At 37.4% G+C, this 69,238-nt stretch overlaps 1 protein-coding gene across 1 annotated transcript; it reads left to right on the top strand.

Moving 5' to 3' along the window:
- Positions 1 to 32,325: 32,325 nt before the first annotated feature.
- cpo.3.L (carboxypeptidase O gene 3 L homeolog) lies at positions 32,326 to 67,393 on the top strand. Its single transcript, XM_018236199.2, has 11 exons — positions 32,326 to 33,029; positions 42,236 to 42,311; positions 45,096 to 45,220; positions 55,598 to 55,712; positions 57,804 to 57,905; positions 58,498 to 58,602; positions 58,811 to 58,921; positions 60,774 to 60,864; positions 62,923 to 63,125; positions 64,979 to 65,063; positions 66,591 to 67,393. The coding sequence occupies exons 1-11, from the start codon at positions 32,953 to 32,955 to the stop codon at positions 66,863 to 66,865; spliced, it is 1,365 nt and encodes a 454-aa protein (XP_018091688.1). The 5' UTR covers positions 32,326 to 32,952; the 3' UTR covers positions 66,866 to 67,393.
- The last annotated feature ends 1,845 nt before the right edge of the window (positions 67,394 to 69,238 follow it).

Genomic DNA, 69,238 nt, shown 5'->3' with positions numbered 1-69,238 from the left:
TTTTTTGTGTGCAGTTACAGTATATTCATGTATTCACTGATGTACAACAAGAAAAATGGATCTCGGTTATGAATAATGTAGATATTGCAGAGAGAGAGAGAGATAAGACATAGCGATCCTGCTGAAATCCGTTGCTTTACTTTCTGGCAGTAAATAGGTTAATTCATTTTGAAGGAAATTAAAAAGTCTGCCTAACCTTGGGGCTTCCCAAAGGGAAGATGCATGTGATAAAGGACTGGATACATTCTGGTTTTTTATTATTTTTTCAAGCTCCATGGTTACAGGAGGAATACTGTGGATGTCAATACAGGGGGCCTTGCATGGTATAAAGTTAACCCTTTCTCTGCTTGTGCAGTTTCCTTACATTAATGTCAGCTGTAGCACAAAAAGTCTAGTGGAAACAGTTTCATTTATATAACAGTCCAAATCTCTGCTATTTATTAATATGTAAATATAATAAACTTGCAAAATGCTCTATTTAAAGTGACATTGTTACTTATGTTCAAGGGCTGGTTCATTTCTAAATGATCTTTAAATGAACTTTTAGTATGATCCAGACTGTGATATTCTAAAACAATTTGAAGTTGGTCTCCATTTTTTTTATTATGTGTGTTTTTTTAATTAGTTAGCTTTTTGTTCAGCAGCTCCAGATGTTTGGACTTTCAGCAGTAGCCCAATTTACCCTAGTAACCAGGCAGTGGTGTGAATAAGAGACTGGAAAATGAATAGGAGACGGCTTGCCAGTGCCGGATTTAGTGGGTGGGCGCCCCGAGGGTGCATGGTCCTGGCGCCCGGCCACACGGTCCTAGCACCTGCCCGCATACTCCCATCACCATGAGAGAGTATGCAGGCCTTTGTGGCCTGACCACTAATCCGGGCCTGTGGCCTGCATAGAAGGATATGAAATACAAACATACCTAAAACAATAAAACTGTTGTCTCACAGAGCAATAGTATTTTGGGTAATGGGTCAGTGACCTCCATTTGAAAGCTTTGGGATTTGTTTGGGAAGTTATAATAAAATCTTTTGATTGGGGGGTCCCCAACCTTTCTTACCAATTGTAAAAAAAATATATATATATTTTCCTTGCCAGTTTTAAGCGAGGCCCATTGGAGACATATATAACTTTGATATTCACGTTTTAAAACACAGAAAACTTGTCTGTGACAGCCTGTGCTTTGCTTTTGTCTTCAGGAAATGGTTAAAAACTGCATAGAATGCTGGGAAAAGGCTATGGTATATAAACCCTCCCCAGAAATCATTTTAGGTTGGTTTAAAGCTTTTCCTGCCCCTGGGGGTCAGGGCTTGTTGGAAAGAAACCTCTCTTCTTTCCATCCTCAGCTCCCCCCCCTCAAACAAGTCCTGACCCCCCACCCCAATCCTCCCCTTCTCCTCCACCTCACCCCTGTTGGCCATTTTGGCATGGTTTTGGGCAGAAACACTCCCTTCTCCTAATATGAGAACCAGTGCTGCAAAAAGCCTCTGAAGGACTTCCTGCTTTGAAAAAAACGCCCCATGCAGGGAAATATACATCCATTTAAGATCCTTTATATTCTCACATTATTTGCATTATTTTACGATAGAATCACATGAATTGTATTTTTTGGGTATAATTTTGTAGTTTTTGTGAAAACAATCAAGGATGGGTTCGACAATATCATGACTTAAGGAAGGGAATAATCGTGTGTTGTTTTTTATAAAGAAAAAGACTCTTGAGTTTAAGGATAAGGCCAGACGAGGAGATTCGGGGAAATTTTGTCGCCTGGCGACTTATCGCCACGTCTTTTGCGTGACTATCTCCCCGAACTGCCTCATCGTTTTTTCCCCATAGGCTACAGCGCAAAATCACTTACGCTAATGCACACGCGGCGATGCGTTTTCAATAGTCATAGTTTTACACTCCATGAAAATTCACACAACAATAAATATCTGTCTGTATAATAAATAAAAGAGTCTAACATGATTCTTCAATGAAATATTATATTTGTCAGTTAGCCGAAAAACCTACAAAGGTTACCTTGACCCTTAATAATTGTGTTGTTGTGTAGCTGATGGTGCTCTGTGGGTTATGCAAGAGAATGAGATTGATATTAACTATAAACCCATTGTTATGTACAGCCCCGGGCTGTTGCCTATATTGAAAGGCATAATTCTAAATAGCTGTCAGAAAAAACAGCCCTTTCTTATAATTAAAATTCTCTCTTAAGCTTCCTCCAACACCTCAGAACTGCTAATAACACTTGGCTGCTTTTATTTCAGTGTAAAATGAGGACAAGCTGATTTTCTTTTTACCATCTCTGAGACATGGTTTGTTTGTCAATCAAGTGTTTTTAACAGTGTGTCCTGCATGGGCAGACAGTATTATAAATTAAATATTCTTTTTTTTAGTTCATTTTTTGGATATGGCAGGAGAGTATCAACCACCATAGCCTTAGATTCATGACTTTGATTATAGGAGCAGAAAAATACTGGACTCTGAGCGTGACCCCCCCCCCCCATATTCATTGTTTCCCTCCTTTCTGGTGCAACAATGCACATAGTATTTTCAATAAGGAACACACATCCATGTTTACTCCTAATGATAACATTCTGAGGAAGCTCCAGAAAACGTCTTACCTAGAATTGTATTCAAAAGTATTTTTGGTGCCATTTTGTCATAAGGGATAAGGAAGTGAGATAAAGTGCATGCGACAAGGATTGTAAATGGTTAAAAGGAAGGAAGAAAAAAAAAAGTTGATACAGATAACGAGAAGAGCCAACAGAAAGAATCAGAGAAACAGAGAAAACGCAGGAGAGGAAGAGTCTGATTTATCTCTGGAACAATGTAGAAGGAATCGGGTTTTATTTTATAAAAAAAGAATACACAGCAAAATGGAAAAAAATTAACATCTAAGCTCTTTGAGTAGCGATGAGAGAAATTCGCAGTGCAACAACATATATATTGCCCTTCCTTGATAAGCTATAACTGTTCTGTTCTTCATAGAAAATAAATACTCCCATGTCGATGTAATGCAGTGCCTGGACAACTGCTTTGATAGACAGAAAAGGGCTCCAATCCTATTGGTTATTGTGAAAGGCAAGGGGCACCTAATAAGACATAGAATATACAGTATGTGATGCAACTATTGGTTAACTACCATTCTGGTTAAGTGTCCACTATACATTTGCATCACAAGTCAGACAAATAATGTTAGAGACACACTAGGAAACAAGTTATAGAATATAAACTAGTTGAGGGAATCTATTTTCACAATTGACTAGGTAGCCCCCTAAACAGCTATTTATCAGCTTTTGTTAGGGGTTGTCTGTGGTTATTTATATGTACAGGAAAGCTGCATTCAATTTTTATTTTCATAAAGGTTAATGCCACAATAGCAACTTTCCGTGTTTTTAGTGGCATATTTTCTTTTATTGTCATGGCACCATAGTAAATGCCGAGACATTTATGACCCCCGCCGACCCACAAGACAGAAAGACAAAAGGTTATTGTCTAATTGTGATTCCTAATGTAACAGACAACAATTAATATGCTTGTTAAGGAGATTGCACTTGTATCCTTCCAGATAAACCTCCCAGAGCACGTCTTTCTTTTTCTTGCAAAGCATTGTGCTGCCCCCTGAAGCAGTAATTTTAATGGTGGAATGAACATGGTGATAAATGATACCTAAGTGACATGAACCCCAAGAAAATGGATAAGAAAAGCAAGGAGAAAAATCAGAGAGAACCAGTTGACAAAAAAGCAACAGGAAAAATAAGGTTGCCCACAAAAAATGAAAACAAATATAAGTGATACTATGGTTACCTAATCAAATAGCTGCAAACTACACATTTTCAAGGCTACTTAAATCTCTTCTTTAGGGCTGAATGAAAGAAGAGAAGCAGGTGGTAGAGAACAAAACAGATAAGAACGATAATGCATAAAGGGGTTGTGAAAGATTGGAAAAGATACAATGCAAAAAATAAAAAAAGGTGGGTAAAATAAAGGAAATATAAGAACAATAAAGGAAATAATTAGAGAAAAGGGAATAACCAAGAACAATATTAAAAGAAACACACCAAGGCTGAGGCAGCCAAGGTCAAAGTGAAAAGGGGGTATACAACAATGAAGGTGACAGACATAAAAATGCAGCATGGGGTAAATATCAATTAAAAAGAATATGAGAAAATCAATAAAATAAAAAGTGAAACACAGGTAGAGACATAGAATACAGTGCCACTAAACAAGGAATGATAAACAAATAGTTGGGACAGAGCCATAAAAGAGAGGAGAAAATAAACACAATAAACAGGCACACACTGGCACACAAAGGATGAGAGGCAGACAGTGGAAAACAAGACAAAAAAAAGAGGTATAAATAGAATAATTCTCAGCATCAGAGCCTGACACTGCTTATATTAACCCCACACAGCACATGGCTTGTGGCAAAATATCCAATGGCAGTTTCAGCTTCTTCCAGGCAGATGTGTATTTAATTTGTGCTTTTATGAGTCATTTAGTCATTCCCTAACGAGTGAGAATGCATTTCCATCCCCCGCTCCCTGCTGTTTTGTGTTCTATAAATACCACACTAGTTAAAATAAATGGAGCAGGTAGGAGCACAGAATGGCTTGTTTGGCTTTTTGGCACACACTCTATTTATTTTTATTGGAATAATCCTCCTGTGACTTTATTTTATGAACTATTCTGTTATCCCAATGCCACAGAATCACAAAAAGGGGGGAAAGCTCTTGAAAACAAGCGCAAACCCCCCTTAGAACTGCAGATAACAGATACATATCATCCAATTAGTTCTATTCTTTCCTACCAACTAAAGGAACAAGGACACAGTGGTGTTTGCCTATGTTTCTTTGATTAACGGGTGCAGATAATGAACACAGAATCCATACATTTTTAGAGATGTCATACTTGTAACAAAGTACAGCTGTGCTATACTCCCTGAGCAATACCTTCCAGTTATACCCCAACACCTCCAGTTATACTGTAAAGACAATGACATATACCTTGATACTGTTTAAGGCTTAAATCACTACCATTTTAATGGTTATGCAGCTGTAATGCAGTTTAGCTTGCACTTGTCACATTCCTATCAAATTCTTTTGTGTGTGTGGCTCTACTTCTTTAAGAGAAAAGCTCATTATCCAGCAAATTAGAATTAAATTAACCAGTTACAGTGAGCCAGAGGACACCATTAATAATGCAGAATTTCTGAATAGCAATACACCAAAACTGAGTGTTTTAAAATTTGCCCTAAAGAAAATATACTTTTATTTGACTGTAACCATGGATTAACACAAATAAATACCATTGTTCTATTTAGATGTTATGAACCTTAGGGTAGAGATCTGAGCGGGTCTGTTTTATTAGACCCGCACCCAACCTGTACCAGCTTACCCTAAACCTGACCTGGAATAGCTTACTGGTCTTCTTGACCCCATGGATTTCCACCTGACCCATACTCCACAGTGATCACTGCGCCAACCGGAAGTGACGTCACATCAACGGACATGTCATCACATTCCTATCAAATTCTTTTGTGTGTGTGTGTGGTTCTACTTCTTTAAGAGAAAAGCTCATTATCCAGATTAGAATTGAATTAACCAATTGCAGTGAGCCAACTCCATTAATAATGCAGAGTTCCTGATGAATAGCGACACCAAAATTGAGTATTTTAAAAGTTGCCCTAAAGATCATTTCCCCACAAATAGCTTTAATTTGACAGTCTGTAAAAATGGTAAAATCATTGTTTCAGTCTAATAATCAAGTAGACAGAGCTGTTTATTGCTATTTGTCAGGAGCGTGATGCAGCGTTCCCGTCTGCGGCGACGGCTTCTCCAAGATGGCAGCTCCTATGGTCGCCACGTGGCTTCTGGCGCCGGGGTGTGGATTTCAGTGCGCAAATGCGTGATGTCATGATGCCACGTTTTGGCGCCAAATTTGAAATAATGTTTTCTGCATTCCTGGGTGTTCCTAAATTCTTGCTAACTTGATTCCTGGACCTTGCCTGAACCTTGATTTTTGCTCCTATGCTGCCTGCCTATTAAACTATTGCCTGGATTCTGACTACTATTAATCCTGATCCTGATTTGTTACCACAAACTTGCACATTGCCTTAAAGCTTCCTCCTTGGTCCAGATACTATTATATGGAATGGTAGCTGAAAAATACACTTAACACAAATGAATACCATTGTTCTATTTAGATGTCATGAACCTTAGGGTAGATGCAGGCCCAGATTGGCAATCTGTGGGTTCTGGCAAATGCCAGAGGGGCTGCTGTAAATTGCCATAGACACTCACTATTTATTGGGTTGGTGGGGGGCTGCTTGGGCCTCTGTGTACTTGGAATGCCAGGGCCTATTGTGAATCCCAGTCCAGACCTGAGTAGATGACATTGGGTCTATTGCGTTTTATATTAGGAAGCTTCGCATTTTCTCTGTTACCCCTGGAATGGCCACCTGTAGCCCACCACACCACAGTTGATCGGGTACCAGTGGCCACCAAATGGTGGCACATGAAGTATAATCCAGCCAAGTTCCGATCACATTGCAAGTATTCTCCAGGCACTGACCTGCTATAGGACTCTACCCTTGTTTGTATTTATCAAGGAGAGAATTTTCTCCAGGCAAATATTGCAACAGCTGTCGCATATACCTGTTGCTTCGTGGGGTATTTTAGTTTCTCCCTTTAAAAACTGTGCATCACCCAAACCAAATTCTTACTTTTTGCAGGACTGTGATCTTAAAGGGGTTTGGATTGTTCTTTCTAAAACTGCATTTAAAACCAATCATGCTGTTTGTTCTACCATTTAGTCCTTCTCTCAAAATGTCTTACTTATCTGTGATGGCAAATGTGATCAAAAGGCTGTTTAAATGAGAAATGCATCAGACCTAAGCCTGACCTCTCCTCCTTTTTATTCAACCTTGTTTTTGAACTCAGGCACAACTTGTTGCCCTCCATTTTAGGAACACAATGGGTTCCAAAGAGTGATTTGCACCAGTATTTTTGGACTTTGCACCAGTATTTTCAGACTTTGCACCATTTTTTCAGTTACTTCCCACTTATTTCCAATGCATCTTCATGAACAGATGGGGTCTATTTATAATTCTGTGTAAAACAGTGGATAAAAACCGAGGATGGTGCCCATAGCAACCAATTAGATATTTGCTAACTTGAAGGGGACTGTTGAATTCCAATTGCTGATTGGTTTCTACAGCATGATAAATAGACCCCTTATTGATGCGAGCAGTCTCTTTTTCGTCTTAAAAAAGGTATTTTAGTGCAAATAATTGTTTAAAAGTTGGACATATATATTGAGTAGTGTTTGGATATTTGTTCCTCAGGGAGCAATCCGGAGACAAACAAAAGTATCTAAAGTTTTTCTATCCACGTTTCAGTCTATTTAAGTATTTTGTAAGGCAATCAGGCCCTGCATGTACTGGTTAATTATACAGAATCCTCCTCCTTGAGAATATGTTTCAATTTTCAGAGAATAATTGAAATATTGCAAAGCCCAGGGATATCAAAAACATAATGAAAGGCAAGGCTGGAAATTTGCATAATTCTCTTAAATTAGTTATTAGGGTTTTTTTTCAAAACAGGCAAACACTAGTTAATCAATTACTAATTGAGTCTTACAGAACCATATGAAACAGGAATGGTAGTGAACTGTTTTTTTGTCTGTCTACAAATCTGAGGAACCAGTTAATGAAGACTTTGTAGACACAATTCTAATAATGTAACTATTGATGCATGGGGGATTCAGGAGGAAATTCGAAAGAGACTGGAACATGTGAAGGTAAACAAAGGTCAATGACTCAATGGTATTCATCCCAGGGTACTAAACAAATATAGATCTATGTTTGCCAAACCTCTTTATTTAATTCTTGGCACGGTGCAGAGAGATTGCAAATTGCTATTACTTTGCCACTTTTCAAAAAGGGATGTAGTTTCAGCCTAAAAACGATAAACCTGTTAGTTTAACATCAGTGGCAGGAAAGGGATCAGATACAAATACTATGAGTTTATGGCAGTATGGTTTTATGCATATTAAATCTTGCCAGTCTAATCCAGTTGCCTACTATGAAGAGGCAAGCAGAAACTCTGAAATCCACTGCAGTGGCAGTAGATGGGATCTATTTAGATTTTCTGAAAGCATTAGAAACTATACAAAAAAGAAGGTTTATGATTGAAGTAAGGAAATTGGCCTAGAACATATTTGTACTTGAATAGAGAGCTGGATGAAGGATAGCTTACAAAGAGTGGTTGTAAATGGAACATTTTCTAAATGGACCATTAGTGGAGTATCACAGGCATCTGTCATTTGCTTTTTAAACTTTTATTAATGACCTGGAGGAGGGTATGGAATGTTTTGCTTCTATTTTTGCTGATGATACTAAATTGTGCAGAACCAGTGTCGGACTGGGACACCAGGGGCCCACCCAAAAACCGTAGACTAGGGGCCCACTCTCAGTACTATTATTCTTCCTCTCCTCACTTAAACACCATTCTCCTAGTCTCCATTCCATCTATTTAGCCTCTTTGTTCATAGAAATAGGGAATGGATGTGAAATAAATTAAAAGTTTAGCAGCACGAGGGCCCACTGACACCTGGGCCTACTGGGAGTTTCCCTGGTATCCAGGGGGCCAGTCCAACACTGTGCAGAACTACAAGTTCCATACAGGATGCTGCCACCTTCTAGAGAGATTGGACTACATTGGTGAACTGTATAAATAGAAATAAGGACTGCACACTTGAATTTTAAAAAGGCAAAAATGTATTACATCACAAAAATTTACATTTACGTTTCACTTATGGCCCATTTTTGGCCCTATGCGTTTCGACCACACAAGTGGTCTTCATCAGGGGCAAAATCCATAAGTTATTGCAAAAAGGATAAAAGGCAGGTTTTATCCTTTTTGCAATAACTTATGGATCCTGCCTTTTTTCCTTTTTTGCAATAATTTATGGATTTTGCGCCTGATGAAGACCACTTGTAGGGTAGGGCCACTAATGGGCCATAGCTGAAATGTAAGTGTGAATTTTTGTGATGTAATAAATTTTTGCCTTTTTAAAATTCGAGTGTGCAGTCCTTATATCTATTTATACATTTATCTTTAGGAGACATCATTTGGGTGGTCTCCATGGGACTAGCACCTCACAATAGAATCTAAATTGGTTGTGCACAAAAATTTAATTTGCTATATTGGGGAACTGGGCAGCAAACTGGCAATGAGGTTCAATGTTAATAAGTGCAAGGTTGTGTTTTTTTGGTAGAAATAACTAACACTAACATTTATAATAAATATGAGTTATACGCTAAATGGCAGTATGTTGGGGGCATCCTTAATTAAGATGGATTTGGGTATTTTTGTGGAAAACAAACTATATAATTCTAGGAAGTGTCGAATAAAGTTCTGCCTTGCATAAAAAGAGCAAGAGGTATGAAAACATAATTTTGCCTCTTTATGCGTGGTAAAACCTCACCTTGAGTGTGCAGTACAGCTAGACTAGTTAAGGGATGGAAAATGAGGGTAGACTGTCAAAGTTGGGGTCATTTTCTCTGGAAAAAAAGAGGAGATATGATTACTCTTTACAAGTACATTAGAGGGCATATTACACAGACCGCAGGGGATGTTTTCTCTCTAAGACAAGTGGTCTCCCCTTTAGACAAGAGGAACAAAACTCTCATTTGAAGCAGTGTAGATGGTTCTTCTCAGTGAGAGCTGTGTGACTTTGGAATGACTTGCGGGGTGATGTTGTGATGGCTGATTCTGTTAATGTTTTTAAGAGTGGCTGATTTCTTGGACAGACATAATATCCAAGGCTACAGTGATCTTAAGACCTTCATTTAGTTTAGTATAAGTATATGCGGTTTATATATGTGAGCGTATAGGTCTCTTTATGTATGTGATACATTTGCAGCGGTTGAACATGATGGACTTTTGTCTTTTTTCAAACTAAATTAACTATGTCATTATAAGTAGCCAACATTACAAAGCGATAGGACATATTTTGATAGAATATTGTAGCTTTTTTTTTCAATTTATACATGAATGTATATCTACCTATAGAAATAGGGAGACAATCCTTTGTTAAACTATACTGATACTATACTAATACTTGAAGGTCATTGGTGCTGCAGAATTACCCAATTTCTTGCCAGTTTTCAAATACGGCAATAGGCAACTGGCCTGACCAGGAAGAAGGAGGTTAATGGTGAGTGTTTAGATTAGCTGGACATGTTTCTGTTGCTATGCACTGGAATGTTCCTGCCCAGCCAATCAGTAATGAATAATCAGAGGCACGATGGTCTTAAATTTACATTATCATGGCTGCCTTTATATTGGCTTGGCTGCATGCCCAGTGTCCTTGTCCATGAAGGGTCACAGAAAATAAGTAATAATCTTCCTGCTCTATTTCTGGAGCAATGTGCATTGAAACCAAGTAAAAGTGATTCTAGAACAAATATTAAAAGGTTTTTGTAAAAAAAATGATATAATTGCAGGTTATTTTTTTAAATGTTATTTTTTAGTGACTGCCACATAAAATATTTTTTTGTGGACAATCTGTTTAGGGTATTACATTACATAGGAGCAGGCAATAATTAGTGGGCTCCCTTTGCTCTTAGCAGCCATTGCACACCTTCTATGAAATTGACTGACCAGGTAAATTTAAGTGAAAGCTGTGATGAGATAATTCTTAAGTGTCAGACACTTTACTCTTTTCTTTTACTCTTGATCCACTTCTGTAAATGAGCCCTGAGGGTCAATGATTAGCAAACCAACTGTATGGAGAGTTAGTTAGTGGACATTAATGGGTTATGGTAGCCAAGGAGCTTACAGAGTTAAACTTCTTTTTCATGTGTTGTATCATTGCAAGGTGGTGGTTGTGGTTGGGTGATGGGGCAGGGGTTTTATGTGATATATTAGACATTTGATTAATGCCACAGGATATCTAAATATTATCTCCAATCAGGTGCAAACATTTATAGAAGCAGTGTAGCCATTGTGATGTTTTTTGCAACAAAGTTAAGACTGTCCAGATTAATGCAGCTGGCAAAGTTGCTCTGTAAATCATTAAATATTTTTAGATATAAAGCAGCAGTGAAAAAGTGGTGGGGCCAAATATTTCAAGTGTCCTGTATCTATCCATTTATCGGTCTTTTCTCTTTCTCTATGATGCAAGGTGTAAGCTAGCAAAGAATGTACTAAGTTGCTGCAGAAAAATGGGATTTATAAAAATTGAGAGGCTGTACAGACCAGCGGCAGTAGACAGCTTGTACTTGTATACCATATATTTCCATTCATTTATATGTTAAACATTTATGACATAGCATTCCAAAATGAGATGTAAATCACAACAAGCAGATCATTTCTGAGAGCACCAGTACTTCCCCAATGTTCAGTGGCAAGCAAGCATTGTGTGCAAAAGCCATTATTTCATATGACACTCATTGATTTGGCTTCTGCTGTTATAAGCCAGTCTCCCATCTGGCCTCAAGGATGCTGTGCTATATGTGTAAACAGTAAACCTAAAGCAGGATTCATGTTGCCATGAGCCTCAGGAAGCTCTTGCTGTGAATCCTTGCCATAATAATTTGTTGATCTCGTTTTTTGCTTGTCTATATAGCATACCGTGTAAATAAAACCTTTATATTTGATAATAACAGGGGTCATGTTTTAAAAGGGTGCAGTGTGCAAAGCTGGTTCACCACAGTATACCCCATTCCTTCTCCATAGTTACTAATCCTGCATCTAGCAGGGTGATTTTGTAATTAGAGGCTTCTCTGCTCTGCTTCTCCTGCTCAAATAATTCTGGCATGTTGGGAAACAGAATAGCAATTGTGCCTGAAGTCCTGATGCTCTATTTATAAATGATGTCCCAATATCTCTTTCAGTATAGCCTACAGTGGTTTTGGATCACAAAAAGGAAAATATGAATAGGAAACCGACTGGTAGACGTTAACTGATACAGTTACCTATAAAACCGTATTGAACTTTAATGACTTGTCATCTGCCTGCAGCACATTTAATTCAGCATAGGCTGCACTTGTGGCACCAATCGGGAACTAACAGCCCGGAGGTGTTTAACTTAAAAGCCGTAGCTGTACTGAGGGTAATGCACTTTTAAAGCAGCAATGTATAGAATTCCCATTCAAGTCATCATAGAATTGTTGCTGCTAAAAGCCCTATTTTCTGCCTTCTGCTTTTTTTTATCAGAGGTTTAAAACACCCAGATCAGTGGGTCGCAAAGAGAATAGCTTACTTATTTCCTACATTGAGCATTTCTGTATAGTTATTAATGCTTTCAAACTGACAGGTACAAAATGGGAATGACTTGCACTTAATCTATCAGAAGAGCAGTAAGGTGTAATATTGCTTGAATGTTGAATACCATGCTGTAGAGGCACGGCAACCAACCTCATGTAGTGCTTAAATACTGTCCATCCTAACAAGGATATCGTTCACAATCCATAATCTTTTTTTCACTCCTTAATCCTATATTGTACATGTCTATAATGCTCTTATCTATTTAATCCCTACCCCTACCTACCTAATCTTGTTATCTATATTGAATCTAACCTCTATCTGCTACTTATTGATTTCTACATAAAGCATCTAGGAACAACAGCTACATTGCAAAAAGAAAATTATTTATTGTACTGCAATGAAGCTTTCTCTTACCAGGCTGTAGCCACCAATGTACTTCATCCTAATTATGTCACTGTGGACCATGGCTTGGAAAACAGAGGGGGTTGTTAGTAATCAGGCAAGAAAGCAGTTATGTATTATACAAAACAACTATTGGCTTGTAATGGAGTAGATAATGAATGAACTGATAAGACCCATTTTACCATTATTTTTTAACCAGTCAACAGTCCCACTGTGTGTGGGTTCCAAATCAAAATAAAATTCAAGATTATTTGGTCAAACAAAATGCCTATGCCACATTAATAAAGTTCCCTATTTAATACACCTTACGAAGATTAAAAGCCTATGTGTGTCCAGATAAGCTGTAAAGTCCAAGGTGGCCCAGCTGCACAAAAAACAAATGGCAGTAGGAGCTCGGCTTCTTTTTTTCAACTTTTATGAGTTGAAATACAAGGAACCACCTTACCCACATGGAATTTCCATGATAAATCAGTTCCTATATGGCTCATTTGGTCTTTGTAACTAACTGTGCTGTAAATAAGAGGTGTTTGTAGGGTATGCCAGTGGGAGCTAATCCCCTCTTCCTTTATAGGGAGACATATAACCTGCCATTTAGAGCAATCCCAATTCTTCTTGTAATACTCAACTCTTCCCAATTTGTGAGTATTACATGCAAACAGCTGCTGTACCAACTATTATGTACATCAGCCCTATTCAAACAGTCTCCTACCTCTTAGCTCTTGGCCTACCTCCACCTATTCCAGATTGTGTACATTAATAAACAGAGCTGTTTCCTATTTATAGCAGTTTAGGTTATGGCTCACAATACCCTATTAGTTTTGTAGTGTTTGGATTCATCTGAGCATGCTCACATACTAAGATAGAAAACCAAACTTGGAAAACCATGCAACAATATTTATCTCATCACACTAAACAACACCCTCAAGCAACACATCTGGAAACATAACAACAAACATCTTATGAATCCAGATGTGTCCAATAAAATTTTCTCTGAAACACAGCAGCAATAACGTGAGCAGTGTAGGCCATGAAAAAGAGGTGTATTTAAAGGGATCCTGTCATGGGAAAACATATTTTTTTTCAAAACACATCAGTTAATAGTGCTACTCCAGCAGAATTCTGCACTGAAATCCAATTCTCAAAAGAGCAAACAGTTTTTTTAATATTAAATTTTGAAATCTGACATGGGGCTAGACATTTTGTCAATTTCCCAGCTGCCCCCAGTCATGTGACTTGTGCTCTGGCTAGACATATTGTTAGTTTCCCAGCTGCACCCAGTCATGTGACTTGTGCTCTGATAAACTTCAGTTACTGCTGTACTGCAAGTTGGAGTGATATCACCCCCTCCCTTCCCCCCAGCAGCCTATCAACAGAACAATGGGAAGGTAACCAGATAACAGCTCCCTAACACAAGATAACAGCTGCCTGGTAGATCTAAGAACAGCACTCAGTAGTAAAATCAAGGTCCCACTGTGAAACATTCAGTTACATTGAGTAGGAGAAACAACATCCTGCCAGAAAGCAGTTCCATCCTAAAGTGCTGGCTCTTTCTGAAAGTACATGACCTGACCTGATGACAAAATGAGCTGAGATGGCTGCCTACACACCAATATTACAACTAAAAAAATACACTTGCTGGTTCAGGAATTACATTTTATAATGTAGAGTGAATTATTTGCAATGTAACCAGTGTAATTTAGAAATAAATACTACATTATAAAAACCATGACAGAATCCCTTTAAGGATTATCCTTGACTCTTCCGCCCGAACAGATTCCTTTTACAAAACAATATTTTATAAAAGAGATTTGTAAAAAAAAAATTCTGAGATTTCAATATAAAGTGTAGATAGATGTTTCAAACTTGATATTAGACTTGGTTAACAGGTGCAGAGTGTTGTACCCTGTCATTAACAAGTGGAAACTGTGCTTCTTTTTCTTTGTTCTTAATGTTATCAAAATAAAAATAAATCTAAAGATTAAAAAAAAACAACACACACAGTTCCATTAAGTCTGACCTTTTGCCAAAGTAAATCCTTCCTGCTTTGCATCTGATCAATACGAAAGTAAAGGAAACCCATGTGAAGCTGTCCAGTTTGCCTCAAGGATTTATCTCTCTCTTTGTGCCATTAAGGGTATAAGTAGCTTACATATTTTAAAATCCCAGGTGAATAACCTTACATTACTGACAATGAATCTCATCAGCCACATAATCGCTCGGACTGTCACTTTGTCCAGATTCCCCTGTAATGATGACATGTTCCTGGGTAGATCAATTTATTATTTTTTGTGAAAAATATTGGACTGTTGTTTTAATGCACTCCTTCAAGTCATTATTAAATAGATTAAATACAAGTGAACCCAGTATAGAACCTTTTTAACATGCCAGTTACATCCCTAGACCAATTAGAGAATGTATCACAGACAACTATTCTCTCATGTCTAATGTTTTTTTCTATCTATGTAAAAATAGCTTCACCAAGTCAAACATCTGCGGAGCTGTACCAAAGCTTTAGAAAACCCGAAATAGACCACATTGACTGCATCTTGAATGTTTTGTATCAACAAACCTTCCCTTTACTGAAGTCAAACTTGCAGGCCAGTAATGACCAGGATGAGACCATAAACCTTTTAGCAATATTGGCCCTACATCAACTTTCCTCCAATCCACTGATACCATACCAGTGAGAAGATGGAAGGGTAGAAATAATGGCCTGCCTGAAGTACTTGAAGATGCATTCCACCATGCCCAATTGCTAACATTAAATACATTTAGATTTTCTTCCTCATTAGATTGCTTTTAAGAACCAAGGAACTTGGAACTTGGATATTGGAGATTGTTCCACCTACAAAATATTTTAAAAGAATGAAATGATTTCAAATACTAAACATAAACTACATTAAATACCAAAAACCTGAAGCACATATTACAGCATCATAATAAAAACCTTTTCCACAATTAAATAGGGTTCTATCATTTTTAAGAAACCTGTAGGCTTATGATCATTTCCTTAGTTACAAACAGGGATGAGAATGGACAAGCTTTGTGTTTGTTTAAGGCGCTTATCTTGGCTTACAATTTGTGTATCCCCTTGGCTGATGTGCTTTTCTGTTGCAATAGCTTATAAAGTGTTTATTGATATTAAATATAACATTTATGGATTAAGCATTAGAAAAATCATACTTCCATAGAAAGAGATGTCTATACAAGATATGCTGCAGTTCAAGGGCAGTACATTTACAGAAAAAATCTAACTTAAATAAATGCATATAATAGGACACAGCGTTTAAGTACTATTACTATGATGGTGATACCTATATATTTATATATAGTGGGAAGATTTGCTTATATTATGGTAGGGGAGCACGTTTCTTATGCAGAGAAGAGACAGGGACACACAAAAAATTAGAAAAATAAGAGTTTGCCTGTAATTGTTCAACAACAAAAACACATAAAGACGGCGTTTGTCTTCATTTGGCATTATTACATGTCTCTCACACATGAAATTGTAGTCTTCCTGACTAACCCAGGGCCTCTCCCAGATTCAAAACAACCATGCATTTAACACCTTGTTACTCACAGTTCAGAAATAATGTCAGACCAAACAGCCTACTTCCAAGTCAGCTTCTCTGTTGCACTTTCTCCAAAAGACTCAGCCACTCTCCAGGCACAATCACAGGCCACTTGGCACTCGCTTTCTCTCTAAAGCACAGGTTTAGGCACTCTGGGGTATATTTACCAAAGAGTGACGTTAGAGAGCACCACAGTCCATTAGTGTGAAATTCCACCACTCTACATAGATTTCTATGGGATTTTTACAGGCAAATTTATCAAAGGGTGAACTTTCACTTTCACACATTGATAAATACTCTTTTAAAAATCCCATAGAAATAAATGGAGAGTGGTGGAATTTCACTCTAGATCAGGGATCCCCAACCTTTAGAACCCGTGAGCAACATTCAGAAGTAAAAGGAGTTGGGAAGCAACACTAGCATGAAAAATGTTCCTGTGGTGCCAAATAAGGGCTGTGATTGGCCATTTGGTAGCCCCTATGTGGATTGCCAACCTACATTGAGGCTCTGTTTGACATTCATGTTGATATTCATGTTTTTGTGCAAACTAATATCTGGCTGGTTATTCAAGGAGAAAAGGGTTGTACTTTAAGATGCCTTTAATTGGACTAAAATATCTGTATTTGGGCAGTAAAGTATTATGACTGCACTGCAATTCACAAAGTTGAAAGTACATTATGTACATATAATACAAATCTGACAAGAGGAAATGAGGTTCTTTCCTGGCAGAGATTATAATCAAATTGTGTTCTTGGAAAATACATAGATAATCAGATAGCTATCAGGGATTCTAAATATGTCAGGTATTTGGAAGCAAAATCTAATAACATATATATGAAATCTAATCATGAAAACAAGCGATTTCTATGTCAGAGCAAATTGTGCTGGTGACTACAGCTATGGGCCATTTCAGTAAATTTGACTATAAGTGAGTTTCAGTTTGGAATTCAAGGGATGGAATATAGTGAATAGTCATTTAAATGGATACTGTAATAAAATAATATAAAATAAAATATAAATAAATGGTTTTATTTTTGCCTAAAAACAATTTGTAATGTTGTATTCAGTAGTGCAGTAAAAAATGGCCTTACTTCTTTAAAAGTTATTGTCTTTACTTATGATGGCATGGAGAAAGGGGCGTTTATTTGCCACCTGTTTAAAACCAAGCATGTTACTGGTTGCCATAGATCAGTGATCCCCAACAAGTAGCTCGCGAGCAACATGTTGCTCACCAACCCCTTTGATGTTGCTCCCAGTGGCCTCAAAACAGGTGCTTATTTTTGAATTCCAGGCTTGGAGGCAAGTTTTGGTTGCTTAAAACCCAGCTGTTCTGCCAAATAGAGCCTCCTGTCGGCTACCAATCCATATAAGGGCTACCAAACGGCCAATAACAGCCCTGACTTGACATCCCCATGGAGTTTTTAATGCTTGTGTTGCTCCCCAACTCTTTTTTACATTCAAATGTTGCTCACAAGTAAAAAAGGTTGGGGACCCCTGCCATAGATTAACACACTGGCAAACATACTGCAGTATGGTTTATTTGCAAACTAACTGCAAAACTCAAACACAAATTGCCATTTTAACCCACAATTCAGTGTCCTTCCCAGAATTTCAGAACACTTGTAGGTAATTACAAAGTTGCATCCACTCTGCTGCACAGACAACTCAGCCTTATTTTTCAGGAGTCACCCTGATTCAAGCCCCCCTCACTTGGTCACCGCAGTAACACATTGAAAAATATAGAATTGTAACCCAGAGTCCTCTAATATCATGCAAAGCAGGTGGAACAAGGAGTATTTCTGTTCTGCTTTTTTCCTTTATACCTGCCAGTTTTCAGTGCTTCAAAAAATAATTTGGAATCCTACATCTTTAATTTAAAACCACTCGCTAAAACTTGGCAATTGAATTTTTTCTCTCATTAGTTACTGTACTGTATTTCAATCTGTACGCCTCTCTATAAAACTGCCTAGAAACAGATGTACTTACATATTTACAAATCTGAAAAGCTGTTTATTTGCCTTTTATGACTATTAACTTTTTTTCTAGTCCATTTGCTTGTCTTTGTGTTTTTGTAGCAAATATATCACTGTGCTTATTTTGCATATGTAAATATTTATATCTATGCATTTGCCTACTTTATCTTTGTCAGAATGTACTATATTGAAAGGCTACAGCATATGGTGCTCCGATGTGACTAAGTTGCAACGTTTATACGTGTTTTAAAGTTCTCAATCCTTTGTAGAAGAAAAAGATATTTGAAATCTCTTTCATGTCGCATAGGAGATCAGACTGCAGCTCTGTTAAGGGGTTGAAAGTCAATATTTACTCCTATATGTAATAAAAGGCACAATGTTTTCCCAGGTACCGTAACTCATAGCAACCAACTGGTGACCAGATAATGTTACCTGCTGATTTCTGGTTTCTGTAAATGAATAGATCTGCAGAAAACCATGCACCTTTTATTACATTCATACGGTTTTACTTTCTGAAATCTTCTTTGTTAGCTGAACTAGGAAAATACTTTGCTTAAAGGGGCCTGTTGCAGCACCTGCAATTACGCTGACATTTTGGAAATAAAAAGTTTGCATTGGCATTTATATGACATTGTCACACACTGTAACCTACAGCACTTAATACACCTCCTAATTGTGTTTGTAAATTACCCTCCCATTTAGACTGTAAGCCCTATGGTTCAGGGTCCTCCATCCTTTTGTCTCCTTGACACTGAAACTTAATCTGTAGTGTAATTTTATTTTATATTTATGTGAATCGTATTTGTAATAGTGCACTTACTGTTACTTATTATTGCAGTGACCCCCTGTTTGTTACTACTAATCTATTGTTTTGCTGTACAGTGCTTTGCCCTTAAGGGGCGCTATTACAAATAAAAATATACTTACATATACTGTAGGTAAAAATCAATTTGTTTGCGCTCCTTCTGTTACTAAGTGCAGAACATAGTGCAAAGGGCAAACTGCATTGCATCCTTCCCTGACTTCTTTTTCCAAGACCCTTGGGTCTTTAGATGGAACAGAACTACATCTCCAGCTTGCCTTGACCCCATGTTGCATTGTGTTGAGAACTATAAGCCAACAATATCTCTGTGCCCATGGCTAAGAAACAGCAGCCAATTACTGGATAAGAAACAGCAGACAGATTAATTTTTTTCCTGCATATACAGGAAGCTTTAACTGCAAGTCTGTCAATAATGTGACCTTTCATTTAAAAAAGACAAATACAGCATCCTTTTTCAAGTTTCACTGTTTCTTTAAAAAAATGAATAATCAGATATTAAATCCAGTAGTAAAACATCAATCCCCCAAACACACCTTAAGATAACAAAGAGGGTGTTAGACACATGCCTTTCCTCTTCATTCAGTAAGCTTCTTAACCAAGCTTACATTTCATCTTTCCTTGTACAGTATTAGCTCTCTAATCAAAGATGCCTTCTTGCAGTTCCTGCCTTTCTAACTGAAGAGCAAAGCCTTCTGGCGACACTGCTCTGATCAAAGTCCTTTTAACCCCTTATTCCGAGGCGTGGTATTAAAGGCCCTTGGCAGCGGTATGGTTAATGCAGAGGCCAAGAATGTACTAATGCACACTGATCACAGGCTTTATAGACAGGACTAGCAGATTTTCACTGATATATAATTATTTTTTTCAGTTATAGAATTGTCTTGATGAGCTTTTTTTTCAATATAAAAAACCTCCTCTCTGTATGGATGCTGGCATGTCTCTGTTTTACAGATGCCTTAGCACAGCATCTATACCAGTCACAGAGAACTGGATAGCATCCATGAAACAGAGACTGGAAACTGGATGAGCTTGTGTGATTTGGGGTAAGTCATTCCATCTCCCGGTATCACCATGTTTTTTATTCTGATGGCCATGACTGTCATCTTTAGCCGCATGTGCATATGGCTATTTAAAGGCTGTAGACCAGGCATATAAAACAGGCTGTTTCATGTTCATGATGTGGTTTGTGTAGCTGGCAGCTCAGCATGACTTGGTAAAAATAGATATGCATAAATCTCATGCAGATATCCGCACAGTGTGTGTGCTCATAGTGCTGCATCTTTGCATTAATTAGAGAAACGATAAGAAATAGCTGAAAGCCTCTGTCTATAAGTTTATATAGAAAGCATGATAAATACAGTGTCATTCAGTTCCATATATTTTCATATCAAGCAAGGAAATAAGGGGATACAAACCAAACATCTGCCAACAAAAACTTCTTAAATATCAAACACACAGAGTAAATGTTTCTGCATATTATACAAACAGGCCCACTAACATATCCAAACATCTCTGCTTATATGGTGAAATATTAGGAGTGGAGGGGAGAGAGAAAAATCAAACATACAAAAAAAAAAACAATATTGGTGACAATATCAATTGTAATTGTTGAGTTTCCTGATGCCTACTTTCTCAGGGTGCAATTGTGTTCACATAATTCACACTCATTAATATTTGACCTTTGGAAGAGGGAGAGAAATGTAATTAAATCTGTATGGGTATATGCATTAGTTCTTTTAGGATGAAGGATCAACACCTCCGCATAGAAGTGACCTTTAAATAAGGGTTAAAAAAGAAGCCGCCAGTTAAATATGACCTAGGTGAATAAATGCTTGCAGACCTCCAGTCAGTCATACCAAATTGCCAATCACTTTGCTTTTGTCTAACAAAAGAACCCAGCACAATACCTCAAGGTCCTTGTGTTTTTTTAGAGTCCTGCTGCCTATTGTTGGGAATTAAAACTACAGTAATCTAGTGCCACCTAATGGTTCTAAAACCTTCAGTCCCTATGGATTGGAGAAATTTATAGTGATGCTTACAAGCCCCTGTTTGTGATGTATAAGCTAATGCAACTGTCAGCCTGTAATTCTAAAAGCTAGAATTATTACTTGAGAGCACAGGGGCCCATGTTTAGTAAGCAGTGTTCATCTAAGCATGTACAAACTTTCCTTGAATAACAGTAGAAAAAAATAAAAAAATAAAACATTATATATATAATCTACAAATCTGATTGTACAATTTGACAACTATTTTGCATAATAATCCCTTAATAAAATAATTAACCTGCATAACACTGCAGTGTAATTACAAATACACATATGGCATAAACTCAAGAGAACTATCATGTTTTTCTTTCATGTCATTTCTCAGATATCTTACACATTAGAGTATAAGGAAAAATTAATACTGTATATGTTTGATACAAAATGGTTTATTAAATATCCATTACATTTTTTTTATCACAATGACAGTTTGCATTTAATTATTTATGGGAAGATTTATCAAAAACTCTCAATTTTTTTTAAAAAAAATGAACCAGTGAGTTTTTTGGGCTAGAGCACTTAATAGTAACAATTCTAATTTCTTGTGTCAGTTTTCTTGAGTGTCAAAAGTATTGAATGACAGAAACATTTCAGTTCAAACTTATACTGATGCGCCTGGTGGTTTTTATGGATCGCATAAAGTTCCTGAAATGCTTTGCCCAGAAAATGCTGGCAGCAAGATACAAGAAAATTTGAGAAATCTCCAAAAAGTTCAATCTGCAGGAGAATTCTATATTTAGATTATTGCCTTGCAAGGTAGAAATAAAGTCAAAAAGGTTCATGATGAATTATTGATATAGAGAGAAGCTCATAAGATATTTCTCATACACACTTTTAATTTCCTCGGTGCTTTTTTTCACATGCCTTTCATAATAGAAACAATCCAGAAGCATACCAAGATTGGTAAGTGAAATGATTCATTTAGCCCATAAGCATCCACAAAAAGGGCAACATTTTTATCAAGCCTCAAGCCCGAAATGTCTATCTCTTTATCAATCTATCTAAAAATCTCTCTCTCTCTCTCTCTCTCTCTCTCTCTCTCTCTCTCTCTCTCTCTCTTTCTTTATTTCAGCCAAGCCAAGCCACACAGCATACTTCCAAGCTAGCTTCACTGTAGCTTTTTTCCCCCTTAAAATGCTGCATTTCTCTCTCTCAACCCTCTCTCTTAATCTCAGGTTCCTTGGCAATATCATTGTCTCAGAGTCCACAGGCCCATTGGTTCTTCGTTATCTTCCTCTCATACACTGGGAACAGCCAGAATCCCCCAGGTATTGCCTTTATAATGCACCTTAAATGCACACTTCCCTGTGCATGTTAATAAGAAAAAGAAATTTGGAACAGCAAAATTGTGCTCCATAAAATGTATACATTTATTTAATCCAATAAAATCAGACCAACACCAGACCAAGCTTTACACGTTTTGAGCATTACCGCATAATGCACCTTCAATGCACACTTCTCTGTGCATGTTTGTGCCAAACTGATGTGTAGTGATGGGCGAATTTGCGCCGTTTCACGGAAAAATTTGCGCCCGTCTCGTTTTTGAAAATTTTTTTTGCCGCCTGTGAATTTTTTCAGGCGAATTTTCGCGGGCGTTTCCTGAATTTATCCGCTGACGGCGAATCATGCAAATTTGCCGCGAATTTGCGCCTGGCAAATAAATTCGCCCATCACTACTGATGTGTTTTCTAAACATACTCAAGAGCGCTGCGCCAATGAGGCAAGTTAAAAATCTTGCCTTAGACGGCAACACCCTGCTGGTTACCAAGGGCTGTAAAAATGATGCTTCTTATAACTTTGAGACATATTTATGGGTTTAAAATTTGCTTTTCTAGCGCAGAGAGAGTAATTCTGCTTCTCTGCACTATCATCATGGACCCCCAGGACCCCCATAGGCGCCAAAAAGGTGAGAGGAGCGCCACTGAACAGATTATCACATCATTTAGAACCAGTGCTATTCTGGATTCCCTTTAAAATTGGAATTATTTAAGAAACTTTTTTCTGTCCGTATCTCTGTATCTTCAGGGAATAGATTATAATGTCATCCTCAACAGTCAGTTTTAGGCCTCAGAAATCTATCTTGTTGCTGGTCCTTTCTTCCTTTTTTCCTATCAATTTTTAAAAGTGGGGCGAATATTTGGCCAGTCAAAACGGGTCAAATTCGCCCATCCCTATTTACAAGCATGTATGCTTTCAGTAGATTAGGTATTCTCACACTGGGGGCATCTTTAAAACTGTAAATCTGCTTCTCTCTCTATTTATGTTTATGGGAGCCATATTTCTCTTTTACCCATTGATACATATGCTTGAAATTAACAGAATATAGCAGAATTTCACTGTGATGGACTGTGGCAAGCTTTTGTTTCACTTAAATACTTAAATATACCCCAATATGTCCAAAACAAGAATGCTTTTGTCATTTGTCAAGTGGAAGGTACAACTTGATTTGGTCAGGGAGTTATTATGTTTCTTTTCCTTGCCGTCCACTGTATTCTTAAAAGTCAACACAAAAGTTTGATAGTCAAATATGTTTTACGGTATCTTTGGTATTATTTTTCAATCCCTAAAACATCTTCAGCGTAAGAAGCAGTTGCAAATGGAACTGTGGCCTTAAAAAGGGATTGTTGGAAAGCATGGCTTTCTCCATATGTCAACTTTCTTTTGTTTGGATAAGATCAGCCATGAAGCTAATCATGCATGCCACTCATTTGTTTAATTCTGTCCCCATTGTTTTTAAAAACCTGTCTTCTATTCATCAACATAATGGGCATTATTCAGACATACTCTAGGGAGCCTACTGATGTGCTGACATCAGCTTCCCGTGCAATGTGGGTAACTGGCATACTAAAATGGAGACGATGGTGGGCAGCTGGCTTTCGCCAGCTCTAGCCGAGCAAAGAACAGATTGAAGAGAAAGAAGTTGAAAGCAAAGGACAACTTCAGCTGGTAAACATCTGTTATTTCTGCCTCTATAAACTCTTAACTTCAACATTAGTTTATTCAAAATATTCTGACAAGAGGGCTCATATACAAAAGTAGTGCAAAATATAGGCTCAGATCAGCATTTTCCTCACCATTTCAGTGTAATTGTGCTCATACATATCTGTGATAAATGTGGTGCTAGTTGTTGCACCTTTGATGTGAATGTGACAGAGTTCATGGCCAATGATTTAGTTGGTGCCAGTGATTTAGTAAGGTTACTTTCATTGTAACTTCTTGCTCTAAAAAGTGTTTTATTTTTACAAATCATTAGACTAATTATCATGCTTCTGCAATTATATGTGTAATGTAATTTGTATTTAAAAAGAACAAAACTTATCACTGTGGTGGTCAAACCTTCTAGCTTGGGCTGGTGCACATTCATATAAAGAACACTGACTTGGGGTACTCTCTTCTAGAGTGCCATGTCGAAATGTTTTATCTTCATTCCAAGTATCATATTTACAAATTAAAGTGGGGCTTTGCTCAACAGAGTAAAACTCCCCAAAAGCACTATTCTATGCACCCCACCCAGGGTGGTGATATGTTATGGTATGGGAAGGCTCGGGACCTAACGGGCGGGGGATAAAGGGTCTTTCTGTAATTTGAATCTCCAAATGTTAAATCTACTAAAATAAATTAAATATGAAATGAACCCAATAGGATTGCTTTGTCTGCAATAAGGGTTTATTGTATCTTACAAGGTACTGTTGTTTCATTACAGAGAAAAGGGGAAGCATTTTTGAAAATGGGTATTACTTGTCTTGAAAAATCAAAAATTGGCTTATCCACAGCAGCAATACTTTAGGATTATGGATATTTGTGATGGGCATTGCATAGTACAGTGAGTTCGCAAGTTATAAACATCTGACTTACATACAACTCACTAACGGAGGCTATTACAGTAATGTACTGTGTTTGCTTGGCCTTTATTAGCAACCACCCTTCCCAATTCCCTCTGGCATGTGTTGTCTACTGTAGAGCACAGAAAGATAAAAATAAATACTATGTTAAGACAAACATCTGATTAAGTTGCATTTCATAGATAAATGTACCTATAGCAACTGTGTGCTTTTTTTTAGGTTACCCGGCTTCCCCCCTACATTTCCTTACATATGGCACATAAACTATACACTGGGCACATGTGTAGGGCATTATAACAACTTTATTTGGTTTTATTAAGGTTCCCTGGGCTTGTGTAGTGTAATGTATTTGCTGCAATATATACGTCCATTGAAATTTAACTTCCAGCTGTATGCAAATTACCCAATGCTAGAGCAACTTCACTTTGCTTGCCAAATTAACGCTAGCGAAACTTCGGCACCCTGGACGCTACTATACATTTTAGTGAATGAACATTGTCCTGGCGAATTTTCACCAGGCAAAGTGTGGCTATGTGAGTGAAGCTGTCGCTGGCGAATTTCCAGGAATTAGTGAATTTGCCCCTATGTGCCTTCCTGCTTTGTCTTGATGGCATCCAATGGCAAGTGTTATTCCTCCTATATGTGAGCCCACTGGCAATAGTGTTTGGCTCTGTACCCTTTGAATTATTACAAATGGGCAATGGAGGTGGAGGTTAGCAGTCCTCAGCATTTAGTTAATGTCCTGAGTCTGGTGGTCTCAGTTTCCTTTTGTTTTTTTCCCCCTGTGTACAGAGATATGTATTTGAATAAATATAAATATCTCACAAAGTCTTTCCAAAGGCTGTGTTTTAAGAGGTATCAACAAAAATGGGCTTGGCACCCCATAGCTGGCACAGCCTTTAAACATTGGGCTGGCATGGTGTGCCATGTTTTGCCTGATTGTTTGGTACATAACTGGACTGCTTCAGCTTATTTTAATTAGGAATTCAGCTAGGGGTCTGGTTTCCCCCTGTCTCTACCTGTCTCTACCTGAACCTACAGGGTATAGCACCAGTCCTGTGTTGTGACTACTTGCTGCTAGATTTAGTAATGAACTGAATCATTTCACTTGCTATGGAAGGTGCTTATAGCAATTAGGGCAGAGTTTTGTAGTAACTTCTGAGACCTGCCTTGTATGATTCATGCTCGATTAACCTCAGCTGAATATAATCATGTGTACAGCATTACATATTACACTCAATTGTGGTTTTCTAGAGAATGGCACCTGTGTTATGGCTATTGCAACAAGATTGTATTTGCTATATTAGTTATTGAAGTTGTTTTTAAGATTTAACATAGGGTTTTATAGTGGTAAACTTCCAGGCTAATTGGGGAGTACCTGAGCTGCCTCTGTTGAATTTAATCATGGCATCAGCTAGAGGTGTGGTGATTCTCATTCCAATCAGGAACTTTTCAGAGAATAGCACCAATAGGCTTTAGGGTTACCAACTCTGAGCAGGGGGTGGGCCAGTGATGTCAGGGGCAGGACTATGATGTGTGATTTGGAAAACCCGGATAGCCTTTTCAAAAACTGGGCTGTCTGTGTCAAAACAGGACAGATGGCCACCCTAAGGGGCTTGGATGGTAATGTTCTGTAACACTTTTAAAGAATAATTGTTTTCATTAGAAGCAGTCCTCATTTAGGGGTCAATCTCCAGTTTCTGTTGTCTAAGGTGGCTTATATGGCTGTTGATTTAGGAAGTTACAGCTTATAGGTAATTCAGTTTTTTTCCCTGATAACTTAAAAGTTGTGTACAGAATGGTGTAGGCTGTTACTGTGTTAGGCAGACAGCAATTCTTTGGCCATGGTCTAGGGATCCCGGACCTTAAGGGTTGCGTTTGTTTTCAGCAAATAAACATTATTATTTATGTAGCACACCAGCCTTCAGCATCTGCCAATCTGAATTTGTTTACAATGTAACCATGTTTTTATCATTCAGGCTATATGTATGATACTGTCATTTTATTTTTTTAAATGTGACAATATTTACACTATATATTTTCTATACAGTACTCATAAGCTGGTTTGAATTTGTTTCATTGCAGTGATTTTGGAACCCTGTATTATTCATGCTTAAGCTGCAAATAACTGGGGCCCTGATGTTAGTCTTTGGTGAACTTATTATTTCACAGAACAATTTGGGTAGCAAGAATACGTAAAGCTTCAGCTGAATGTGTGCTGTACTGGGCAATGTGCAAGTTAGTAAACTGCAGTCCAAAGTACTTATTGGCACCTTCAATAATTCTAAGCATGTGCTACTGGCATGCCTAAAGCTGCAGCATAATTAATAGTTTACTGGGTTCTGTTGTGGGAATGCTATTATATATAAGCTATTAGCAACTCCGGGTTTTATAGGCCTTAATAAATGTTTCTTTTTTTTTTCAGGGTGATAGGCTGTACATTTTTTCTGGGGTACCCGGCTTCCCCCCTACATTTCCTAAAATATGGCACATAAACTATACACTGGGATCATGTGTAGGGCAATATAACAACTCTATTTTATTTTATTAAGGTTTCCCAGACTTGTGTAATGTAATGTATTGGCTGCAACATATATGTCCATTCAACTTTAACTTCCCTCCGTATGCAAATTAGCCAATGCTAGCGCAACTTCGTTTCGCTTGCCGAAGTAACTCTAGCGCTACTTCATCAACGTTCGGCACCTGGACGAAACTTCGGATTTTAGTGAATCAGCGTTGTCCTGGCGAATCTATGCCTGGCGAAGTTTTCGGAGGTTAGTGAATTTGCCCCTCAGTGTGAGTTGCTTTGTGTAGTCTAGCAGGATTTTTTTCGCAAGTGTAATTTTTCATTGCTCTCTTCTCCTCTAGGATGGATTTGAGATCTGCTAATCCTATAGATATCTCCTGTACTTTACATTTGCTCTTAGAGTTGAGAGTAAGACAATGAATAGTTTACTGTGGTGAAGTTTACCAAAGTTATTTCATTATTACCCAAGGAGTCTGCTAGAGCCTTGTTTCTGTGATACTTTTTTTTGACCCAAACTCATCAATTCATAAAAATAAGTGAAAACATGTTTATGAAATGGACTCTAAGTGGTTTATTTATCAAAGGTCAGTGTTAGATTTTCTTTTACCTCAAATAAACTCCAATGGTATCTTTTTTAAGAAAAAAACTTGAATGGCAAAAATCCAATGCTGCATGGTCGTGTCCCGCAACCCGAAAACTAGAAATAATCAAGTTTTTGGCGAAAAAATACTTGAATCGCTCAAATATGGGCAAAACCCTCAGAAAAAAAGCTCCAACATCAAACAGGCTGTTAACCTCTTCAAATGGCTCCAGGGACCTCTGCCATTGACTCCTACATGACTTTGACAGGTGTTAGATAGGTGTATTTTCAAATTTGAGCTATTTCCAAGGTCGAGGTATAATAAATCTCAGACATTCAAGATTAGTCAAGTTTTTTTTAACCCTGAAAATGTCAGTTTTGACCAACTTTTCACCAAATGTCGAATTTTCATGGAAAAAAAAACTTGAACCTTAATAAATCTGCCCCATAGTCTTCAAATAAGCCTTATTGAAACTATGTTCACAATGTGAAAGCTACCATAAGAATACCTCTCATGATATGGGAAATTCTGTTGTTACAAAAACTCAAAGACGTATTATTAAAATATAATTATATATATATATATCTATATATATATATACAGTATATAAAATTAAAAATGTTTTATCTGCTTGTGACTTTGATTAAACTACATATAAAAGATTGTGGGACACAAGCTAACACCCAGTAATAAAACAAAGGTGCAGATTTATCCGTCCATATTTTTTATTTTTTTTATCAAGCAGTGACAGATACACGTACTTTTGACTTTACAGTGTACTAAAAAGCTGTTTCAAATAGTTGACTTGCATCACTTTCATTTTTTTAATGATGCCACTGAGCTTTAACACTCCATAGCACAAAACTGAATGAGCATATCCCAGCAGCTTGGCACCTTGATCAGAGCAGTAAATATGTTGATTAATCTGTCGATTTGTTAAATACTTTCACGTCAAGAATAAACTGAAAAACCTATCAAACTGCAGTCAATCCTTCTGGATTCCCCAGTTCAATACTCTACCCCGAAGTCTTCTTCCTTAATGAAAATATTTTCATTTTCATGTACAAGATAGAAATCTTTGGTATGTAATTTTAAATGAATAATTGAATGGAATAACAGAGTAGTTGTGTTCCTTACAGCAAGTGCTTTGGGGATTCAGCCTTGTCTCAGGGGATAGTTTGACTATTCTAATAAACACTTCACTTGATATTTTTTGTAAATATATTTCTTTTATAGCTAGAATTCTATATTCATGCTTTTATGAAACAGAGGCAGATTTTTACTGATATGGGCATGGCTGTAATTCTTCTAATATATGTGTATTTTCAGTATAGTCCCCTGAAGGCATATCACAAGGGGAAATCCACTCAGGTCTCTGTATGTAATTTAAAAAAAAGTCGTATGAGAAAACAAAAATGGATACCCCTGTTTACTGAGTTAAAAAAATCCTTTTTTCTAGGAGTTATTGGCTGAGGTCTGACAATTGTCAGAAGAGTATAACCATAAACATATTATAGAGAAAAGAACCCCTCATGTGACTCCTAAATAAAATATCATTTATTTATGAACAGGTGCCCCGCAATAATAAGTTGTACCACTGTTTACTTCACTTACAAAAATATATTATAGGTTTGCATTAAAAGTGCAAGTAGTAATCCACCAAATAAACTACTAGTTAATTAAATACAAGTGCTGATTTAAAGCATTAATCAATCCATTATCCCATAATGATTCTAATTATCAATTAATCATGAATTATATAAAGTTACAAAAAATTGATGGTAGGTGTAATTTTAATTTGATACCAGGATCAATTTATTCAATAAAGTGCTAACCAGTGCATATGTGAATTAATTAGAATTCTATCATTAAAAAAGTACTTAATTCATAAGGGTACCAAATACATGAATTTCAAATTCAGATAACATACAAATACTTGATAATTCTATAAGTGTCTTATTAAAAAAGAATAGTATAACGTTATTATGACCATAAATATTCATAGGTTGAAACCATTTGCTAAAAATCCATTAAATAGTTGATAGAAATTGGAAACAATAGAGGGTGGAGTTGTCCCGTGAACTAACTGCCTGTTTTGTTCTAATATCTGGGACACCACAAAGTTGAAGGCAGGTCAGGGTAACGGGGATACTATCCTCTTCTCAAAAAGCAATTTGGTCTGGGTTTATTACGGGTGTGGGGCTAACTCATTGGCTACAATCCATTGCCTTTCCTTTCAGTCCTTAATCCTTCCTTCCTTTCCAAGGGGCCGTGGGTTTGTGGCTTTTTAGGGTCAGCTTAGCCTCTTACCCTGACCTGCCTTTAACTATTCTTTTTTAATTAGACACTTATAGAATTATCAAGTATTTGTACATTATCTGAATTTGAAATTTATGTACGTATATGGTACCCTTACTTATGAATCAAGTACTATTTTAATGATAGAATTCTAATTAATTCACATATGCACTGGTTAGCACTTTATTGAATAAATAGATCCTGGTATCAAATTGAAATCACACCTACCATCATTTTTTTGTAACTTTATATAATTCATGATTGATTGATAATTAGAATGATTATGGGATAATGCATTGATTAATACCTTAAATCAGCCCTTTTATTTAATAAATACTTGATATTTTATTTAGGAGTCACATGCGGGGTTATTTTCTCTATAATATTTTTTATATTTAAAAAGTCCCCAGCCTGCCACTGGATACTACTCACAGTTAAATCCAATTGGGGAGGAAAGGGGCATGCTGAAGGCTGGTATCTAGGGCAAAGGTGGCTTTAAATACGGTACTGAATATCACTGATTTGTTATAAGAAGTCTACTCCAACTTAACCTTTCAAAGCTTACAATTAAATTTTAATATTGTAGAGACAATTTGCAATTAGTCATTAGTGAGCCCAAATAGAAAGATATGTAATAAAAAATAATGAAATGAAAGGCTTACACGCAATCTTTTTGATGCTGGGGTCATAGAGCTTTTCAGTTCCTGGTGGGAAGCAATTAGAATTAAGAGACTAATACAAAAACAAATTTGGGAACCCATGAAGAAGAAACACAGTTAATAAAAGTCAAGTTTCTATTTAAGGATCCAATACATCATTAATGTATACTCCACCTGTTGTTATACTGCAGCACCCACCATCCTTTGACAGCTTAATCTACCAATGTTATACTTTTGTATTATAATAAATTATTTTCCTCCAACTAAAATCAGTTACCTGCTGCAATTTGGCTGAGGAATGCTTGTTTGCATATGCACTAAAGGGGGTTACCACCAGGAACTATTGCAGTCAGCATTTTTGTCTTTGTGAATATTGGTGTGATTGCAATGGTGCATCCAACACTATAGCAGCAGCAGCAGTGAGTACACCCCTATGCCCCCTTGCACTTACTTTTCTTCCCATTTCTGTGGTTTCTGGAAGCTCCAGCTCTCTCTCTATTAAGCTTGTATACAGGCTTAACCAATCAAAAAAATCTGATGCTAATCCTAATACATAGCTGCGGCCTCAAACTCCTTTTCCACTTTCACTTTTGCTTTCGCTTGTTTACAGGAGACCACATTTCACAGAGGCACATTTGTCAATTCAAATTTGCGTTTAACACACTTTTTATTACAGCAAATACCGCAAATTAAAGAATGAATTACACTACACAAAGCAAATATAATTATGTAATTGGGATAGACATAACAATGCCTGCAAGCAAAACATCAAATGCACAACATATAGCCATTTCATCTTGAAGGACAAGGAAAGGTTAATACACTGGGGAGTGCCAAAAAGTGTTACTGTGTGTCACCATTATTTAAATGTTTCTCAGGACTGGTGCTCCAGTTCAGTAAACTTGCACCAGTCTGGGTATCCTACTTACTAAGTGTCTCCATCTTCAAAGCATTTGCCAGGCTCCCATGCTGCAGCATAGACTTGTGCTTGCACACTACAGGAAGAAATTATTACTAAAGTGTGCACATGCAAACACAGGAACCCAAAAAACACAAGGGAGTCTCAGGAAATACTACCAAGATGACAGAGCGCCATTTAGTAAGATTCCTGAAATGGTGAAAATTTTATTGAACAGGAGCACCAGTCTGGAGTATTACATTAACATTTAACATACATTAACTTAACCTTTTGGCAACCTCCACTGTATTAACCTTTTCCTGTCATTTCATTTTTTTATAGCATGTTGAAAAGTAACAGTAACTGCTGTGCATTGTGGGAACTGGAGTTCTGGCTAGAAGAAGAGAGCTGTGGCATTGCTCCAATAACTATAATTACATTTACAAGTAATTTTAATGAATGTATATTTAGTTGCTTAGAACTAAATCTACTTTCTTAACACAGGGAGAAGTGTGATACCGTTGTGTTAACTAAGAAGGGAATAATAGTTGGTCATAAATCGCCTCTTTTAACTTAATTGGGTTGTTTTTAAAATAATAATCTTGAATTCCGCACATTTATAGATGATAATCAGCCCTATTTTACCCCAAGCAATCCCTTACTACAGTTTTGTGCTACTAGCTGGGTGGTTCGGCAGGATTTTGTGTCGTTCACATTTTACTCGGGCACAATGACTGGATGCCTTTTGCCTTTTGTTAGCATGTTAAGCTCAGCTCTTATTACAAACTCCCTGCAAAATGATCATTCCTATTAAGGATTTAGACAGTCAGTTAGATCAAGCACAGTAATACATCGACTCACTGTGCCAGGATGCCTAGAGCCAAAATAGACAGAGAATCAGGCATGCTTGGCCAGTCTGTGTGAAACTTTTGGAAGGAAACCCTCTCAGATTCTTCTGTCACAACTGAATTTTTTATTAGTTCATTTGGGTGGCTGCACAGCCTGCACTCATTGTCTAGTGCCGTTGAGTCTCTCACTGATGTGTCTTTTCCCTGCAGCCACAAAATGCGTCAGCTCTGGATTGTCTGGACTTTAGGAATTCTGACTTTGCAGGAGTGCTTCACTGGAACAGAGTACAATGGGTAAGATCTGAATAACTTTTATTAAGTTACATTTATGAGGCATATAATGTTTGAAATATGTTTATAGCGTAAAGCAAAAGATTGCCAGAAGTATCTGATGTTGCTGGAGATTATTTATTCAGCCTGTGGCTTTCTGATTTGAACTAAAACTACAACTTATCATTCCCAATGTCTATCTCGGCTAGTGGTGTCTGTCTTAAAACCTCCATCTGGTTTTCAATGAGGACTAACTGCTGGGGCTTGTAGTTCCTAGGATAAGAACATCCAAGAAACCAAAGGCAGGACATGGTATATTTTGAAGTTTAGTTATTTGTAATACAGAGAGTTTAAAAAAAAAACAAATATCTAAATAAACATTACATAAGGGGGCTGAAGTTAGGGATGAGTTACCTTTTTCACCTTTTTCAGTGAAATTCATGGTTTTACATGCAGCTAAAATGTTTCAAATTCATGCTAGAATTTAGCTACAGTATGTGGGTTTTTGCATTGAGGAAAAATGCTGCTCATGAATTTTGCCATATGTTTTGTTTTATTAGAAAAACAAAAGACACTGACATTATTATGTGTCCTTTGCCGTCAACCAATCGAATTTGAGCCCTCCCCCTGTCTGTCTAAAGCAGACCATACATTAGAAGATATGCCTGTTTGGAGAGATTACTGGCGAGTGGATATATGTCCATCTTGATGTGGGTGAAATCCAGCTAATTAGATCACAACGATGGTAAATTCAGGCCGTTGCAGAGAGGATCGCATCAACGAGCAAAGAAGGTCCTCACCCTGACATGATTTTCAAACCAGCCTGATCTAACATCTTCCTGATTTTTGTCTAAATATCGGTTGCGCAGGCATTAAAAATCTGCTTGTGTATGGCCATCTTAAGAAGCTGCCCAAGCACTGTGTTTGGAAGAAATTGGCTACAAGAGGAGCCTTATTTGCTATGAAGAACAGTTGTAGCATAGTGGAAAGGTGCTTCTCTAACAAGGTAGGGCAATGTAGATGCAATTTGCAGAGCTAGAAAATGTCTTAACCACAATATCATTTTTCCTTTCTCTTGATTCAATTGCGTTTGGTGAAATTTCACAGATTTCTCCTGCAGTTTTGCAAATTTGTGGGTGAAGTGAAACGTGATGGTTTTGCTCATCATCAGTAGTTATATTATAAATTATGCCCTTTGTTTATCTTTGTAAAATTATTAATATTGAGCATTGGTTTCCTAGCAAGATAAGAAATGTGCCTGTCAGGGCAGTGGCAGCTCAGTTATTTGCTCTTGCACGCACACAGCTAATCCCTCTCCTTGATCTCTTCCAGCACTAGTGCTGTTGGCATTCCCCTTGTTTTTGCTAGACCTTCATTCTATTCACATAATAAATGTACATCAATCCTACTCAGTGACATCAGACTCATACCAAGCCAGAGAAAAATACATGCTTTTCTGCACAGCTCAAAGGGATAGAAATTATTCATTACACGTGGCCTTGGAATAAATTACACTATTATAATTTTATATGAGAGGAATGCTTTACAGGAGTGGTTTAATTGTTTTAGCAAGATTTTTATTTTTGTTCTATAATAGTTTATTCAAGAAATAAAAATATAAATATAAAGATATAAATATATGAAACTATTGTTTTTTTGTATAACTTTCTTCAGGTTTACTCATATCCAACAGAATCACATTGCTACGCTCATGTCATTCAATATTATAGTGGATAGATTCCTTTGCATATTAAATGAGCCTAGCAAATAGTGAAAGAGGAAATTCACATACTTTACTGTTAGAATATTATGGATGTGCCAACCAACCAAAGACAAGTGAATTGCAATGGTGTCATTTTTATTTCTATTTTTTCCGGCCCTCTCCTGTTGATCTACCAATAGAATGTATATTTTAATTGTAAATGTCAGGCCATTTGATTGCAGTTCCTGAACTTATGTTTCCTACAGTTGAGTAATTTGCCTTTCTGCTGAATGGGTTTCAAAAAAAGTTTTTTTTTGTCCACGATTGAGTTGTTGACAAAAATATAAAGCTCACCAACTAGAATTTGGCAAGCTTTAAATAAACCCCTATTGTGTGTGTGAGTGCATGTGTTTTTTCCTTTACATTACATGTAGAAATTATAATTTGTATTTATAGAATATTTCTAGTGACTCAATTGTGCACTTGAAGAATCTCTGCCAGGCTAAATAATGCCTAGGAAAGTATTTATATACATGAATAGATGTGCTCATCTTCAAAGGTGCATATGGTGTAGGATTATTATTTATTATTAACATGTATTTATATAGCGCCAACATATTGCGTAGCACTGTAAAGTAACTGTGATTATACAACTACATCACATGAATTACATACATAGAATATATGGAGTAACAAACATCACAATCAATACAGGTACAAAGAGGTGAGGAAGGCCCTATGCATAGGCATACAGTCTAAAGGGAAGGGAGTAATACACAAGGTGTGGGAGTGGGCAAGATCGAAGTAAGTGGGTGAGAAATGTGGTGTTGTATGTGGTGTTGCGTTTGGTAGTTAAGCAGAGTGAGGGTAGGCTTCTCGAAAGAAGTGCGTTTTCAGAGATTTTTTGAAAGCAGAAAGGTTGGGAGAAAGTCGGACAGATCGTGGGAGAGCGTTCCAGAGGAGGGGTGCAGCCCTTCCAAAGTCTTGAATGCGAGCATGTGAGGAGGTAATGAGAGAAGAGTTGAGTAGCAGGTCAGTAGAGGAGCGAAGTAAGCGAGTGGGTGAGTATATAGAGATGAGTTCAGAGATGTAGGGTGGAGCAGAGTTGTGAAGTGCTTTGAAAGTCAGTGTCATTAATTTGAATTTGATTCTGAAAGGTAACGGAAGCCAGTGCAGGGATTGACAGAATGGCGAGGCAGAGGATGAGCGGTTGCTGAGGTGTATGAGCCTCGCAGCAGTGTTCATTATGGACTGGAGAGGTGACAGTCTCTGGAGGGGGAGGCCGATTAAAAGAGAGTTACAGTAGTCTAGACGCGATATGATGAGAGAGTGAATAAGAATTTTGGCAGCGTCTTGGGTGATAAATGATCGTATTTTGGATATGTTCCTTAGGTGGAAGTGACATGATTTAATAAGTGACTGAATATGAGGAGTGAATGACAGGGCAGAATCTAGGATAACCCCAAGGCACCGGGCCTGGGGAGAGGGGGTGATAGTGGAATTGTTAACTATGATGGATACTTCGGGGATGCTACTGGTGTTTCTTGGAGGAAAGAGAACCATTTCAGTTTTAGAGAGGTTTAATTTAAGGTAGCGTTGCGACATCCAGGTAGAGATAGCGGACAGGCAGGAGGAGACGCGAGTTAGGAGTTCTGGGTTGAGATCAGGAGATGAGAGATAGATTTGAGTATCGTCAGCATAGAGGTGGTAGTGGAAACCATACGAATTTATTAATTTGCCAAGGGAGGAAGTATAGAGGGAGAATAGTAATGGTCCCAGGACAGAGCCTTGAGGAACTCCAACAGAAAGAGGTAGGGGAGAAGATGATACTCCATTGTAGGAGACACTGAAGGAACGATTGGTGATGTAAGAAGAGAACCAGGACAGGGCTGTGTCACGAAGGCCAAGCGACTGGAGGGACTGGAGGAGGAGAGGGTGATCTACAGTGTCAAATGCGGCTGAGAGGATGGGGCAATATTGGAGTCTGTGGTAATTCCTTTATATTCCTTTATATTGTAGGCAATACTCATTAGAATCATTGTATTCTATAGTAAGTAATTATTAAAAGAAAAGGAATTGCTTTATTATTTAAAAGAATGCAAATCCATAAAAATCATCCTTTCTATACAGATTACAGGATGCCAAACGGCCTTATTGCCATTGGTTACATGTAGACTTGCTGGTTTTGCATCAGATGGTGTTGGGCCAAGCCTCAAGCCCTCCAGGGCAACCTTGGGTAATTTATTGAGAATATAAAATATATTTAAATATACTATATCTCTATGTCCCCAAATAACTTTCAATAATTCCATTACATCTATGGAGCCACCCCAAACCAACACCAATTAATTTTAAACAGGATTGATGTATTATACATATAGTTGACAGGGCATTTATCCTGCCATGTATTCTGTGGATAATATATTAGAAATGGAAATTTCCAGAGGCATTACAACTGGAATTTATCCCGCAATCTGTTCTGGGGTAATTGTACCTGTATATGAAACTGACATTTCCAAGGGCATTATAAATGGATTTGGCTCTGCACTTATCCTGCCATGTGTTCCGAAATGTATGAAATTGGTGTTACATTTATGCTGCCCTGTGTTTAGGGTTGCCACCTTTTCCCCAAAAAAATTCCGGCTGGTGGGGGCGGGTACAAAAAGGGAGCGTGGCGTGACATCAAATGGGTGGGGTTATGCCGCAAAGGGACAGGCCACGCCGTGGCCAGGACAAGAACTGAAGGACAAGGTAAGTTTTACAAGGGATTGGGGGCTGGCCGAGGAGGGTCTTTTTAAGGGTATTACAAATTTACCGGCAGCTACATTGCCGGTAAATTTGTAATACCGGCTCTGGCCTTGCCAGGTGTTTTACCGGCTAGGCCGGTAAAATACTGGCCGGGTGGCATCCCTACTTGTGTTCTGGGATACTGCACTGTACTGTGGCACAATATTGTGCAATGTGCTCTGGAAGTTATTTAAAATGAAGTTGTCACTGCATTTGTCCTACCATATGTTTTGGGATTTTTATAAATACTACAGTAGGGTTTGGGGCATTATATATGGAACTGGCTCTATATAGTACTTTGTCATGTGTTCTGCGGGATTATATATTTATTCTGCAAGGTGTTCTGACAGGTATTTACCATGGTATGCATAGGGGGAGTATTCTACATGGAATTGGACCTGGGATAATATGAAGGTATCTGTGTTGAAATGTCTTTATCTAACCTCCTTAACACAAAGAGATTCATCTACAGTATATGAGTAGGCAGGCAGCTATTACTACAATTGCAATGTATAGCAGTGAAATAGAAAGCTATGTTGCTAATTCTTTTATCAAAATGGGCTAACTGTGCTGGGAATGTAGTCATTAGGTTGTAACTGTATTGAAAGAATGCATTTTTTCTATATTTTCAAGAATCTTCCGACAAATGTTATAAAATCTCTGATTTGTAGAGACCACTTAAACTGTATTCTCTCCGGCATATCCCACAGATTCATTGCTAAACTTTAGTGCAGTATTAAGCATGTTAATTGTTCCCTTAGAGGGTAAAGCGTGCCTCTTTTTTTTTAAATATTGATCTGAGCAGAGATTACTGTGTCTGAGAATTTAAGATGTGAGCAGAGATGAAAAGGAACCATGCAGAAATTTTCAAGGTCATTAGAGCTATTAAATGAGCAAAGCATGAATGTATTCATAAAGGATTCATTAATGTCAGCATCTAAGATGGGAGGAGCCCTTACATGTTCCTTTTTTAGGCTTTAACTTCCAAAGAGCCTTGCAGTATTGCAGAGCAAGTAAAATGAACAGCATCATGAAAAAACACAGCTTCTTTGTTTCTGTATATGTTGATACAGTAATAAAATGAATACATAGTGGACATGGTTTAAGAACCGTTGTAGCTAGAAAATTATGTGAAGTAGGCCAAATTATCCAATTTTTAATCCCTAAAATCGTATTTTAAAAAAAACAAACAATTATTTTCATTGCCATCCGTTTCAGTTAAAATTCTAGTAAATGCATTCATATTGGAGACATCCCTGTTTTGGCAGCTTTTAAAGGGGACCCATCAACCAAAAAAATAATTCCAAATCCTATTTTATCATGTTAGTCAAGCAAAATGAATTTTAATTATACTGTAAACATTTTTTGAGTCATGTATCCTTTCGTCTGGGAATTTATAATTATAGCAATCAGGCAGGAGCCATTTTGTGGACACTGTTATTAAGGCAAGCCTTGCATCATCTTAAAATCTTGTTTGTGCACCAGAATGAGGGCCTGATGCCCATCCCCATGCACTGGTTACACAATTAATTGGTAAGGAGAGAGAGGGGAATATGGGGAGTGCAGTGATGTCTAGCAAGTGCTGAATAGAAAGTGAAAGTAAATGCCGGCCCCTGCCTCTATGCCTAAGGCATAGAGGAGGGGCAGGCAATATTTGATTGACAGCTTAGATTTTTAAATGAATTTACAACAGCTATGAATGCTAAAATAAAAAAAATAATTTGGGTTTCATGTTAATTTAAACAGGACTTTTATTATACAGCTTTTTATGTCTGGGTGACAGGTGCACTTTAAGTTATGCCTTGAGTATCTTTATACATTTGGTTTTTCCTTTTCATTTTTTGGCTTTAAAAATTGCCCAAAAACCTTGAAATACCAATTCCTTTTATGAATTGTCTTTCATGATAACCTATAAGCATGTTTTTGGAAGATTTTTATCTGTAAGCAAATTCAGTAGACTATACAGGTATAGCTGTATTGTTGGCTGGGGCTTAAAAGCTCCCTGCTTTCTCACTAGAGCTTCTGAGCTAAGGGCAAGTGCACAATGGTCTTACTACTCAGTCACATTGGTTGCTGTGGGACTTGATTTTAAATGTACTACAAACTTATAATGCTCACAAATAGTGTAGGACTCACGTACAATGAGAGGCCTTGACTTGGCACGTGTGCTTACATATTTTGGCCAAAGTGTGGTACTAACATCTAATTTTTAAAGGCAAACCATGCACTGGCAAATTTTCTCTTTCTCTTTGTGTACGAATATTGTCTTTTTATCCTTTATAGCAGGTGGTCAACTCCAGAATGTGGATTAGACCGAGGGCTGGCGCAAGGTTGTTTATAGCAGCTGGTCAACGCCACAGCATGAGTTAGACCGACCGCTGGTGATTTCTTTCTGTGTTTAGTATACAGGTAAAGGATCTATTATCCAATATGCTTGGGACCTGGAGTTTCCAAGGGATTTTTCCATAATTTGGATCTCCATACCTTAATTCCACTTAAAACCATTAAAGAATAAATCCAATAGGATTGTTTTGGCCCCAACATGGATTCATGCAACTTAGTTACCATCAAGTACAAGGTAATGTTTTATTATAGGGGAAAAGGAAGTAATCTTAAAAAAAAATATTTGCTTGTAATTGAGTCTATGAGAGATTGCTTTCCCCTAATTTGGAGATTTCTGGATAATGGGTTTCCAAATAAAGGGATCCTATACCTGTACTTTGCAAAGGATCAATTAATTAAATCAGTGCAGCCTTGCAGGGTTGGACTGGACCACTGGGATGCCTGAAACAAACCCAGTGGGTCCCGCGAGCCATACCCGATCCCTATTTGTAAGTACTGTAGCTCCCCCTGCTGCCTTCCCTCCCCTGATCATGACGAAGTCTAGGTGTACATGGGGGGGAGGGGCTGACGGGGTGGAGCGAGTGGGTGGCAGTGGCCCCAGTGGGCCTCAGACACCCAGTCTGATGCTACAGCCTTGTCACTTGTAGTCTGAACTCTTGGCCTAAGCTCTTTTTTGAACCAACAGGTTGCTGTCCCTACCTAAAGAGTGCCAGAATGGCCAGAGGACACCCTCTCCTGAAGATATACCTTCCTCAAAGAAACCTTATTAATCACATAATAAATGTCTTGACTAACTAAATATTTTAATTAATTACTTAACTTTGAATTAACCCCCCTTTATAAGCACACCAATGTTTGCTACATGATCAATTTACTGGCAGGGCTACTACTAGTGTGTGTTGGGTTGTATAGCAGTAAAGTATTTTTTCATAACAATCTCTTGACTGGATGAAAAGGGAGAGTGCATATCATAGTGCATTGATAACCCCATGCTCAGTCTGACTACACAAGTTATTAAAAGATGGATCCCAAGAAGCAGGCATAACAAATCATCAGAAACCTATGTAGCTACACTGGAGCTAGAAACCTTGCTAACTACATTTTAAGACTTTGTTTGCATTGCTACATTTTTTTTGTGGTGGTGAGATATATTTTATAAATTGTGTGTTTTTTAGGTAGTAAACTCCTATACCCATGTGAGCACATGCTGATTATCATGTACTTTCCATGGTATTTACAAAAGGATGCTGATTTAGAACCTGCACTGACACATGGCTTGTCCCTAGAGACAACCACAAAATTTGCAATGCACACAATTATTATATAACAATGTATAATAACATTAATTACATGTATGAGCTGCTTCTCCCATAGATCTCCATAAGCATAGACCCCCCAACTTGCAGCATCAGCAGATTGTTGATGACATCACTGTCCTTCATGACTGACTTTTTTTTTCTTGTGTATGCGTTTTTTTTTTTAATGAACAATCATTACAATGGACAAATCAAATTCACTTTGGGTAGCAATCGTATTTGTACACACCAGATAAGATGCAGATACTTCAAATTACACAATGGATTCATATTAGTTGTCTATTTTTTCTGTGCAGGCATGCCAATAAAAGTCCAGTTCTTTATTCAGAAATGTATACATGCAAAACATAATAGCTGATTTATGAGAAGGGATGTATACTATACTCTTTAATTAAAGAATAAACAATTTGATGTTCCTCCCACTCTCAGGAGAATGTTTATTAAGCGACTGTTAGGGCAGGACTCCAAGGACTATTCCTCTGCGATCCGCCATGCTGCGCAAAACTGCAGGCGTCACATCGGATGCGACGGGAATAAGGTAAGTAATGCTATTGTCGGATCGTGTCGCAGCGTTGATGTGCCGCATCAACAATGCGACACATTCCGACAATAGCATTACTTACCTTATTTCCGTCTCATCCGACAGGAAGCCTGCGTTCATGCGCAGCGCGTCGGATCGCGTCAGAATCATCCGTGGAGTCTTTCGCTTAAGTCTTTCTTTTCATACTATGGTAGTGACAAAGTAGAGTAAAATATATCAGCAGATACAATTTTGGCTTCAGTATTCTTAAATCTCCCTTCTGGCCAGCCAGCCACTTTTCTATGTATAATTCCTAAAAAAGTACAATTGTACAATTAGTAAAATGAAACAGAATATAAAATATGTTCAACTTGTAGAAGACTTAGATGTAACTTTTTATCCCAGAAATTTCACCTAGAACACAACTTTAGGGGGCTAACTGAATCACACTCAGGATAAACTAATTCATATGGAATAAAATATGAATTAAAACAATTGGCCACTATTCTTCAAAGGTAATAGAACTTGACTGTGATGTACAGTACTCTTTATTTACTTTTAGGGTCATCATTTTAGAAATTACCCCACAAAATGAAAAGGAAGTCCAGTGCTTGCAGAATATCCTTCAGTCCTGGCTAGTAAGTAGTCACCTGAAATAAATATTTTTATGACACTAAAGTCATGCAATATATCTGGGGGTACTTTATAATCATGCTCCACTGCTTCCATGGGTACCACACACATTAATGCAAAGAATGGTGGTAATGATATAATCCTTCCACATGACAATAGATTGTTCCCCCATACATTCCCCCCCACACAAATTGTATTGTATAAATCATAAATGGTGATTACTTATTTGTGGTTACAACAGTTTATTGACCCTTATGTGCTTATACCACCACTAAGCCTAATCTTTGTTTTCTCTCCGTGAGGTTCATAGTGACGAATTCTAAAGCAGAGTATGTAATAGTCAGTGATGCAAGTGATATTCTGTGCCCCAATACTATGATCTGCTACAAAATGGGGATCGCTCCTCCAACTAAAGGTTTTATTGCAAATTCAAAATTATTAAAGATTTCCCAGTGGAGCACCCATGCAATAAACTACAGTATTAGGTAAATCTTTTTTCACAAATTTAATTAGGCCTATGATTTACATATTTAATAATTAGGTACATCTATCCAACAAATCCCCCCTCATACCAGCTTCAATTTATAGGGACTTGCATTCAATATATTTGGCCCAATGCCTTCATTATAAAAGCATTACTACACAAGCAGCCTGCAAGGTAGGACAAAGTCAGGTAGCTTTGGACAATTCTTGGTCCACCCATCAGATTTAAGTAGGACCTGGAACAGGACTTGTTAGATTCCACTAATGTTTGTGTTCCTTATATCCAAAGGTATCCCCACTTTCTTGTTTGTTACTGAGTCAGTGACTAGACCACTGTCATACCCTGTTTATGACATCATAAATAAATGTGATGACTATTTCCTTTATATTTTGCTTACATACATTAAAACCAATAAAAAATACATGATCCACAAATGCTAAGAATTGCAATCATTGATTGAAGTGTATTGGAATGAGGTGCTTTTAAGCCCATTAACACATTTTACACAAATATTAAAGCAAGAGCCATGAAAATATGCATTAAACCCCAAAAGGTTAACTAGCAAAATGGTTTGTATTGATGGACAAGTTTACATAATAAAGCAGCTACTCAATATTGTCGAGCATCTCAAATTGGACCAAAATATTGAATGAAATAAGGCTACAGTTTTTACTGATTTTAACTCTTATTTAAAATAGAAAATGATTTTGTTCTATGTTGCATAATTAATGTAATGACCCAGAACCACTTGAGATGAGTCGTGTAACACAAATGACATCATTAAGCATGGCTTGTAAGAATATAATTCAAAGGATATTAATGACTCTTGTGTATTATATACAGTTTATATGTGTGTGTGATTGTACACGTATGGGACCTGTTATCCAGAATGATCAGGACCTGGGGGTTTTCAGATAACAAATCTTTCAGTAATTTGGATTCTCATACATTATGGGCACATTTACTTAGCTCGAGTGAGGATTAGAAGGAAAAAAAACTCTGAATTTCGAAGTTTTTTTTTTGGCTACTTCGACCTTCGACTGCGGCTTCGACTTCGAATCGAACGATCCGAACTAAAAATCGTTAGATTATTCGACCATTCGATAGTTGAAGTACTGTCTCTTTAAAAAAAACTTTGACCACCTACTTCGCCACCTAAAACCTACCGAGCACCAATGTTAGCCTATGGGGAAGGTCTCCATAGGCTTTCTAAGTATTTTTTTAGATCGTTCGATCGATGAATTAAAATCCTTCGAATCGTTCGAACGAATTGTGGTAAATCTTTCGACTTCGATATTCAAAGTCGAAGGATTTTACTTTGACGGTCGAATATCGAGGGTTAATTAACCCTCGATATTCGACCAATAGTAAATGTGCCCCTTATAAGGTTAAATGCATCCCCTAGTGGGTTAAATGTTTTTAGAGGTGTGGTTAAGGTGTCTTTATTAAGAGTGTTGGGGGGGCGTGTTCCCCATGCTTCTGAGGAAGTGGCGAGTTGCCACGAAATGCGTCAAGTGTTGGGGGTAATGCTATACCCATACCACATGTTGATTTTAATGGATTTTCAATAAACCTTTAAGTTTTAATTTGTCCGGCCACTGTGTGCTCCGTACCTATGTTGTACAATTGCATGAAGCCTGTCTGGAGTTGGGGACGTGATATACGTTGAAGCACCGGGGTTGCTGGACCCACGGGTTAGGAGCGGGTGAGTGCTGGCGTTTTTATGTAATAAATGTGCCCCTTAGTCTACAAAAAAACATGTAAATATTAAATAAATCCAAAAGGCTGGTTTTGCTTCCAATAAGGATTAATTATATCTTAGTTGGGATCAAGTACAAGCTACTGTTTTATTATTACAGAGAAAAAGGAAATAATTTCTAAAAATGTGGATTATATAGTTAAAATCTATCTATGGGAGTCCTTTCTGTAATTCGGAGCTTTCTGGATAACAGATTCCATACCTGTATATGTATATATACACTGCTGTTTGCAACTTATGCTACTGTATGTGTGTGTGGATTTATAGTGCGTGATATGGACTACAGAAGTTTGACTGGTGGAGAAAGGTTTTCGTTTTCCCTTAACCACTTCTGAAGTCTATTATCTAGTTATGCATATTTTTATCTTACTAATATATCTTAATATCCATTTTCAGAAAGGTTTTTAATATTGCTGGGAGCCATCTAGTTAAACAAGTAGTTTAGTTGTAAAGCTGTAATATTTTTGTGGAATTGCTGTTCCTAGACATTAATGTATTGTAAATTCACATTATATGATGCAAGATGAATTATTTTTTTTTTTCCAGCTGGATATTTGGAAGCCATTGCAGCCAGAAAACATCAATGTCAAGGCTACGGTGCGTGTCAGGATCCCATCCACTGCTCTACAGCTCGTGAAAGAGGACCTGCTTCATTGTTCACAATCTTTGGAGTAAGTGAACTGATTTGCGTTTAGAAGTTTTAATATTGCAGCCCTGGAATTGCACTCATGCAGAATGAGAAGCTCAGCTGAAGAAAGTGTAGCGCACAGCATCAGTTTGGTTTATAGCTCCATGAATGATCACATGTTAAAATATAGTGTGTATTGGCCATTTTGCCACATGATGTGGACATAAATTCAGATTATATTTAGATTTGATTATTTGGATTATTTTTTATTTAGATTATTACAGAGTATTTGAAAAGAAAAGGGTAAAGAAAGAGCGTAAATGTGCTGAAAGAATTAAAAAAAACAGGGTGAAAGGTATTCATAATTAGGGGTGGAGGATAATAATTGATATGTGCCATATTATTAACCTAACTGACATAGATACAATTGAGTACTGAGGAGAGAGATAAGGCATATGGGGTAGGGAATATTAAGAGTGCATGCTCCCATGTCTCATCTGATGCAAACATATATGGATTTTAGGCCCAATACCATGCCATTCACAGAATGTGCACAACAGCCAATTAAATTCACTTTCAACTGTCAACAATAAACTCATTTTGAATAAGGTAAATTCAGCAATTGTGCCCTCATGTTAGTTAGATCTGATCCAAAGTTGTTCAGAAATATGAAAGGAAACTTGTTCTGAGGTGCAGTTTGATAGCTACACTGTTGCTAAAAGCTTTTGCCAGGGAGGGATAATTGGTAACCCCTAAATTATAGCGTGTTAAAAATGAAATGTGTTAAAATGGATGAACATTATTTTGTTCTAAGGCAATAACTGAAGAACTTAGAAGCTCAAGCATGTAGGGGTTATTTAAAGTCACGTATAACTGACAAGCGGGAAGCAAAAACTTCTCACAATGTTTACGGATCCTATTAGAATCCCTTATAAGGAGCTACTTTTTATACAATTAACTTGTTTGCATAATTACAAGGTACAAGAACAGAACGTGTGTGTCGGATACAGTGAACGAAAACGGAACCTTATATCTTGTAAATGGTGCAAAAAAGTACAATATGTAAATAATGGTTGAAGAATTTGCTTAGTTTATTGTAAGTCTAATGGAATAGATTTTACAGATGGGGCCCGTGTACTGTGACCCAGAAATTCATATGTATAAATAATACAAAGATAAAAAATAAAGCCCAACATTTGGCATTCAGATCGACATATGTACAAATTCACATTCACTGGGGTATCCACAACCTATGTGGTTCCAGATACAGTCACTCGTCTGACCAACTGCATCCATATATATTAGTTAAAACAAATGTGTTTATTCACATTTATTCTAACCCACTTTATAAAATATACATAGTTACAAACAATATATAAACCATGGCCACCAGTATGTTCCTAGACTGAAATATAAGCACAGTCTTGTGCCCATTAATATGTTTTTTATGGATGGCTCAGGCCACTACAGGCTTATATAGTGTATCATGTAATTCCTCCATAATGTTACTGTTCATATGGAGCAACATCCCATTAATATTCCAGAGGGTTTATACTCACATCACCATAGTATTACAAGCTGGTACTGGAGGTATTGGGTATTCTAACTGAGCTAAACTTTATAGGAATAACGATTACGATTAAAGGGAGTGTTCACCTTTACATTAACTTTATCTATGATGTAGAAAGTAATATTCTGAGATAATTTGGTAATTTGGCAATTGGTTTTCATGTAATATTATTTGTTGTTTTTGAGTTATTTAACTTTTTATTCAGCAGTTCTCCAGTTTGCAAGTTCAGCAATCTGGTTGCTAGGGTCTAAATTAGACTAGCAACCATGCGTTGATTTAAATAAGAAATGGGAATATGGATAGGAGAGGGCCTGAATAGAAAGATAAGTAATCAAAAGTAGCACTAACAATAAATTTGTTGACTCACAGAGCATTTGTTTTCTAATTAAACATGTTTATAGCACATTAGAGGTACTCAAGCTTTCCGCCACCACCCACTTTAGCCAAAGTGGAATTTGGATTACTGGTACAAACAGCCACTTCCACTTAGTGCCACATTGAATGATGGCAGGGACTTGAGTGGTACTTAATTTATAACACCCTATAACTTCTCAATCACACACCCTACCATTGCTGACAAATAGAGGCATTGGGGCAAATTCACTAACCTGCGGAGTTGCACTAGCGCAGGCTTCGCCACACTTCACCGCACTTCGCCAGGGCGCCGCTAATTCACTAAAATCCAAAGTTGCGCTCAGGGAGGCGAACGGTACCTATCACCCTTAAAAAAGGAAAAGACGCCAGCGTTTTTTGGGACTTAGAAAAAATTTAAACTTTTTTTTGAAGCAATCCCTATCTACTCTATTGCACTTCGCCTGGTCTGAGGTAGTGAAGGCAAGTCTGGCGCAAGAGGTAACGTTCAGTAAAATGCGCAAGTTAGTGAATTAGCGTAGTTACGTCCCTTTGCCATAGCGCAACTTCAACTGGCGTAAGGGTGAGAAGTAGCGCTAGAGTAGGTCCACTTTGCTAACGAATTTTTGCCAGCACCCGTTAGTAAATCGGCAAAGTAACGAAATGACCTCATGGTGGCGAATTTGCGCTAGCGTTAGACGATTCGCACTTTAGTGAATTTGCCCCCATGTCTCTATATAATAGAGAGAAACCTACCCATGAAGAGGAAATGCTCTATATACTTGAGTAAACTGTAACAAATGTAAGTGTCAATTTAATTGCACCACGACAGAAGTCTCATAAATCCTTTGTTACAGTTGGTAGAGTGTCAGACCATGCAAGAATGTAAACACTAAACTGTCATATGAAGTACATTTCTTATTTTAGCACAAACAAAGCTACACACATTCTTTATGAATGATTCACATTTCTCTTTGTTGTTCGACTGTGTCAGGCACTTTGCATACAGACATCAGAACCAATGTGTCCTTATTACCTATGACAGAGTGTATTGATTTAACAGATTCTGCATTGTATGCAAAACATCAGTGTCCATTAATGCAGCATATTTTTTTTTTCTTATTATTTATTTTGCAAGGTTCATGATTTAGGTTATGTTTAAATTGGGAAAAGTCTAGTGAAGAATATTACATTGTTAGATGCACATTTTTCCCCATTTACTACTTTTATTACATTTCTCTCCTGTGAGAAAGAATGACACTGAGAAAACCCATTAACCCTAACGTGCCTGATCTAGAATAGGTGAAACTTCCAAATGAGAGTGGTAAAAGTGACAATGTCTGGCCTGCTCTAAAATCTATAATGTATGAGCTTTCAAAATCTTTCCGGGGTTCCTCTTCTATTGACTGTTATGGAGTGATTTCTTTATGTTGTAATTAGATATTACAGGGCCCCGCTACAAATTCAATTTAGGGTCCCAAAACATTTGTAAATTGACCATTTCTACCAGAATATATTGAAATTGCTCATAAATTAGGAACTAACATTGCCCTCTACACTCCTATGTAGGCAAGCCCCTGGCTTTTTTAGATACATGAAACATAAATAGATCTATTGCAAGGCTTTGATTTGAAAATTTGATTGTATTTAATTACAAAGACCTGTAGAAAAAGCCTAGTATTTACGATAGATTAAAGGGATTCTGTCGTGAATTTTAATGTGTCGTTTTTATTTCTAAATGACATTGTTTACACTGCAAATAATTCACTATACCATATAAAATGTTATTATTTTAGTATACATTTTTTTAGTTGTAATATTGCTGTGTCGGCAGCCATCTCAGCTCATTTTGCCTGATCCTGTACTTTCAAAAAGAGCCAGCACTTCATGATGGAACTGCTTTCAGTTAAACTATTGTTTCTCCTACTCAATGTAACTGAAGGAGTCACAGTGGGAATTAGGATTTGTACTACTGAGTACTATTCTCTTATGTACCAGGGAGCTGTTATCATGTCAGGGAGTTGTTATCTGGTTACCTGCCCAATGTTCTGTTGTTAGGCTGCTGTGGTTGGAGGGGAAGGGGGGTAATATCACTACAACTTACAGTACAACAGTAAAGAGTGACTGGAGTTTATCAGAGCACAAGTCACATGACCGGGGCACCCAGGAAACTAACATGTCAAGCACAATCTGTTTCCTCTTTTGAAAAACAGATTTCAGTGCAGAATTCTGCTGAAGCAGCACTATTAACTGATGCAGTTCGGAAAAATTTTTTTTTCCAGAGACAGAATCCCTTTAACAATACAAAATAGGTTTGAAGAATAAAACTCAAATAGTTGGGATAATGTCACATAATGATACAAGCAATGTATCAAACAAGGCTTTGCTTGTAGACATTTTAAGGCCAAAGTGAGAAGATACCGAACTCGGAAAGGCAAAAGCAATTTAAGAAATAGAGTGTAAATAAGCTTGAGCTCTAACTTTAGCGTCTAAATGAGGATGGCTAGTGTAAATGTCCCATACAGTTATGAGACAGGAGCGGCTTGTAGTTTATATCCTAGTCTGTAGATAATATTTCAGATTTCTTGTTTAATGGAAAGACTTTTCATTCTGAAGCTGGTTGAGATAATGTAAGGAAGTTTTGCAAATGAGCTGTTTTACGCAGTATATTTTTTATAGCGACCTACTGCAGTGGGTTACTGTACAAGAAAGGGGTAGCTTATCTTTAAATTAACTTTTAGTGTATTGGAAACTGATATTCTCTAACAATTAGTCTTTTTTTTTTGTTTTGTGGTATTTTAATCAAGTTTATTTGTTAATCAGCTCTCCAGTTTGGTTGCTATTAGTGATGGGCGTATTTATTCGGCAGGCGCGAATTTTGCCGCTTCGCCACCGGCAAATAAATTTGCAAATTTGCTGCAAAAATTCGCTGGTGAAAGTTCGCCATTGTCATGATTTCGATGATTTTTGATGCCAGCGCCCATTTTGACGTGGGCGAATTGTCGCCGGCATCAAAATCGCAGTTTCGAGAATTCTTTGCCAGTTTCACTAATTTCGCAGGAAATTCGTGAAATTCATGGCGAAACGGGACAAATTCGCCCATCACTAGTTGCTATTTACCAAAACTATTATTCTCTGTTCTGAGCTGGAAAGTGGTCATAAAGGTGACATGCCCCAAGTCACTTTTGCAGAATATCTAACCTTGTATATAGAGAGATAATCTTTGGTAAACACAAGATGCCTTTATGGGTTTATGTAATAAATGGCACCACGTAGTAACCCAAAGCAACCAATCAGCAGGTAGCCTTTACTGGTCACCTGTTCAAAAGCAACCATCTTATTGGTTTCTATGGTTTACTACTACTGGGCAATCTCAGTGACTTTTATTACATAAGTTCTGTCGGAGAAAATGAAGCAAATATAAAATCAGTTTATACAATTTTTTTCCCACTTTGATATTAGTTTATTTTAAAAGTGGAGCAGTGTAGTTAAATATATACCTATTTAACACTTCATGGGTTAAACCATTAAGACAAAGCCAGGGGGAAGTTGTGCTGCTTTCCACATACACCTATCCATTACCACGCAACTGGGGTTATTAAGCTGTTAACAGCTGACAAGGCAAACAATAGATACATAAAGTATGTACTTAGGGGAGAGGGCCCATGAAATGAAATGAGTCTTCATTGAGCAGAATCTGAGATAAATGAGATGGATACGATTTATTTGAATGGACGAGGCAATCTCATTTAAATGGAGAGTAGAAAGGCGGGATTGGACCTTACTTTAACCCAGCAATATTTCACTGTGTGTATTATGTGAGGTATCAGGGGACAGCTTAGGCTAGATGAAACAGGTTCCATTTAACAAGTACTGCTCATTTTAATAATAATGCATTTCTACTCTTCATATTGTAGGGGGCATTTATGAGCTGAATGAGTGCCTGCATTTAAAAATAAACATGTTGTTAACCACTTCAGTTTCAGACAATCCTGATGGCATAACGCACAGCATGCTTTATTCCTCTTGAGCTGAATTGGTTAATGTGTAAAATACTTCATGCTTTCCCAAATCTGCACTTTATCGACTAGATATAAACATTTATTTCATTAGTCTCAATTTACTCATCAGATCTTAAACATCGTTACAATAACTAATGGCAGGACACTGCTGCCTCTCATATTAGGGAGGATATAAAGCAATTGAACAGTAATGGCTACTGGGGGATTTGCCTTGTATATATATTCTTGCTTTAGATATTAGATTTAGAGTAGAGGATGACCTCTATAGCCAACTGAGGAGCCATTATGCATGTGTGAAATTTCTTTGCCCATTATTCCAGTTTCTTAGAAATAACTATGCATTGTTATGTTTTATGTTGCCCTTTTTACAACCATGAGCAATTTGGATTTAAATGTGATTTTTTTTATTTGTGTGCACTGTTTATGATTAGGGACAATATGGGCTAAAATAAATGGAGAGGTTATGTACTCGCTGGCATAATACCTTGCCACATCTGCTAGGAAATACCCCTTATCCAAGTTTGTACAAGATTGATGGGCAGGTTAGGGACAATAGCACATGGGGTGATTTAAGCTAAAAAAAAAGTTGTAGTTCAGGCTTACAATTTGGCTTTGAACCCAGGTCCTTTTATTTTGGCAATGGCAATGAAAGCAAAATCAGCATTTGCCTCATGACGTCAGCACCCACTCAGTGCTCTGAAATCATGGAGTAATACCTGGGTGATAGGTGGGACCATACAATCTGAATCAGTTCCACATTCCTGTCTTTTTATTAGAGTAAATAGCAGTCACCACTCTCTACTGAGTGTATAGCTGAAGTACACACCAACTATTTGAACACATTATGGACACTATTGGATAACACAAGAATTATTGTGTGGGCATCTTGGGCATCTTGTTAAAATAGGAGGAAGAATAGGTGATGTATGCATTTGAAGGTTTGGGAGAAAGATCTTTCAACAGGACAATGATTCCAAAGACAAAACAACATTGCAGTGGGTACAGTACAAAAATGTCCCCGTCAATGCCCTGCCCTCACCTGACTACTACATGGGATGGAGATAGAGGCATAAAGTTAAAGGGGAGGCTAGAGACTGACCAAAATGTAGGGTCTTAGGGTACCTGGTGTTATAGCTCACTAAAGCAGTGAGAGATAAAAAAGGTCAATGAATGAGTGGCTCAAACACCATAAAAGTGTGTGTGTGTGTAGGTGGGTGGGTGTGTGTGTGGGTGGGTGTAGGTGGGTGGGTGTGTGTGTGGATGTGGGTGGGTGTTATTACCCCTGCAAGATGGTCCTTTTTAATAAATGGCTGAAAGGGGCACATGCCTAGGGCCCACCATAAACAGCAATCATTTCAGAATTAAATCCCACAGAAACAACAGACCACTCATTAATAACCCATAAGAGTCATAAGAATTTTTCTTTCTTAAACTGTCTATTACCTTAGAGCACACAGTGTCAAGAAGCCAGGTAGCATTAATATTCATAATTATTCTTAGTGATAGAACATGCACACACAGGGCACAGAATAGAAAGATTGCATTGAAATATCCTTCTTCTGCACCTGATGAAGGCCTGAAGCCGAAACATGTTGTGCAGTAAATGCCTGCAAAATAAAGAAATGATCTTTTAAACTAAAGAAATAAGTGCTCTCCGGCTACCTCTTTTTGTATTATCCTTCTTCTAACTTTACATCTTTACTAAGGACTTGCTCTTCTTTCAACCACAAACTTATAGTTGTTGGGTCTATTAATGATAACAATTACACAAGTATGAAAGACAGCACTGATTCTCAAGAGAATTTGGATGTTTCTGATTTAGACATTACTGATATATAGCAAAATCCTAATAAGAACAGATATGGTTGTGTATTAAGTAGCTTTAGGGCAGTACCACCACAAATTTGTTGGTGAACGGGGCAGTGGCCTGGCCAGCAAGCACTCTCAGGGTAGTGAAGATGTCCCTGATGTGCCTGCAGCAAGCTGCCCTGAGTTGGGTTCCAGAGGCACATGTGAGAGGCACCCTGCTATGCTGGTACCCTTTCAAAGGGGTTGTGATGTAAACAGGGCCGGACTGGGAGGAAAATCCAGCCCTGGCAAAAATATCAAAGCAGCCCATGTATTCACAAGCATGCAAGGCATGATATATATTTCCAACCCCAAGGTTAACTAGAACTAGTGTTTATTAATAGATATTATAAGAGTCCATTACCATATAATCTCCAGCAATATTATACACCCTATATGCTGGAACTGGCCCTTGCAACAAATGTCTTACCCTAGTTTTTATCACAACTATTCTATCAAATGGACTAGTGAACCTACAGTATACTTACAGTATATTCTAAATTTTCCTTTGTGTGCCCCCAGCTAGACCATGCAGATAAGAGGACTTTAATTACCATTTGTGTGTCACAGGGCCTAAGTGTGGCATACTTGAAGAGACTAGGCTGCCACATGCAACAGCTCATTTACATTTCTAAAGTGATTGGCTCATTTACATATTAATTACAGACATCATTTGCATTTTTAAGTGAGCAGCACATTTACATTTTAAAGCAAGAAGCCCATCGGGCATTTGGCCGAACCCACAGATTGCCAGTCCGGGCTTGGAAGTAAGGTACTGATGGCTGATGGTAGACTGGAACACTAGCAGCTGGTTATATGATACTGTGGCCAAACAAAGCTTAATATGTGTGCTGTGCAATAACAGCCACACCTGTCTGACAAGGAGCATCGCATCTTTTTTTTTTTGCCTAAAAATGTCCTCCAACTAACATCCTCCAACAATTCTGCCTGAAAGAAGACTTTGTTCTTCACACTAAATACTTTTAAAGTGGACCTGTGACCCAGACACATAAATCTGTATAACAAAAGTCCTTTTCAAATACATTTCATGTATTTGTTATTTTTGCTACTGGCTAACACGGTACCACAGTTTTTGTTTTGTGCAAATTAAATATGAAATCAAATTTCTATTTTTTATTAAAGCATTCATAGCTGTTGTAAGCTCATTTAAAAATCTCAGCTGTCAATCAAATATTGTCTGCAGACAATTACTTTGACTTTCCATTCAGCACTTTCTAGATGTCACTGCTCTTCACACATTCCCCCTTTCTATTCACAGTTTAATTTTGTAGCCAGGGCATGGGGATGGACATCAGGTCCCCCATTCTGGTGCACAAACAAGAAACAATAAGCCAAATAGTGGCCAATAGTGAATCAGCCCCGTTATTGACTGTAAGTGATGCAATCCCCACTTTTAAAATAAACTTTGCTGCAACTTGTTACCAACAGATGAAATTTGGTGCATCAGATGTTGACACTCTATGGGAAATGCTGTATTGCGGGTAAAAACATACAGTGTAATTCACACTTTGCACTCAGATTATAAATAAGATTTCCAATCTGTTTATACTAAGCATGCTGGTTGTATTTCAGCGATTTACTGTCATTACACTGTACAGGATTGAAATAATTAACATTTTGCCCATCCATCCACGGCAGAGGGTGGAATTCTCACTTATATCGATAACAGAGCAGCCCCATTTGCAATTTTGCTGCACCTCTTACAAAGCAGTTAGCAATGGATTGCATGGATTATTTATTTAAACATTAAAAAAGCAGTCACTGCTGAACAGCCACTTGAAGGGGCCCTACAAAAAATACAGGGTCCTCCAAAGTGCTTTTTTTAAAAAAAATTATATTGAATTGAGCTGACCACTTGGCAGTTTAAATTTCAGGAAATGCAGCACAAAATGCACATGGTTTCATACTATGCAAACTAACGACAGAAAATCATATTAGGAAGGTGGCTTTTTCCCTCAAATTAATACTGACATTACTAGCCTATCAGGATCCACTCCTGGGACACCCAGCCTCACAAGGTCATTTACCCCTACTCTAGGGCTGATTGCATGTCTATAAGTGGGATCATAGGTATTTATTTACTTTATTTATAGATAATTATTGAGATCAGACACCACCCCAGTGAAGCTTATACTCAAAGGCCCCTATCATATTCACAGATTGTCCATAAAAAACCCATGCAGACTTAGTAAGTACATACAAAATAACCCCTTGTAACAGTTCAGAATTGACCATGTAGAAATCCAAGGAAGCAGCGCTTGTTGATCAGAATAATACAGGTATGGGATCTGTTATCTGGACCCGTTATCCAGAAAGCTCCAAATTATGGAAAGGCTGTCTCCAATAGACTCCATTTTATACAAATAATCTACATTTTTTACAAATCATCTCCTTTTTCTCTGTAATAATAAAACAGTATCTTGTACTTGATCCCAACTAAGATATAATGAATCCTTATTGGAAGCAGCCTATTGGGTTTATTTCATGTTTAAAGGATTTCCTAGTAGAAAAGAGATCCAAATTGCAGAAAGATCCATTATCCGGAAAGCCCCATGTCCAGAGCATTCTTGGATAACTTACTTTTTTCCCTTTTGTCTAATTTTTACAGAATTCTGATTGACAATGTAAAACACATAGCGGGCAACAAAACAGAGACCAAAGAAACCAGGAGTAAGAAGTCCATCACTGAATATAACTACACCACATATCATCCAATGAATGAGGTAAATAAAAAGAATTAGAAAAATAGGAGCAAACTTGCTTTACCCTGTCTAATAATAAGTTGCTCTCTGCTGGGCCTTTCAGAAGAATGAAAATTGCTGCCAGGCACAGTGGAACAACTTAAAACAATATTATTATCCAAAAAATAAAATACATATGAAAATATGCTGTAATATTTACTTTATAATGTTACTTTTAAAATCTAGTAATTTAGCTTATTTTAAAAAAAGATGCAATGACTCAATTACGAATTGTCACGTATGGCTCCCTAAATTCAGAACAAGTGCTAGGCTCCCGGTCATGGCTCAATCTTCAGGAGGAGCCCTCAGCTACTCAGATGCCGCCAGGTCTTAGTTTGAGAGGAGCAAAGCTGAACAAGCAAAGGGGCATGTTCTTTACCAAGGATAGGACGGAATGCAACACCAGCTTCACAAAGATATAGCGTGGTCAGGCAAGCCGGGATCGGCACAGACAGAGTTCAAGAATAGTCAAAAAGGCCTGGGTCAGTACAGGCAGAGTTCAAAGAATGGTCAGGCAGGCCCGGATTTGTGGAAAGGCCACCTAGGCCCGGGCCTAGAGCGGCAGGATTTAAGGGGGCGGCATGCTGCCCAACCACACCCACATTGGTTCAAAGACACTGGGGATGCGCTGGAGATACAATCATTTTTTACATTTCCTGTGCGCCAATCCCCATTGCTCCAGTCCAGATGATGAAAATTTGCACAAATAAAGGGGAGGGGACAGGGGCAATGAACAGCAGTGGGCCTAGGGGTGCCCACTATGTAAATCCGCCCTGCAGGCAGGCAAAGGTCGGGAGTCATACAGGCAGGTATCAAAACCAGATAATTCACAGACAAAATCGCACCCAGGAACTAATCAATTAGACCTAACAATGGGCCCTTCAAGCTTCGCGGCAAAACACGAAGACGTCATGACGCATCAGTGCGTAAAGCCAGGAAGTGCACTCCGCACTCGCCATAGGAGAAGCGGCACAGAAGAGGACAGGACTGTGGGCGTCCCTGCCAACCCTTAGTCCCCACTAGACCACCAGGGTAAGCTCTTACACAAATGCAAGTGCAAAGAGCAATAAAGGGTGCAACTCCACATGATTTTTACACAAATTGCAGCACCGATAGATATATTAATCCTAAATTAGAAATCTTCAAGAAAATCACTCCAATATAGTGATATATTTTACATTAAAAATGGAATGAGATACCCTATAAATACAAACAGAACTCACTATTCACCTGGAAATTCCTGTTCTCAAGTCATGGCTTTAATCATATGCAGCCCCTTTATGTCTGTACAACTTCTATGGAAAAATTCAAGATCTGGGTATCGTTCTTTCCTCTCTTTAAGGAGAAGAAAATCTACCTTTAGGGAGATTTAGTCGCCGGGCAACTAATCGCCTCTTCTTCGGGCCGACAATCTTCCTGAACTGCCTTCCTCTTGCCTTCCACCTGCTAAAATGAAAAAACACCTGCTGCAATGCACTCGTGGCGCTTCGATTTCCAAAGTCGCCGGAAGTTGCCTCACGAGGAAACTTCACCCCGAAGAAGAGGCGATTAGTCAGCCAGGCGACTAAATCTCCCCGAATCTGCCCGTGTGCTTAAGCCCTTAATGATCAAAGACGTAGTGGACCCTGCTAATGCCAATTTGATTGAAAGGCATGTGACCATTTCATATACATGTTTATTAAGAGTGGTTTACTGGGAGTCCCAAATAGAGAAGCATTTGCCCTGCAGAAACCGCAGACTCAATAAATAAATTCATTGAGTGTCCTAATCTACTAAATATAGATCTAATTTCTCAAAAACTATGGTCCCCAGCTAGTAAGCAAAAACATCCCCTCAAAAAATTGGCGGATAAGTGGTCCGATTATTTACAAACAGAAATCCCACCTAACCATCTCTCACTTTCCATTAGTAAGTAAAATATGAACTTTACATCTGACAATTGGAGAGTGCAACATTTTAAACTGATCCATTTAGGCTATGGGAAAATGTACAAAAAGATTAACATTATTACGTTTTGGTTACTATAAAACAATGCAGAGTCAGTACAGAGGAAATCACCCTTATTATCCACAGATTTATGACTGGATGAATGAAATAGCGAAAAATCACAGTGACTTGGTGACACAACATCTTTTGGGTTTAACATATGAGTCAAGACCGATGCAGTACCTAAAGGTAACCTTTTAAAATTGTATAATTGTAAAATTATGGCTGGTCAAATTTCTGACCAACATAGTAGACTATCAGTCTTTTTCTGCAATCCCCTAATTAGTATTTTGATCAATCCTACCAGAGCTGATCTCTAAGGGTAGGACTCCATGAGCGATTTTGTCACGATCCAACGCGTCATGCGACAAAAATAAGGTAAGAGATAGAATTGTCGCATGGTGTCGCATCGCATGCGACACCATGCGACAATTCTCTCTCTTACCTTATTTTATTCGCATGCGACAAGTCACATGTGTTTTGTCGCAGCGTGTCAGATCGCGACAAAATCGCTTGTGGAGTCCTATTACACTTAAAAACCTGTTTGGCCTGTGTACCCTTCAACACAGGAACTTAATAAAGACTAATTTTGAAGAACAGGTCCCTGTGTGCACCAGCCTCTACTTGCTTATCCTTAAATTTTACAATAGGTACTATATGGTGCAGTTATACAGTATTGCAGATGGGACAGTAACTGAAGCTGCATAGACACACTTTGGACATTTCAACCATTCTGATCTTTTTTAATTAATAATCATTTATTGTGTGTCACGTTGAACAGATCAGTCAGCCGTCTGTAAGACATAAAAAGATTGTTTGGATTGATTGTGGAATCCATGCAAGGGAATGGATTGCGCCCGCATTCTGCCAATGGTTTGTGAAAGAGGTATGATTACTACTAACCACATAGCAAATATGCCCAACGTTGTTATTAAAACATTTTAACTTCTATTAATATTTAAAATCACAGATGTATTGCACAACAGATGTTTTACTCACCTTCTTTAACAGGATTCAACATGTAATGATTACTAGGATTATAGACTGCATAGAGGGATAATCTCAACATTAATTCCTATATTCCTCTCGAGCAGATTGTACAGAATTATCAAAATGATCAAAGGATTAGAAAAATCCTCCAGAGTTTAGACATATACGTCTTGCCAGTTCTCAATATTGATGGGTATATCTACTCATGGACAAAAGTAAGTCAGACAAAAATGTTGTAAGTTTCTTCCACCTTTCATTTAAAGAATATTTATGTTTTTAAAGTGGACCTGTTACCTTAAGAAATAATTATAAATACTTTTCTTTCATGTTAGTTGAGCAAAATAATCTTTGCTTATGCTATATAAATATATTATTTACATTTTGTTTCCTTCAGTCGTGGGGGCAGATTTACTAAAGGGCGAAGTGGCTAACGCTAGCGACTTTTCCCGCCCACAGGGATATCACCGATTTACTAATGGGCGCAGGAGCCAATTTGCTACTGGAAGAGACAGGTGCTAGCGCTAATACACACTCTCTTGCCAGGCGACAATTCACCTGGCAAATGGACGTTACTCGGCAATTTCACTAAAATGCGGATTTTTCTGAACAGTTACTCTTTCGCCAGACTTGCCTTAGCCAGCTCAGACCAGACAAAGTGCACTGGAGTACATACATCTTCCTCAGTCTTCTGTTACTTACATCATATTCTGTGAGTGGAAAAAGAATCAAATTTCAAAAAAACGCTGGTGTCTATTCCTTTATTCAGAGTGATAGCCTGCAAAAGTCCTAAAAATTTTTTTTTGGGTAACCGGATTCCCCTATACATTTCAACATATGGAACATTAACTATACAGTGGGCTCATGTGTAGGGCATTATAACAACTCTATTGTCATTATTAAGGTTCCCTGGACTTGTGTAATTAACAGTGGAAATGTGCTGCAACATAGAACATAAAGATATCCATTCAACTTTAAATTTCCGTATGCAAATTAACCTGAGTGCAAGATCCCTATCGAATTTTCGCTAGGCAGAAATGAAAGCTAGCGCATCTTCACTATCAAATGTTTGCATTACCGAAGTAACGCTAGCAAAAAGTCGCCAGCGTCCGGCTGGCGACTCAGCATTTTAGTGAATTAGTCCGCATGTTAGTCCGACGAAACTCCGCATTTTAGTGAATTAGCAACGTCTGGCGAAGTATGGCGATGGGTGCAAAGCTGTCGTTGGCGACTTTTCACTGGTTAGTAAATCTGCCCCATGGAATTTACAATCACAGGAAGCCCGTTTTGTGGATGCTGTTACTAAGGCAATTTGTGTTATCACCACTAAATCTTGTGTATGTGCCAGAACAGGGGACCTAATGCCCATGCACAGTGGCCTACACAATTACAGTATGTGAGGAATGTAAGGAGTGCAGGTACATCTAGGAAGTGCTGAATAGAAAGTGTAAGTAATTGACTGGCTGACCTTTATGCCTCATGCATAGGGGCGAAATAATCAATATATGATTGACAGCTCCCTTATAAGAGGTATGGATGTTTTAATGAAAAAAAAATTATTTGGGTTTGATGTTTAATTTTGCAAAGGACTTTCATTATAAAACTTTTTAGATGTCGATGGCAGGTTTACTTTAATTGCAACAATATTATTACAATACAGGTATGGGATCTATTACCCAGAATGCTCGAGACCTGGGGTTTTCCAGATAACGGATCTTTCTGTAATTTTGATCTTCATACCTTAAATCTATTAGAAAATCATTTAAATATCAAATGAACCTAATAGGCTGGCTTTGCTTCCAATAAAGATGAATTATATCTTAGTTTGGATCTAGTACAAGCTACTGTTTTATTATTACAGAGAAAAAGGGAATCATTTTTAAAAATTTGGATTATTTGGATAAATTGGAGTCTATTGGAGACAGCCTTCCCGTAATTCTGAGCTTTCTGGATAACGGGTTTCCAGATGACGGATCCCATACCTGTACTATAACACCCTCTATTTCAGTATCTTGCTACCACTTTCAGTAATTCGAAAATGCTTAACTCTATTCCTGCTTTTCTCTTTAGGAAAGGCTCTGGCGAAAAAATCGTTCTCAATATGGGAATGGTACCTGCTATGGCGTGGATCTTAACCGCAACTTTAATGTATCATGGTGCAGTATGTGGTGTATTTAAGGATACAACAACATTGGAAATGGACAGATTTTTATATGAATATAATGAACCAACTTTTTACATTTCTTTTACAGGTATAGGATCCCTTATCTGGAACCCCATTATCCAGAAAGCTCTGAATTATGGGACAGCCATCTGTCATAGATTCTGTTTTACACAAATAATAACACACATTTTTTAAAATGATTTCCTTATTCTCTAATATAATAAAACAGTAACTTATACCTGATTCTAAACTAGATATCATTCATCCTTTTTGGAATGAAAACAATCCTATTGGGCTTGTTTAACGTTTAAATAGTTTTTAAGCAGACAAAGTATGATGATCCAAATTAAAGAACGACCACTTATGCAGAAAACCCCAGGTCCAGAGCATTCTAGATAACAGGTCCCATGCCTGTAATTATCAATAATATTTCTTAAACTCAGTAGCGTGTGCTTAAATTGTTTTCTTAAAGAACATGCCACTGTATCTATCATTTCATGCAAATTCATTAAAGTATCATAAACTTTCTTTGACATCAGAGAGGACACTTCTACCAGTTGATTTTGTATACAGAATGGTATTAAACGTACATCCACACAGCCCCCATCTTTCCCCATGAGAATGAATGATACACTTTGTACCAGATGCATCTAACTCAAAGATGGTTGCTTCACAAGTGAAAAAATAGTGCAGTATGCATAGGTAGCACCTGACTATGTTCTTTTCTGTGTTCAGTACTGGGTTTACTTCTACTTAAACAAAAAAAAAAATAATAATGCTAACTGTATTAGCACACTTAGGGACAGATCAATTGTCAAATTGAAAATTAGAATTTTCAAATTTCGAGTTTATTTTAGTGTAATTCGACTAGGGAATAGTTCAAATTCGATTGGAATTTTCTAAATTTAACCTGTACTGTCCCTTTAAAGGGATACTGTCATGGGGAAAAATGTTTTTTTTCAAAATGAATCAGTTAATAGTGCTGCTCCAGCAGAATTCTGCACTGAAATCCATTTCTCAAAAGAGCAAACAGATTTTTTTATATTCAATTTTGAAATCTGACATGGGGCTAGACATTTTGTCAATTTCCCAGCTGCCCCTGGTCATGTGACTTGTGCCTGCACTTTAGGAGAGAAATGCTTTCTGGCAGGCTGCTGTTTTTCCTTCTCAATGTAACTGAATGTGTCTCAGTGGGACATGGGTTTTTACTATTGACTGTTGTTCTTAGATCTACCAGGCAGCTGTTATCTTGTGTTATGGAGCTGCTATCTGGTTACCTTCCCATTGTTCTTTTGTTTGGCTGCTGGGGGGGAAAAGGGGAGGGGGTGATATCACTCCAACTTGCAGTACAGCAGTAAAGAGTGATTGAAGTTTATCAGAGCACAAGTCACATGACTTGGGGTAGCTGGGAAATTGACAATATGTCTAGCCCCATGTCAGATTTCAAAATTGAATATAAAAAAATCTGTTTGTTCTTTTGAGAAATGGATTTCAGTGCAGAATTCCGCTGGAGCGGCACTATTAACTGATTCATTTTGAAAAAAAAAAGTTTTCCCATGACAGTATTCCTTTAAGAATTCAAATTCGACTATTCGCCATCTAAAACCTGCCGAATTAGTGTTTTAGCCTATGGGGGACCTTCTACAACCAATTTGAAGTCATTTGATGCACTTTTGAAAAAACTGTAATCAAATTCGATTTCGGATTCGATTCGAGTTTGCGGGTCGATCCTATTTACCCGAATTTAAAAAAAAAAGATTTTTTAAATAAATTTCGATTGGTCGTTTTTTTTCCCGAATTTCGAAATGATGGGAGTTGAAAAACGCATAAACTCAAAATTCTTATTTGTGCTAAAAGGTTATTCCATTTATGGCTTTTATTACATTTCCCCCATAGTCGTCAAAAGTGTCTTGCTGCCTTTTGTGAGTTGCTGAGATGTTGAATAAAATCTTTTTAGCATTGTTGTATACGAGAAACGACATTTCTGCTTGTGATACAAATAATTATTTTAAAAAAATGTAATGCTATTGTTGTTAATATGATTTTATTTTAAAGCTCATAGATCATCCACAAACTGCAGTTCCAACTCCTTCTGTGGGAGTTCACCTGTTTCAGAACCAGAGACCAGAGCGGTGGTAGAGTTTGTGGAAAGCAGGCAGTCAGACATTGTTTGCTTCCTAACAATACACTCATACAGCCAACTCATCCTGACTCCTAATGGCTACTCTGCAGGACTATCACGGAACTATAATGAATCAGTAAGTGATCTTATTTCATTGATTCTTGTTGACTTTTCAATTGATATATTTATGTGCGCCTTTTTGGTGTTGTCCTATTTAGTTGTGTATTCGTCACTAAATATAAGGAAACTTCACTGACAATTTGGGACACTAATGTCCCTATTAGATATTGTGGCAAGAAATTGAATTCTTATACTAAGAACATTGCAACAAAAGAAACTTGTTTTTAATCAATCAATAAGAACACATCGTTTGGGGCAGATTTATCAAAATGTGAGTTTTTTGTAGGGATGCACCGAATACAGGATTCAATTCGGGATTCGGTCTTTTTCAGCAGTATTCAGATTCGGCCGAATCCTTTTTCCCGGCCGAACTGAATCCAAATTCTAATTTGCATATGTAAAGTAGGGACGGGGAGGGAAATCGCATGACTTTTTGTCACAAAACAAGGACGTCTAAGATGTTTTTCCCTTCCCACCCCTAATTTGCATAAGAAGGAAAGGGTCCCATGCATGAAGCATTGGGAAGGAAGCATTGACAAAATTACCAGGGCTTATTTAACATGAATTTAGTGCTGTTTTGAGGGAGAGAAATTATTCTTTATCCATAAAAGCAAATTAAAAATACACTCTTGCTCTAGTTTATATTAATAATGATAGCTAGAAGTAGAAAAGATGCTTTTTTTTGGAGTCTAAACCTAGTAAATAAACTTTCCCTAGCTGTGTTCCTAATATAAAGTGGTAGTTCACCTTTCAGTTAACCTTTAGTATGTTATAGATTGCCTATTATTAACAACATTTTAATTTGCCTGTATTCTTTTTATAGCTTTGCATTATTTTTGTTCTTCTTCTTCTGCTTCTTTCCAGCTTTTAAACGCAGGTCACTGATCCCAGCAACCAAAAACCTATTGCTCCGTGGGGTTGCAAATTAATTATTTGACTTTAAGTTTATTTATGGGGCATATTTATCAAGGGTCGAATTCCAAATTTGAGAAACTTTCAAATTTGAATTCAAAAGGACCAACCGAAATTAAGTTTTTTATGGCCGAATAGGTCAGTTTTTGATCGAATAGGTCCGAATTTGAATCATACGAATCGAAGTAATAGCGCATTCGATCAAATTCGATTTTTCAAAGTCCACCAATTGACTCCAAATGGGTTCTAGGAGGTCCCCCATACGCTAAAACAGCAATTTGGCAGGTTTTAGATGTCGAATTATTAAAGAGACAGTACATGATACATTTTGAAATTAAAAATTTTTCCAAATCTGAATCAAATTTGGACTATTCCCTAGTCGAAGTACACAAAAATTAGCTCAAAACTCAAATATTTTAATTTGAATTTTCACTTCGACTTTTGATAAATCTGCCCCTTCAAAACACTTCCTGATTGCTAGGGTAAAATAACTCCTAATGGGGAAAGGTAAACAATTCACACAAATTTGCATTGCACAATTAAATATTTCTCCTTAAACTCTTTTTGCTCTGAGAATTTTATAACATAATGTGCACTTTAAAAAGTGCTTGAAGGTGTCGTCAAATTTTTAAGCAAACATAACTTTTTCACTATTTTTATTACATTCACTGTGCACTGACACAAAATATAACATTTACAAACTTTCTCCCACTGTCGGAAGTGATCGCTAAATAGGTTCGCAAAAGCTATATTACACAAATTAAAATTTTTTTGTGCAAAGGCATACATTCCCCCATTGGATTCCAAATAGCTGCTGAAAAAAACACCCAATTGCAATCTGTCTCAGAATATCACAGTCTTCTAAATGTTTTACCCCTTTGATGCTGATTGAAACTAGAACTTGTTTGCAAAAAGTTCTCTATAAATATTTCAACATATTCCTTATTTTTCCAACAGTTGAAAGTAGCTCAAATGGCAGCATCAGCCATGGAGAAAACACATGGGACAAAGTACAGGGCTGGTCCATTTTCCAAACTCCTATGTAAGCATAACATATTTTTCAGAATTTTTTTATATTTAAGTTGAGTTATGAAATACTACAATTCTCCTGTTTATTATGGAAGACCAAAATATGGTCTCCAGAATAACTTTTGGGGTTCAAAATGTTTAGTAGAGGAACTGTCCATCAGATCAGAGCCTGCAGAAGAGGGCCAGTAGCAAAAAGATAGTTTCAGCCTCTTGCAGAAGTTGTGTCATAATGCAAATTTAGGGGGTTATATAATAAAAATGTATCTCATCTTTTTATTAAACCAACCTGACCAAACTCCAATCCACAATTCTAAATTATTTATCAAAAAATATGGAGTGGAGAAAATACTCAATAATATCGAGCAAATACTCGAATTGTACAAATTTTTTGCTAGATTTTTTTGGGTTATTGCCCGAAAACCCCAAATTTTTAGGTTTATCGGAGGAAACCCAGACCAGATGATTAGATGTTCAAATTGTAAAATGGACATCTACCATTGAATTCTACATGACCTCGGCAGGTTTGAGATGGTGGATTGTTAGCACCTTCGCGGTATAATAAATCTTGAAAAATTCAAGTTTTTTTACATTAAAAAATTTCTTTTCCCCCAAACAACCTAGACCAGAAGAAAATCAAGGTTTAGTAACTAAACCCCATAATGTGCTTGAGGAGGCTCCTAAAATGCCACCCCCCTCCTTTATTTACCTTTCCTGTGCGGGGGTCGGGGGGGGGCATTGCTAATGTGGAGAACACAATTGCGCTCTCCTGCACTCGAAAAGCCAAATTTCTGGTTTAAAAACGTGAAATTGGGCTCTTAAATGTACCAGGAACGACTGCAAATTTGAATTTGTCCCCCTTTAATTATTTATGCCTATGCTTGTCTTTCCTGCAGTAATCAACTCCAGAACTGGGAGTTAAAAGGTTAATGGACCAGTAACATCAACTTTTTAAAAAACAAAAAATTGTTAGTATACCACGAAAAACTTTGAAATCGCTAAATCTTTATTAAGAAATAACTTACCGAACTCTGCTTGCGCTCCTCTTCAGAAAAGGCGACAGGGTGACGATCAATCATGCTGCACTCGATTTCTCCTCCCTGGCTATCTCCTATAAGGAAGGCGGGGAGGAAAAATCGAGCGTTGCGCGATGGATCACCTTTTCTGAAGAGGAGCGCAAGAGTTTTGATAAGTTATTTCTTAATAAAGACTTCGTGATTTCAAAGTTTCATTTGTCTTTGTGTTTGTTTTTCGTTGTATATCAAGGAATTTAAAAAAAAAAAGAAAAAAATTTGATGTTACTGGTCCTTTAATCTTAGAAGAAGTCCTAACACAGATAGTTCTTTTCATGCAGGGAAGGCAGGTAGGCAGGCAGGGGACACACATACATAATCAAGGGAATGAAATAAAAGCACTATTTTTTATAAAGAAGTATAATATAAACATATCTTCCTGTACATAGAAATGTAGACTCAGGTACTAATGATAATCCAAAACTGAATTAGAACTACAGCACGTTTATTTTCTCGTGTGTCTCCAACAGATGAAGCTTCTGGAACTTCCCAAGACTGGGTTCATGATCTAGGCATAGACTTCTCCTTCACTTTAGAACTGAGAGATAATGGTAGCCACAAGTTTACTTTGCCTGAGGACCAAATACAACCAACCTGTGAAGAAACTATGGCTGGGGTGATGACCATTATTAAATATGTCAACGATAAATACTTTCCAAACAAGGCTCCTTCCACTGTCTTCGATTGTAGTATTAATATCCTCATTTTCAACACAGTTCTACAATTTTCAGTTTTATTCTCCTAACACTGCAAAGGGGAATTTTGATCTTTTCAAAGGTTATCACATTCTTCTCCATTTTAACTGATTATATCGGTTCTACCTACAGTAAATTGAATTCAAGTGTAAAAAATAGCATAATCCTTTTAAAATGTAAAAAATGTTCCTATTGCATATGACTATGCCTTTAATATATTATGCCCTTTATCTTACAAGAATACGTTTTCAAATTTTTTTATTTAAAGGAACAGCACGTCCCCATGTTTAACATGAGTTCAATAAATAGGGGTTGTGTTAACATGCTTTTTGCCTATTGATTTACTAACAAGAAAGCTATGGTTTTTTTATTTCTTGACCTACACAAGGCAAAGAGGAAAATCAAACCTACTCTATGTTTGGTTCTTGTAAGATAGATCATTACCACTGCACAGATGAACAGGATTCCATTATTTAGCGGATGTGCCCTGGAATTCTAATGATATATTTTGAATTTGGTTCACCTGGACAATTATGTCATATACGAGTGCAGAAAATTAGAACTGGACTGGGATTCAAAATAGGCTCTGACATTGCTAGTACACAGAGGCCCAAACACCCCCACCAGCCCACTTAATAGTCACTTTCTATGGCATCTTACAGCATTTGCCAGAACCCACAGATTGCCAGTCCAGGCCTGGAAATGCCCCAGATGCAGTGGTCAGACTGGCCTGCTAGAATACCAGAGGGTTTCCTGAGGGGCTAGGAGCCCAGGCAAGTCAATTCTCATCAGCACTTTGTTATTTTATTTATTACATTTACCCTCTTCATGGCTCGTTGTGGTGAGAACGAGAATAGTCCGGCCCTGGAGAGACCAGACATTCAATAGCATATGTGACATACGCAGCCATTTCAAGCATGAGCCGATTGAGGAGCAGAAGGTAGGTTCACGTAAAGGGTATGTCCACTGACAAACTGTTTTACATAATTAACGTAAAACGAATTAATGTATTTCTACTGCTATTCAAAATAGTACAAGTATGGGATCCATTATCTGGAAACCCGTTATCCAAAAAGCTCCGAATTACGGAAAGGCTGTCTCCCATAGACTCCATTTTATCCAAATTATCCAACTTTTTAAAAACAATTTCCCTTTTCTCTGTAATAATAAAACAGTAGCTTGTACTTGATCCCAACTAAGATATAATTGATTCTTATTGGAAGCAAAAACAGCCTATTGGGTTTATTTCATGTTTACATGATTTTCTAGTAGACTTAAGGTATGAAGATCCAAATTACAGAATGATCATTTATCCGGAAAATCCCAGGTCCTGAGCATTCTCGATAACAGGTCCTATGCCTGTATAAATTTGACTGCGTATAATTTTGCTCTGCTGGTTCCTAAATCAAATGTAGCATGTAAAAACAAACAAGGGATAAATTCACTCCTTGTATGGCCCCAGCAGAGCTTACAATCTAAGGTCCTTGCACAGTTCCATAGATTCTATATAGAGTTACTTGTACAGTATCAGGAGCCAAACCTCATCATTCTGCAAAAAATATATTTGTAATACATTTGGGAAGGCAATAAACTGAAAGAAAGAAAGAGAATAGCAGCTCAAAAACAAATTAAGCAAATTATGTTGAGAAATTCTGCCTCCTACTCTGCTCAGCCCAGCTCCTGCTCCTGCCAGAAATGAATCTCATTTATTCATTTGTCTCTATTACTGGGTGAAGTCTTAATACATTTCAATTTGCTTAGGTCACGATGGTAAGATAGTTGAACAGTCATTTGTATTTCACAGCCCTATCATTTTAGTTTAGTTTTTGGATCAATTCAACTTGGGACAGATGAAGCTGCTTTACCAGCTGGAAATACAGAAATTGCCTATTTAGCTATATTTAATACCTATTACTATTGAATAACTATTAAACCTGGACTGCAAAAGAGGCAGCAAAAGGAGATGTAGTTGAGGTTAGATCTCTTTACAATTTACTAACCATATTCTTAGCAGTTGGCGTCTAAAAGTAATCCCAAAGAACAAGAGTCTAGACCTACAGTATTGAATTGTTTATGTAAAGATGAGAGTGTTGTGAGCCCAATAATAGGCTTATTTCCCTTGGCAAATTTTTGTTTTGGAGACTGAAAAAGCCCTAAAGAAATAAATGACAATTGTTTTTTTTATGAAAATATCACGCTTTCTTAAAATGGTTAAAACCGAGTAGACTTTAGACTAAGTAAACTTTAAATGCATCTAGAGGTATGGGATCCGTTATCCGGAAACCAGTTATCCAGAAAGCTCTGAATTACAAAAATAGACTCCATATTATCCACATTTTTAAAAATGATTTCCTTTTTCTCTGTAATAATAAAACAGTACCTTGTACTTGATCCCAACGAAGACATAATTAATATTATTTTGG

Source organism: Xenopus laevis, chromosome 9_10L, assembly GCF_017654675.1.
Source record: "Xenopus laevis strain J_2021 chromosome 9_10L, Xenopus_laevis_v10.1, whole genome shotgun sequence".
Taxonomy (NCBI): domain Eukaryota; kingdom Metazoa; phylum Chordata; class Amphibia; order Anura; family Pipidae; genus Xenopus; species Xenopus laevis.
The sequence above is the reverse complement of the archived record's forward strand: the minus strand, read 5'-3'. Positions and strand labels throughout refer to the sequence as shown.

Excerpts from the sequence above, each read along its gene's own strand:
- cpo.3.L (XM_018236199.2), top strand. The coding sequence starts at position 32,953 with ATGCGTCAGCTCTGGATTGTCTGGACTTTAGGAATTCTGACTTTGCAG. Across the intron at positions 55,713-57,803 it reads CATATCATCCAATGAATGAG|ATTTATGACTGGATGAATGA; the intron begins GTAAATAAAAAG and ends TATTATCCACAG. Across the intron at positions 58,922-60,773 it reads ATATCTACTCATGGACAAAA|GAAAGGCTCTGGCGAAAAAA; the intron begins GTAAGTCAGACA and ends TTTTCTCTTTAG.